General features: G+C 50.8%; 9 protein-coding genes, 1 long non-coding RNA gene and 1 pseudogene across 12 annotated transcripts; 7 read left to right on the top strand and 4 right to left on the bottom strand.

Moving 5' to 3' along the window:
- The first annotated feature begins 11,830 nt into the window (after window positions 1-11,830).
- Window positions 11,831-13,407, top strand: LOC120682955 (ethylene-responsive transcription factor 2-like). Its single transcript, XM_039964962.1, has one exon. It carries the CDS (start codon window positions 11,988-11,990, stop codon window positions 12,888-12,890), a length of 903 nt encoding a protein of 300 aa, XP_039820896.1. The 5' UTR covers window positions 11,831-11,987; the 3' UTR covers window positions 12,891-13,407.
- A 1,864-nt stretch (window positions 13,408-15,271) lies between these two features.
- Window positions 15,272-16,070, top strand: LOC120680755 (oleosin Zm-I-like). The gene has a single exon (XM_039962279.1). It carries the CDS (start codon window positions 15,341-15,343, stop codon window positions 15,791-15,793), a length of 453 nt encoding a protein of 150 aa, XP_039818213.1. The 5' UTR covers window positions 15,272-15,340; the 3' UTR covers window positions 15,794-16,070.
- Window positions 16,071-17,104: 1,034 nt separating this feature from the next.
- Window positions 17,105-20,035, bottom strand: LOC120683723 (ubiquitin carboxyl-terminal hydrolase 3-like). Of its 2 annotated transcripts, none has more exons than XM_039965810.1 (8): window positions 19,874-20,035; window positions 19,729-19,779; window positions 18,965-19,073; window positions 18,398-18,456; window positions 18,232-18,306; window positions 17,660-17,708; window positions 17,479-17,555; window positions 17,105-17,397 (listed from the first exon to the last, which is right to left on the bottom strand). In XM_039965810.1, exons 1-8 carry the CDS (start codon window positions 19,988-19,990, stop codon window positions 17,314-17,316), a joined length of 621 nt encoding a protein of 206 aa, XP_039821744.1. In that variant the 5' UTR covers window positions 19,991-20,035; the 3' UTR covers window positions 17,105-17,313. The 2 variants fall into 2 exon arrangements, with proteins under 2 accessions (XP_039821744.1, XP_039821745.1); XM_039965811.1 differs by having other exon boundaries at window positions 18,965-19,070; window positions 19,874-20,031.
- Window positions 20,036-24,911: 4,876 nt separating this feature from the next.
- Window positions 24,912-28,585, bottom strand: LOC120680780 (serine/threonine-protein kinase D6PKL1-like). 2 transcript variants are annotated; one of them, XM_039962305.1, is made up of 4 exons: window positions 28,308-28,585; window positions 27,943-28,018; window positions 26,516-27,836; window positions 24,912-25,946 (listed from the first exon to the last, which is right to left on the bottom strand). In XM_039962305.1, the coding sequence occupies exons 3-4, from the start codon at window positions 27,703-27,705 to the stop codon at window positions 25,076-25,078; spliced, it is 2,061 nt and encodes a 686-aa protein (XP_039818239.1). In that variant the 5' UTR covers window positions 27,706-27,836; window positions 27,943-28,018; window positions 28,308-28,585; the 3' UTR covers window positions 24,912-25,075. The 2 variants fall into 2 exon arrangements, with proteins under 2 accessions (XP_039818239.1, XP_039818240.1); XM_039962306.1 differs by having other exon boundaries at window positions 28,330-28,511.
- Window positions 28,586-29,988: 1,403 nt separating this feature from the next.
- On the bottom strand, window positions 29,989-36,766 carry LOC120680781 (protein WHAT'S THIS FACTOR 9, mitochondrial-like). The gene is made up of 4 exons (XM_039962307.1): window positions 35,066-36,766; window positions 31,399-34,277; window positions 31,218-31,317; window positions 29,989-30,473 (listed from the first exon to the last, which is right to left on the bottom strand). Exon 1 carries the CDS (start codon window positions 36,670-36,672, stop codon window positions 35,455-35,457), a length of 1,218 nt encoding a protein of 405 aa, XP_039818241.1. The 5' UTR covers window positions 36,673-36,766; the 3' UTR covers window positions 29,989-30,473; window positions 31,218-31,317; window positions 31,399-34,277; window positions 35,066-35,454.
- A 902-nt stretch (window positions 36,767-37,668) lies between these two features.
- Window positions 37,669-38,390, top strand: LOC120681251. Its single transcript, XM_039962763.1, has 4 exons — window positions 37,669-37,687; window positions 37,802-38,020; window positions 38,146-38,227; window positions 38,333-38,390. Exons 1-4 carry the CDS (start codon window positions 37,669-37,671, stop codon window positions 38,388-38,390), a joined length of 378 nt encoding a protein of 125 aa, XP_039818697.1.
- Window positions 38,391-47,917: 9,527 nt separating this feature from the next.
- Window positions 47,918-49,308, top strand: LOC120683346. Its single transcript, XR_005678775.1, has 2 exons — window positions 47,918-48,058; window positions 48,993-49,308. It is a non-coding gene; the product is annotated as an uncharacterized LOC120683346 (long non-coding RNA).
- Window positions 49,309-49,620: 312 nt separating this feature from the next.
- On the bottom strand, window positions 49,621-52,584 carry LOC120683052 (GTP-binding protein YPTM2-like). The gene is made up of 8 exons (XM_039965065.1): window positions 52,394-52,584; window positions 51,284-51,356; window positions 50,904-50,951; window positions 50,778-50,825; window positions 50,498-50,569; window positions 50,259-50,414; window positions 49,946-50,049; window positions 49,621-49,869 (listed from the first exon to the last, which is right to left on the bottom strand). The coding sequence occupies exons 1-8, from the start codon at window positions 52,405-52,407 to the stop codon at window positions 49,773-49,775; spliced, it is 612 nt and encodes a 203-aa protein (XP_039820999.1). The 5' UTR covers window positions 52,408-52,584; the 3' UTR covers window positions 49,621-49,772.
- A 1,049-nt stretch (window positions 52,585-53,633) lies between these two features.
- Window positions 53,634-55,232, top strand: LOC120682872 (annotated as a pseudogene).
- Window positions 55,233-58,466: 3,234 nt separating this feature from the next.
- On the top strand, window positions 58,467-59,524 carry LOC120680546 (mavicyanin-like). Its single transcript, XM_039962042.1, has 2 exons — window positions 58,467-58,749; window positions 58,914-59,524. Exons 1-2 carry the CDS (start codon window positions 58,584-58,586, stop codon window positions 59,285-59,287), a joined length of 540 nt encoding a protein of 179 aa, XP_039817976.1. The 5' UTR covers window positions 58,467-58,583; the 3' UTR covers window positions 59,288-59,524.
- Window positions 59,525-60,028: 504 nt separating this feature from the next.
- Window positions 60,029-63,898, top strand: LOC120681250 (glycine-rich cell wall structural protein 1-like). The gene is made up of 3 exons (XM_039962762.1): window positions 60,029-60,527; window positions 60,666-61,051; window positions 62,362-63,898. Exons 1-3 carry the CDS (start codon window positions 60,353-60,355, stop codon window positions 63,466-63,468), a joined length of 1,668 nt encoding a protein of 555 aa, XP_039818696.1. The 5' UTR covers window positions 60,029-60,352; the 3' UTR covers window positions 63,469-63,898.
- Window positions 63,899-67,708: the final 3,810 nt, after the last annotated feature.

Genomic DNA, 67,708 nt, shown 5'->3' with positions numbered 1-67,708 from the left:
TGGATGATAATTTGTATTGATTAATGATTATGTGAAGTATTTGTGAAACTCTATACTTGTATGAATATTCTAAAATGTTTCTAGTCGGAGTTCATGTGAGGACACACATGAATATTAGAGTAGCACATGTATTAGTTGACTGACTACGTTTCACAAGTCATGGACATGGGGATGTCAAACTAATAATGTAGGCTCATGTGAGACATGAGACTGAACTGACCCAACACGAGATAATGACTTCTCATTACACAATATGTACACTGTGTCCTAAGACCTGAGATCGTCGTATGTACTCAAGATGTGAACCGACTTACTTAGGAGCCATCAAACGCTGCACCGTAACAGGGTAATCATAAAGGTGGCTTTCGGGTCTATCAAGAAACATGCTGTGAGACATAGTTGGTCAAGATGGGATTTGCCACTCTCTAAAAACCCTAACCCTAGCTACTATTCACGCGGATGAACAGTACCATAAACAGTAACTACGCGCTACAGTAGCGCCCCCTCCTGTTCCTCTTCCTCGTGCATCTAGCCCTAGTTCGTTCTCGCGGATCTAGCAATCCGAAGTGCGAAGCTTCTTCCCGTACGTGTGGACTTCGTGGAGGTGTTGTGTTTGCTGCACAAGGACGAGCCGTTCGTGAGGTGGTTCATGCAACTGCACTGTCGGCTTCCATCTGCACTACACCGATGCGCTACAGAAGTTCCGCAACCGCGCGTCTAGTGGTAATCCCATGATCTATAACTGCAGTAATCCTGGTTTATGCGGTAGAAAATTTTTGTTTTTGCTACCCCATATTCCCACAGCTCCCGATGGGCGAGCCGCCGCACCGCCGCCCTCCTCCTCGCCTGCACCGCGGTCGGCGCATGAGGACTCCCGCAGCCGCGCAGCCTGGTCGGCGCCTGTGCGCGCAGCTGGGGCCCGAGACGGCGGGGGCGCGAGCAGGGGCAGCGCTCAACGGCGGCCCGTGACGGCGTTGGCGGCGACCCGGGACGGTCAAGGCGGGGGCGAAGCTCTACGGCGGCGCAGGACGGCAGGGGCGACGCCCGGCGGCGGTCGGGGCGGGGGCATCGCTCGGCGGCGGCCCGGGACGGCCGGGGCGGGGCGGCGCTCGGCGGCGGCCCGGGACGGCCGGGGTGGGGGCAGAGCTCGACGGCGGCCCGGGACGCCCGATGCGGCGCTGAGTGGCGGCCCGGGGACGTCGTGGATAAGGGCGGCGCTCGACAGCGTGCGCTGCGCTCGGAAGTGGCTCGGCATGGCGGGGAGGCGCTCGCCAGAAGCCTGGGATGGCCGGGGCGGCGTTCGACAAGGTGGGCAGCGCGGGACATGCAGGGGAAGCGGACTGGTGCGAGGTGCACGAGGGAGCGAGATGGTGAGTGGGATGTGTCTTCTTTCTTTGCCCAGCAAGGGGGAGGAAATACAAAACAAGATAGCTAGTGGAGCAAAATACAAAGTCTGTTGGATCCGAGTTTTGATGAGATTTTTTTTTAGCTAACTCATCAAGTATACAAGAGCTGTTGGAAATTTAACAGCCCTACTGGAGTTGCTCTTAGACCAAAACCCGAAGCGTTCAGGCTTGTACATTCGGGCAAAAGGAATAAGGATGGCAACGGGTTGGGTTCGGTTCGGGTGGAGTGTCTGGGCACCCAAAACCGAAACCCGAACTTGAAACACGAACCCGGCTCGAACTCCAGTTCGGGTGCAAATTCATGCCCAAAACCGAAATCCACGGATACCCGAAACCCAAAACCAGCGGCCGAAGGCGTAGAGCGGCGAGCGCGATGCGGGCCGCCGTGCGGGGCGGCCTCCGTGCGGGGCGGCCTCCAGTCCACTGCCGTGCGCCGAGGAGCCGTGGGGGCAGGCCGCGGGCGTCGAGCACTGAGCGCCGAGTGGCCGAGCGGTCCTCTGCCGTGCGCCAACCGCCGAGCGGCCCTCTGCCGTGCGCGGTACGCCGAGCCGACGAGGGGCGAGCGGGGGGGCGGCGCCTCCGCGCCTGTGCGAGCGCCAAGCGGGCCGTCGGCCGCCAGGATGCAGGTGAGGGGGCCGCCGACCGCCGGGATCTGGGACGGGGATGAGCGAGCTGACGAGGTGCGGATGGGGGGCTTGAGGTGAGGCGCTGCGCCGCTGCGGGCAGCCGGCCTAGGCTGGGTGCCTGCCGCGGTGTCGCCTGGGACCTGGCGGCCAAGCGGAACCGGTGATTACGGCTGCGCCGCTGCGGCGCTGCGGGGTCGGGGGGTCGGGGGAACGGGGGTGAGGGGTCACGGGTTAGGAGATTTAGGGTTATATAGTTAGGGTTACTACATGAGCTTTTATTGGGCTGATAGTTTCGGGCCTCCGATGGTGATCCGCGGGTCCAATTTGAAATCCACCCTAAACCCGAACTTTTTCGGGTACCCGAACTTTTTCGGGTACCCGAAGCCGAAAATCCGCGGGCGAAGATTGGAACCCGAACCCGCAAACCCGAAATCCACGGATACCCATCCCGAACCCGCCCCGCTGCCATCTTAAAAAGGAACACGGCGGCGGCGGCAGCAGCAGCTTTGAATCGTTCGCTCGGTTTACACCGGCCGGGAGATCGAGTTCGTTCTACGTCCGGGGACGACGGTGGTCGGCGTCGTGCGGCAGCAGCTAACAAAGCCGCGAGCGTAAGCCCGGAAACCGGGTGATCGGTGATGACGCGGTCACCGCCTGATGAGATTGCGCAATCCGCTTCGCATCTGGGATGGGATCCCTACCAAGCGGGATGGAACAAACGCCATCTTCAATGCGCCCTGGGGACCTTGCTTGCGGCGCTCGCTGACGAAGACAGACGGTGGGGACTGGGGACTGGATCGTCGCCTCATCCACGCCGAGTCCCAAGCTTGCAAGAAAACGATGAGCCTTTGGGGATGAGAAGTTTGAACAGGTGCAGACCCAGCACTAGGAATGAGCCCGCTGTACTACAAACGAGGGAAAGGAACGGGCGAGGTATTAATGTATCGTACGTCAGGTGATTTGGAGCGCTTGAGCAGTTCAGCGGTGAGAATGTTCAGCCCGGCCGTGCCCGTGGACGCTCAACTCTCAACCCCCGTACTGATGAGCTCGAGAGACGGTCGCAGAATTGAAAGCATCACGTGAGCTGAGGTGCGACGAAGGAAGAAGTCTAGCAAAGCCTGAAATGATGTCCACACTCACCCACTCGCAACTGGCTTCAGGTGCAACAGCACCAGCTCGTGCACATCAGCTTCAATTCCTCATCGTGCGTCAGAATTCAGATTCTTTCTTTTTTTCTTCTTTTTTTTTTTTGCGGGTATTTCTTCTTGAAAAAAAAATAGAAGGAAAGAAGAGCAGCCTGTCGATGTCGTCACAGCTCTGTCACGCCGAGCCACATATCTTCTTGCATGACAAGCGCGACAATAAAAGCCCATGTGACGCTAACTTCAGGTTCAGCCCGCTATGTCGCGTCTGCCGCGCCGCACCCAAGAAGGACCAGTTTGACCCATCCTCCGCCCATTAGAGATCGAGAACGGGCCCTGAGCAGAGGGGCACCATTGTGGGCCGCAGTAGAGACACACCATATGATAGATATGACTTTGCGACAACGAGCCCCCAAAATATATGGGCCGTGAATTTCCGAACCGGGCCATGACACTGGGCTCTCTCGGCCTGCAGCTCCATGCTTTAGAACAAAGTCTCTCTCAAAAACATACAAAAATCCCTGTCTCCCTATTAGAAAAAGGATCTGAAAAGATCAAGAAAGGTATGTCAATATCACGCAAGAGAGTAGTATCTGAAGCTGCATGTGTTTGGCAGAACAACTCTATGCATGTAACCATAGGCGGGTGAAGCTTACGGCATCCACGAACTGACAAGCAACACGTGCGCGATCAAGCGCGCCGCGGTTTCTCCTTACAAAACGGCGGCGCAGCTTATCGCGCTGCCGCGAGGTGCGCCCCGCCCGGACAAGCAACTGGGCATCGCCATCTTTACCTTCAGTGGCAGCCCAACCATTGCATCTCTCTGGTGCCTACGACTACAAGATCGCTGTGCCTATGAACATGACGCACTGCTAACTGGAAGACACTTTCCGGGGCCAAAACAAAACCAAATTAATTAATTAATAACAACGCGATCCAGCTAGTTGCAGTTGAATAATACTCCTAGATAAATAGCCCGCAGGATTAGGTTTGGCCGTTTGGGTGGTGTTTCGAAGCATGAGCCACAGAGCCAGAAGGCATCGCTCGATCGGCACCTTGCAGGCAGCCACACCCACACTTGGTGGGTGCTACTGGAGCACTGGTAGCTGCGGGCCACAAAAGCGCAAAGCGACACCGGGACGACTTGGCCCTTTGGTCCAGGGTCCTGACATCCTGTCGTGGTAGCAAGCAACGGTTCAAGGCATCAGGGGTGAGGAGCCTCGTGCCCTCGTCTGCTTTTTGAAAGTGCCATGGATTTCCTTCTTCTCTCCTCTGGTGTGCATTGCATGCAGATGCGTTGGTTGATGCAGCCATGCACTGGGGCCAGCGACTGTCCAGCTGGAGCCTGTGTGTACATTGGCCAGTGGCCAAGTGGCTACACAGTATATGTATATTTATTTATCTCACGCATAACAACCACGTGTGTAATTTACGTACCTGGAAAAAAAAAAGAAACATCATATAGTCTAGTAGAGCTAGAGTACAACAGGGATGTTCGAAACATTTCGTTTCACCTCGCAGTAGTCTGCCTTGCTATCATGCATGTCCCGGAGGAAAGGTCGTCCAAATATCACATGTTGTAAAGGGAGTCAAAAAACCTTTTTTTTCTTTTTTCACAGTAGAGATTTCACTTTCTTTCCCTGTTCCACGTAGCAGCAGCACCGATAGGAGGAATCTGCTCCCTCACACATGCGCTAGTATATGCTGCACGAGAGGCTCACACTGTCCATGCCAAGGATCATGACTTTGGCACCGAGATGCTTTCCATTCAGGTGGGGGGGCTTTCGTTTTCCGGCCCGGATGCAGTGAACCCAACGAGGACAGGAGCCAAAGCAATTTGGCGCCACGTCCATGTCGATCCGGCAAATGATCCTTGTGCCAATCCTATTCTTATCCTTGTGCCAATCACAAGAACAACGGTGAACAATCCACGGAGCTGACAGCTGAGTGTAGAACAAAGAAGAAGAAAAAACGCACAATTTTATACTAGCACATGGCATAGATAAAAGCGTCTGAAAAGTCTCGCAGCTGAAGAAGCTAACGACGATCGGCTCCAGATTCAGTGTACACGGCCACCACCAGTAGGCCAAACCCGCCCGTCCCCGTCGCTCCCTAATTCGTGGGATCATTTGGTGCAAAAAAAGTTTCAAGCGCTTGTCGTCGTGTGCGCCCGTAAATAAATTATACTACACCTTTCTCGCAAAAAAAAAAATATACTACACCTGATCGACGGCATGGCATGGGAAAAGGATAGGGAAAAGTCTCCGCCCGCGCACGTTTCTTCGCCGGCTCGTGGTGGTGCGTGGACTCTCGCGGCTGCACGTGAGCGAGACGATCGCGCGGCACGGCCTACCAGTCAGCGTGTCCATTTAGAAGTCGCAGCCTCATCCTAATCCACGCGCGACGGAGCCGTTTCCAATTCCATTCATCAATCGAGCGTGGAAAAAGGACCCCCCGAATTGCAGGAAACTCTGAGCGTCATGGAAGCAGCATCTTGATGTAGACGTCCATTGACTCTCAGTTTCCGGAAGTAGTTCCAGTTTCCGGTGCATGAATTACTGTACATTTCCGCTCCTGCGCGAAGGGTTTCGCGATCGCAATGCGGAGAAGGTGGCTGCCGGAATTGGGAATCCCACCGCTTCCAGACACCGAATGATGCAAAGAATCATGCAAGAGGCGGAGGCGCGCACGCTTGGGCTGGTTTGTTCATTGGCTGCACGTCCACTGCAGCGCACCCCGTCGGCTTCAAGCTGCAAATGAGTACTTGACCTGCTCACTGCAGCAGGAAGCTCTTCGCCGATCCCAATCGATCGATACTCTGGAAGTCTGGATGGGCTGGGAGCCATGCATGTCACATCAGGAATTCAGGATTCCGGACAAGGAAACGGTTTTGATGCTGATGAGTGTGAAAAGGGCTTCGCGGAAAGGAGCCCTCCGATTCCGCACAGGGGCGTCGCCGCGCCGCTCAAAAGGGTCGTCGTCGTGGATCAGCGACGGAGTCTCGTGCTCATGGCCTCATGGGTGCCGGCCGGGTTCGGGGACACTTTGGGGACTCCTTTTCCTACACGGATCACTGTGTGATACTACTGTACTACTACTTCGTTGACACGCGGAGCTAGTTACTAGTACTGCCTTACTACCCTGTCGCGGATTGAATTCGCTTCAATTTTCCACGCCAATCAGTCGTCGATGATCGTACAAGGCCGCTAGCAGAGCGGAAAACCCCGAGCAGGTTCGCTCAATATCCTTTTTCCCCTGAACCCTGTCCATCGTCGCGGAGAAGAAGCATTCTCTTTCTCTCGTTTTTTTAAGGAAGAAGCAGTGTTATGTAACGTCTCGCCTCCCCGAGGTCGGGTCCGCTTACATCTGTCTGCTTTCTAGGGCATAGACTGTCCTCACAGACCAACACCAGTCTTTTCTGCACACTTTGTCCTCACTCATGCCTCCGCACTTACGCCCGTACGTGTCCGTGAAACCGCGAGAGTCGGCTCTGATACCATTCTGTAATGTCCCGCCTCCCCGAGGCCGGGCCCGCTTACATCTGGCTGCTTTTTAGGACATAGACTGTTCTCACAGACCAACACCAGTCTTTTCTGCACACTTTGTGAGTCGGCTCTGATACCATTCTGTAACGTCCCGCCTCCCCGAGACCGGGCCCGCTTACATCTGGCTGCTTTCTAGGACATAGACTGTTCTCACAGACCAACACCAGTCTTTTCTGCACACTTACCGGGCCAAGCACGCTTAACCTCGGAGTTCTTTGGAGACCGGCTTCCGAAAAAGAAGTTGCAACTTGTTGGTATGAGTATCCTATTAATCCTATTAAGTCCTGGGCCCGGGGTGTCACATCTTCCAACTTGGATTTTTCGTGGAAAGGTCGCACCCGCAGTTCCGCACCGAATAGAAAACACCACCGTCCCTGTCAATGGCCCTTTGACGATTCTCACCGCAAAGCTTAACAAGCATGGCCATTACCCAAGTGTGCAGTGTACACTGTCGTCACAGTCATGGGGAAGAGGAAGACCGTGGACAAGATGGACTGCTCTTCGACTCTTCGCTCGTCCTTGGCCAAAAACTAGCGACGCTTTTGTAGACCGCGGTGAAAATAAAGGAAGAAAGGAAAAAGGAAGATGCTGGTGGTGGTAAAGGATGGGTGGAAGGTACTGGAGTCTGCAGCACGCTCAAGACCCGGGTCTCCGAAGCTTGGAACACTGGTGTTGCTGTCGGCTGTCGCCAAACCTCATCAAGATCGAACAGGAGTCACCGAGTCAAGAGGGTCCTTCCCCTAGTCGCAGTGTGCAGTGACTCTAATTGCAGAACAAAACTCACCCAAATCAAAAGAGGCTTGATGTTCACCCAATTTGATGTCCACATTTATTACTCCTAATTAGTGTTGTAAACATTGCCAAAATTTTTGTCCAAAATTATTTGGGAACTAAACTAACCTTATACCCTACGCATGGGCGTGTACGTGGCCGGCCCTGTTTGCTAGCCGAAGTCAATACGGGCCGTCCGTTTCAGATCGGACGAGGGCGACGGCACACGATTACACGAAGCACTGTTACCTGTACGAGCAGTTACGGTTGCAGCTTGCACGCAGAAGCATCGGAACGGGAAGGAAGGAGCCGAGAAGCAGCCACGGCGGACGTGCACCGAGTCAATGACGTCCCCCGCACGCACACGACAGGCCAAAAGTCTTTGCTCGCTGCGCCCCCGATCGACCTCGATCCGATGGATATCCTCCCCCCTCCGGCCTCTCTCCCCGCCTCCAGCCGAGACATGGGGTACCTGCCGCCTCTGATTGGTCCACGGCCAAAGTCCTCCTTGACCGTTGACTAGTCTAACCCTCTGTGTTTCTGTAGTGATACGCCACTACTCCAACTCCAAGGGTTTTCCATGTTTAGATCTTTACCCATAAACCCTATAAACACAAAAAAAATCGTCACATCGAATGTTTCGACAGATGCATGGAGTACTAAATAAAGTTTATTATAAATTTTTTTGCATAGATGGGCTGTAAATCGCGAGACGAATCTAATGAGCCTACTTAATACATGATTTGCAACATTGATGCTACAGTAACTATCCACTAATTATTGATTAATCATGGATTAATTAACATCATTAAATTCGTCTCGCGATTTACAACCCATTTGTGAAAAAAGTTTTATAAATAAACTTCATTTAACACTTCAAATTAGCAAGATTCCAACGAAAAAAAATTTTGTGCTCGAACTAAACACGGCCGAAACCTGTGGCTTCTGGACACCGAGGAATCAGTGGTTGCGTTGGAAACCAACGTCTTGTCAGTGGGGCGTGGTAGGCTGGTAGCAGCCGAGCAGATCCGGCTACGAGCAGATTCGATTCATTGTCGAGCGATGACATCAGATCCTGAGACTGGTTAACAAAGGACTGTCGTGCTGGGCCATAATCAATCAAATCAGGTGGGATCCTCTCCCCTTCCGTTGACCGTCAAAAAAAAAACAAAGGACTGTCGTGATCACTATCAGCCTCGATAAGCAGGCTGTAAGCTGCCAGCTTTGGTGCCGATTCAGAGTTTCAGACCTCATAAGCATGCAGCTCCAGAGGACGGATCACTATCCGATTTCCAATCAGCATAATTTTCCATGGACCCTTGACCTAAGACATATCAAGCGCATGTGCGGCCATTCCATAAACTAGTTGGAATACGATTCTGCTACTGGATTTTGCAGTGTTACCTATTCGCACGGTTCCTGAACATGACAAATGCCTAGCTGCACTCGGCTCCACTCAGCCAGACAGGCGTGTCGCCATCGGACCCCATAACAAAATCCTCTGCAAACCATGACTTTTCGGCGACTTCCACAAAGCCGATCGATGCGTCCCCCCTGGAGTCGTGGTCCGGAGAAAATCACGTGCTCCGCTGTTAAAACAATGCTCGGATAACATGCCTGTGCAAGCAAGAAAAGTACTGTTGACGCAAATCTCGGTCAACACACGAGAGCACTCGAACGTGCGAGTCGCAAATGGACCGAAGAGCGGCAAGGCCACACGGACCGGTTAGACCGGTTGAGCAAACCGGTCAAACCGATTTCTAGGGTTTCGCTGGAATCGGTCGTCTCGAGGGATAAATATCACACTTACGTGGTGAAGAGCTGCAAGGTTTACGAGCAAACCAACAAAGGATAACCAACGCGCTTACGTGACGAAGAACGACTAGTTTACGAACAAACTAGCAAAGGCCGTCGAAGCTCTCACCCGGGAGGGACCCTGTCAGGGCATGAACGTTGCCGGACGTGCCCTAGGTCGACCAGCAAGCTTAGGACGCCATCAAATGGCTATGGAGATCACAATGGACAGTAAGAGAGATTGGAAAAGACTAGAGTTTAGAGGTAAAAAGGAGATGCATAATATTTTGTTCGATTGGGTGTATCTCAATTGGTCATAGCCCTTTATATTTATAGGGTGGAAAGTTCTGTACCCGTGGGGGGTCAAAAATATATTACAAACCGACATAGAATCAAATTATAACTCTAATTCGGACTAATCTGCTAAAAACCGGTCAGACCGGTCACCAAATCCGGTCAGACCGGACTCCTCGTGCTGCACAGCAGCCAAAACCGGTCAGGGTCCCCAAATCCGGTCAGACCGGTTTTGTCTAGATAGGTGAACTTTCTGGCACCATAACTCCTACACCCGGACTCCGAATTAGGCGATCCATATGTCCGTTTCGATCGTCTCGATGAGGGCTTCGTCTTGGTGCATTAAAACCCATGATTTGACCTCATCTTGATGCCTTTTTGTGACCATCTTTGTTTCATTGATGAAATTATATCCAGAATATCCCAAAACGATCTCCATATCCTGCACAATGGTCGTATATGACAAGCTTGCAAAATAATAAGAGTTAATATTGAATTGGCTATTTTGACATTTATCTTACCTATTTCAGGTCATGTCAATTTTGAGTGTCAACAAGTACCATTGGCTCAAAAAAATTGAGCTGTCATGGGTCACCCCAGCTAAGCTCCATGGTCATGGATCAGATCAGCCGTCCTCCATGGTCAGGTTACGGGCTTTGTGGCTGGGTTCTAGATGCTGGTACTGATCTACTAGAAGGTCGATCCGCAAGTGAAAAGGCAAGGGACACCTTCGTTCAGAAGCAACAGTTGCAGGGTGGTACTATGTTCCTGCGCTCAAAGCTCTAGGTCGTGTTTATCCAAAGTCCAATTTTTTTAAAAAAATTCTCCGTCACATTGAATTTACGGTATATGCATGAAGTATTAAATATAAATAAAATCAAAAACTAATTATACAGTTTGATTTTAATTTGCGAGACGAATATTTTGAACCTAATTAGTCAATAATTAAACATTAATTATTAAATACAAACAAAAATACTACAATATATTTTGTCACTCTAAAATCAGGAACTTAAACACAGCCCTACTGTTTTTTGTCTCTCCTCGTGGCTTTCGCCTTTCGGGGGGCCAGCAAAGCTGTGCCCGTCTCTATCCTCCGTGCCCGGGTGCAGCCACGAGACGAAGACGGTCTAGCAGCAATGCACCGCATGACTTCCACGCCATTTCTTCCTGCGACGGCAAACCTCGGGGCCACCTCATTCAATGCAGATCCGTCGGCGTTGCCTGTGCTCGTCCGTCCGTCTTCTCGCACCCCTCTCGGCGGGTTTAGTTCCAAAAAAAACTTTTGTCAAATCAACAGTTTAATCAGATGTCGGGAGAATTTTTCGAACACTAATTAAAAAATTAATTTCAGAATTCACTTGGAAACCGCGAGACGAATCTTTTGAGGCATTTGACGCATCATTAGCACAAGTGAGTTACTGTAGCACTTATGACTAATCATGCACTAATTATGCTCAAAAGATTCATCTCGCCGTATACATCCAAACTGTGCAATTAGTTTTGTTGTTTAACTATATTTAGTACTCCATACACGTGTCCAAAGAAAGACACAAATTTCGAGGTGAAAATTTTTTAGAACTAAACGCGCCCTCACTTTCATCTGGTTATGCTGGAGGAATCTCCGAAGGGCCACCGGCATCTCGCTGGCTCGCCGTCGTCAAGAAAACACGAGAGAAACGCAGGGGCTCGGAGTGATCTGCACAAGTCAGCTGGGCTAATCATCACGAGATCGAAGAGACCCGATTCGAAAGAGCTCGTTTTTTGCCATCACCAGAAGCGATCGAAAAGGCCCATCACGGGATCGCCGTGTGAACAAAACCGAGCCGGCGAGGATACGCGCCGTGCGGGGCGCTGGCGCTGGCGCTGCCTTGACCATCTAGAAAGCGTCGCGAGGCGGGCACGATCCCCCACGGACGCCGCGCGACGGGATGAACCGGGCCAGGCCAACAGAGGAGGACACGCCATCGCTGACGCCAGCCCACGGCCAGCAGCCCCAATCCAACCAACGACCGGTCGCGGAAAGCAAGCGCCAAGCGGCCCCCCTCCCCCGCAAACTACTCTAGTTGATGGATTATCTCTATAAGTTTAGAATTAGCGCTAGCATTAGCGATCGCCTAACTTGGCCTCGACCCGCGATTATTTTATTTAACCCGGAAAAAGAAAAACCATTCCGTCACGTGGCTCCAGGGGAGGAAAATTCAACGAACGGCGACGCCGGTGCGAACCCGCCTCCGCTATATAACCGCGCCCCCGCCCCTGCCCCTGCTTGCCGTTCAACTCGATCACTCCACACAAAATTCGGCTACCTCACTTGGGTCTCGCGTCAGCTCATAAACCAAACAGAGAGGCCTCGTCGACAGTGGCCACCAGCCCGGAGCAGAGAAGGCAGATCAGGAGGAAGGCAGTATGCTGCTGAACGCCATCCGGGAGCACCAGCTGGAGGAGCCGTCGGAGGCGCTGGTGCTGGACACCATCCGGCAGCACCTCCTGGAGGAGGAGCCGGCGGAGGCGCGGCCGGCGTACCGGCGGAGCGAGAGCTTCGGGAGCCTCGTGGCGGACCAGTGGAGCGGCTCGCTGCCGTTCCGCACCGACGACGCCGACGACATGGTCGTGTTCGGGGCGCTGCGGGACGCCTTCGCCTACGGCTGGCTCCCCGACGGCTCCTTCGCGCCGGTCAAGCCCGAGCCGCTGCCGTCCCCGGACGACTCCGACTACTCCTACGACGGCCTCGGCCTCCCGTACCCGTACCCGGACCCGGAGCCGATGACGCCCAGCAGCGCCACCGCGACGCCCAAGACGGAGGAGGCCGCGGCGGGCGTGGCGAGGGGCAAGCACTACCGCGGGGTGCGGCAGCGCCCGTGGGGCAAGTTCGCGGCGGAGATCAGGGACCCGGCCAAGAACGGCGCGCGCGTCTGGCTCGGCACCTACGACACCGCCGAGGACGCCGCGCTCGCCTACGACCGCGCCGCCTACCGCATGCGCGGCTCCCGCGCGCTCCTCAACTTCCCGCTCCGCATCGGCTCGGAGATCGCGGCCGCCACCGCCGCCGCCGCCGCCGCCGGCGACAAATTGCCATCGCCCGAGCCCGCGACGTCCTCGGACTCGTCCTTCTCCACGTCCTCCTCGTCCTCTTGCTCGACGAGCGGCTCGACGAAGCGGCGGAAGCGAGGCGAGGCCGCGGCCGCGACGATGGCCATGGCCCTGGTGCCCCCGCCTTCCCAGCTCAACCGGCCGGCCCAGCCATGGTTCCCCGCCGCGGCGGCCGAGCCAGCGGCCATGGCGCCGCGCGTCGAGCAGCTGGTCATCTAAGGCGCCGACCGGACCACCAACTCATGCCGCCCACCGCGCGCGCGGCGAAGGCAATGAGGCGTGCCACGACGGACTCGCCAGCAGAGGCGCGGCGCAGGAACAGGACGAGGCTCCCGGCGTCGCACCTGCACGGTGCCGCGCGAATGCGACGGCGTGGGGCGGGGCGCGCATCCCGGTGAAAGCTCCACCGGATGGAACGCGATAAGATCGGGGGCAACTTGGCGGGGCAATTCGCAATTGGGGTCCCGCGAGCTCTGGATGGTGCTGTTGCGCCGTGCAACTCGCCCAAGTGGAAGAAGCTGTGTGTGTAATCAAGTGTCCTGTCTAGTTGTCAAGGTTATGCCGTTCAGTGTTTGCGTCATTGTCAGAGTGCTTTGTGCTTCTGATAGGATTTTCAAAAAATGTACAAAAAATAGTAGGGAGACGATGAGATTTGGAATAATCCGCTTTGTTCTTTGGCAACACCCAATGGGTGCGGCATCGTCTGATAAATAAATACGAATATCAAGCGGCTAAACATGAGGAGAAGTCAAGTGAACAGTGACCTCAAACTCATGACCCGAAATCTAAATCTGCCCGCCGAATGAAACCGGAATTCCAGGGCCGGGTTCGTTCTCACGTAGCAGCAGGCTTGCTCACGCCTCGCGGCAGCAGGATTTAACTAATCCTTCTCCTAAAACATTAGGAGAAGATCGTGCAGTGGCTCGGTGGGGCAAGCAAGTGGGGCGTGGCGCGAGAGTGTCAGCGTCGCCATCGTGCTGGAGACGAGAGGTAGAAGACGCCGCACGCAAGAAGCAACGAAAGAGGCGGGAGCCCTCGTCTTTACTCCTAACGAACCACAAAAATCTCGCGACCCCCCGTGCTTATCCGCAATGTGTAAAAGATCCATCGTCGACACAACGATAAGCATGCGTCTGTCAGTTAATCGTCGCACTGACCGTGAGGGTTAGATTAGGTTATTACGACCGCTACCACTGATTCCAGGCAGCATCCAGCACAGCGTTGTCGTGTTGCGCAACAGCTGGAAGCAGAGGGCCACGGACTGATGGACCGGAGTGTACATAGCAATATAGTAGTGTTAGTGTACTAGTATATGAGACGGGTTTCCAACTTGTTCGGTATTCTTGGTGGAAAGGTGGGATCAAAAGGAGAAAGCGGGTATATGATTATCCTCTACTTGCCGCCGGCCGATGTGTATGGCACCTGATTGAGCACAGGTCATGGGCAAAAGTAGGCCACTGTTTTGTGAATAGTGGCCCATCAGGAATGATGTGCTGTGCGAGTATTTTTTTATTGTTAGCAAAAAAGGAATATTTGAAAAGGAAAAGGAAGAGACAAAGCCACAAAGGCATGTTTCGATTGGGCTTTGAAGTGGGAAAGATCTGTGCCTCCAATTCTCGCTGCAAAGACAATGCGTTGCGCAAGGAATGGTTGGACTTGGACAGCAGCCAACTGGGTGTGCGGTGGCAAACCAACTTGTGCTCTACGAGAAGAGTTTCAAACCACCGAAGAATAAACTTGGCTCAAATTATTCACAGCCAAAATCAGGCTGCCCAATTTGAGAGTGCTGTAATTACTAATTAGGGGACCGCCGGACCGGCAAACGCTTGATGCTACAAGTAGCTTCTATGATTCCATTCCATCTGAAAAAAAAGCATGCTGACTAAACTAGCCTAGGTGACCGACCTAATGTGTGGCCACGGCATTGTTTGAACGGCTTCAAAGCTCAAGCCGTCGATTCCTGTCTAACTTTTGCCTAGAATCCTAGTCACAACTTTTCAATTTCCAAGGACTCCTGACTTTCCACGCCAGCATCAGAAAGTCAAGAAATCAGCCCACACCAAACATTTGTTTTTTTAGCGAAACCATACCAAACATTATTTCAATTTGTAGTAGGAAACGGGAATGTTTTCAATACCAAACATTTTGGGTTTGAGGTGCATGGGCCGCCGGGCACGCAGATCGCTGTTGAATGGAACTGCTGGCCTGCCACGTCAGTCGACAGCCTCTAGCTAGCGCAACCCCACCTAGCACACACAGAAGGATCAGAAGACGGAGAGGAAGGCTCAAATCACCACGGCCCGTAGAAGCGCGGCCCACGCCAGATTCGGCCTCTACCTAGTTCACCGCCACCGGCGCCGAGCGGCCGATCCAACGATGGTCGTGGCGTCCGCAAAACCTCGTACGTATCGCCTCAGGAAATGGCCGAGATGGCGAGTGCCGCGACACCACCCCAGGTGTCGCGCGGCGCCCGACACGAGCCCTGCATGCGTCCCACGCGGCCGCGCGAGCTCCCGCCCCCGCGCATCCCCACGAGCGCCCCTCCTGCTATAAACCCGGCTCTCCCGTGCCCTCGTCCATCTCATTCATTCGTAGTGCTAGTATAGTGGCAGTAGCGCTCTCGGGCAGTGCGTTTGCGCGGTAGCTATCTTTTGCTCTGCTTGCTTGCCATGGCCGATCAGCACCGGGGCGGCGGCGGGGGCTACGGCGACATGCACCGCGGCGGCGGCGGCGGCGAGACGCAGCAGAGGCAGGGCGCCATGATGACGGCCCTGAAGGCGGCGACAGCCGCGACCGCCGGCGGGTCGATGCTGGTGCTGTCCGGGCTGATCCTGGCCGGCACCGTGATCGCGCTCACGGTGGCGACCCCCGTGCTGGTGATCTTCAGCCCGGTGCTGGTGCCGGCGGCCATCGCGCTGGCGCTCATGGCCGCCGGGTTCGTCACCTCCGGCGGCCTCGGCGTGGCCGCGCTGTCCGTGTTCTCGTGGATGTACAAGTACCTGACGGGCAAGCACCCGCCGGGCGCCGACCAGCTGGACCACGCCAAGGCGCGGCTGGCGTCCAAGGCCCGCGACATCAAGGATGCGGCGCAGCACCGCATCGACCAGGCCCAGGGATCTTAAGGGTATAAGATACAAAGCGGATCGCGCATGCCCTGCGTGTCCAGTGCGGGGCGGCGCACGACCACCGCCGGTGCGGCATGGCCTACGGCAGCCGCCGCAGCGCCGCGCTAGCTAGCTGATCGTTATGATATGTTGTGCTTTGTATGTGCATGTGTCCGTGGGTTGCTGTGCGTTTTTCTTGGTCGTAGTGGCGGGTCGGATGTACTGCATGGTGGATGTCTAGTTTGGATGTTATGTTTATAATGAGGAATAAAATAAAAACGCAGTGTTCAGGATTTGCTAAGAGTTTCAAACTGCCATGTCGATCGCATTGTCGCTTGTGTTGAAGATATATCAGTACTGTGCAGCGTTATTAGTGTAGTTTCCGTTTCACACTCGAGTGTGAAAACGAGCTTGGGAGGGGATGATAATGGGTGTGTCTCACCCAACAAGTGTTATATCCTGGTGCGCTTGTTGGCCATGCATTCATGTTTTTTTTTTTTTGAGAAACATGCATTCATGTCACGAGAGCGTCGTCTTTTGTAAGATCTTTTTATTTTCCAATGCATACGACAAAGCATGCAGAGGGGAAATAAAAGCTTCCCGGGAACGGAAAAGGTATCTTGGCCGGATGGCGACGAGCCTGGGCGACAAGAGCCCCTGACGCGCGCATAGCGGTGAGCGGCGAACCAGACTGCCAGCAGTGCAGGGCTGTGCCGGGTTCGGACGAGTAGCCTGATTGGAAATTTGGATGAACCCCTCGTGCCCAGACGCCGGATACATATGCAGCTCGACGCGAGAGGCGAGCAACGTGGCGACGCTGCGGCCATCACAGCTGGGAATACGAAGAACGCACGTCTGTGACGTGTTTGTTCAATTGTTTGCCCCCGACATGCATGCGAGTGCTGGCGTGCTATTTGATTCTGAACCTCGTCTCTTTCAGTAGCTGCCCCTCTGAAATTCGTTCTCGGGAAGGCCAGCCCCGGCCCCGTGCCGGCAACGCCTCCCCGCCTTCAAAGCTCCATTGCAAACAGCTGACGCCGTGCCTCGCCGGCTCGTCGGTCTAGGCGTCTAGCCATCGGCAGGTGGGAGGAGGATGGATGGAGGTCGATCCGCGCGCAGCACGTCCAACCATCCGCCACCGCTACAAAGCGCAGTTCCCCTACCGGGGCGAGCAGCACGGCGGCTTCCGGGCAGACCCCAGTCCCCGCACCAAGGGTTCGCATGCCGTAGCAGCCATCAAGCTGCCCAACCACCGTTAGGAGTTTTATGCGTATTATGCGTTTCTTCTCCAGAAACGTGAACAAAATGCTGTTCTCTGAATCTTGTATGTACAGATACAGAGCGAGGGTACCAATGAGTTCTGAGTAGATGCATTGTCGTCACCATGTTATTTCGTTCACCCGTGTTCGAATATTAAAACAAAAGCCAGAGAACAATACTAAATACTGCTTCTCTGTTGGACTGAAACTGAGGCTAGCAGGCTGCAGCAAACGAGAACCTCAGCTCTACGGGTTGATATCTCGAGCTATATATATTTATCATCTGCCTGAAAGAGCCATGACATTGAAGCTGTTTGACTCAGGATACAGTGCGAGTCTTTCTTTTATGACTTTTGCAGTATCCTGCACAGAAAGATGCCCGAAATCGTAAGCCGACAACATAAAATGGCTGATGAAAGAAATGGCATGAGTGCATCAATTTACCTGCAACAAAGTATCAGGGGACGAAGGGCCATGGGATATTGGCCGCGACGTACCTCCATCAAGCTCATAAAGTTCTCCTGGATAAAGGGAGGGTTATGAGAAGGTGATCAACAGACTAATTGTTGGAAACTTAATATAAATCCAACTACGGTGTCTTGGTAGGCGATTGTGTGTTACATACCATCGACACAAGAGAAACAAATATAATGTTCAATTACTCCATCCTTGGCCTGCTCAGTAAAATAAGATCTGTCAGATGGCAACCAAAGCTGAAACAAACTCAGGTTAAAAAAACCTGTATTCTACAAGTGTATCTTCCACCACAGTTTGAAATAATTGTGATTCTCAGTTCTTTAATAACAACCCTTTAGACTGATACTGTGAATGAACGAAAAATGTTCAATTGTCACTCACAACGACATATTATCAACTTCATCACAGAATGCAGATATTCTGAATGACAATTGACAAATGCAATCACACAATGGCAAGGAAAACATGGCATGTGAGATGACGAGGCCAGAAAATCTGGCTGCAAATCTGTAACTCTGGATGGTAAGCAAACTGTTTTTTTTTTTAAGATGAGCAAAATGGTGTTAGCAGTTAGTTCCAAGATGGTCACTGATAACTGGAAACCATTTTGATTTTTAAGAAGCACCAGCAATAGAAAAAACAAATGGCACGGGTAACTAACAACAGAGCAACACCCATACATCTTGTGCAAATATTCATGCACTAGGCAAATGCTATTACCTCTGTGTCACCAGCAGAAACAGCAACAGAATGAGCATCCTCCATTTCTTGGTCCTCCTCAAGAAATGCAGCACGCTGAAATTATGAAGTATCCAATATGTTAGTTGAACACAGAGGCAATGCCTCTTCATGGAAGCCTTTGAATTGTAACACATGAACAACTAACCTGGACTGGATCCATATCAGCAGTTCGTTTATAAAATCTATCAAAATACGATCCCTCACCTGCAAACGAAGTGCTGATCAGATCTCATTACAAGTGAAAGGTAGCAACAGTAAAAGGATTGCTTTTGAAGGATCGTATGGTCTCAAGGATCATGCAGAAATGAACATTACTGTTTGTTTTTAGAGCATTGCAAATTGGCCCTGTAGCCTGTTGGCAACCAAATGGACTGTAACACCAACAGGGAAATCAATCTGAACATTGATATGTCCTTTGCAGCTAGACTAATAATTTTGCATGATTAAGCCAAGTATGTAGGATTACTTAGGGCAATTAGTTTTTTTTTTCGCGAGCGTGCCTGAGCACCAAGTATTTCATTAAGAGAAAGATAATTACAACGATGCAACTACGAGAGAACCCTCGTAGCGCAATTACTTAGGGCAATTAGTTTTCACTTTTCACAAACGATTGGAGTTTCACCAAATAACCTCTCCCAATATAGACGATTATCCAAAACATGTAGATGAAAACTTAAAAGAGATGAAAACTACTGGAAGGAAAAAGAAATACCTAGCTTGATTTTGGAAGCAGCATTCCCCAGAGCATGAATAATACCAACTGTTCCACAGGCGTTTCCAATTGTCTGCCTTGTGAAATATAACTTCTTGCTGGGCTCCTGCTTCAATTTTTTTAGCCTTTTAGGACTAATGAGGAAAAAGGCATAACCATACTCTTGACAGTTAACAAAGTTCTGTAAGTTGATGAAACTGAACAATAGTGCAACAGTTAAGTTGGTAAAACCCAGCTTTATCTCACGTATAGATTCAAGTATTTGATGAAACTGAAACCTTAGATTTATGCACTAAGAGTGCATCATTGATGAGCTAAGTTGGCTACCAATTGATACTTCTAACTATGGCACCTCAAATCTATTGAAACTTCAAGCTACTAATGTACCCGAGAAAGATAAAGTGCAAGTTTTTTATGTAAAGGAGAAAAAAAAAGTTAGGTTCATCAAAACAAACCTGAGCACGCTGACATTTTAATAATAGTACCATTGATAATATAAGTTTGATAAGTAATCTAAAGTATATGCCAACAGTACGTACAGACAGTCAAACTGTTCTGACTGGTGTCCACCTACAATATAACTAGCAAAATCACCCAATACAAGTTAGAAAAAATAGTTTTCTTTCTCACTTCAAAAAAATAAAAGTTTTGCGTTTCCCTGCATCGGATCAATAAAGGCGTTGGGCATCTTCAATGGAAACCAACTACTGAACAATTGTCAGTTCAAAAAAAAAAAACTGAACCATCATCCAATTCAGACTCACCTTGGTCTCCACCGGTGAGGCAGTCGAAGACTGGGATTCCTTGATCCGGTCCTGCCCACCAAAGCGTCAGAGTAATAAGTTCCTCCGCGCAGAAGATTCAAGCAACCTCAGGAAGCGCAGGGCCAACTAGGAACAGAGGATCCACCTGGGGGTAGAGCAAGATGACGGCGAGCACGGGCTGGGGCACCATGGCGAGCATCTCGTCATCGAGGCCGTACACGTCGCAGAACCCGACATCCTCGGGGACCCCCAGTCCCCACATGAACTGCACCAATCGTGAAGGGGCATGGGCGTTGGGCGCATGGCCCCGCCTTGGCCGCTGCGGTTGTTAATTTTCACTCAATTGCACTTTAGTCCCCTGGGTTTGAAAAAATAACTACTCTGATTCGTTTACCCAACGCCCAAGGCCCAACTGAAGTTTGTAGCGTAACATGCCAGACTGAGCTTATGTCTAAACCAATATACAATACTCGGGCCACATAACCTGTATGCATACAGAAGAGTCTCTTTTTCTGAAAGGATTTGTCCCAACTCCCAAGTCATGTAATTTGGGTCCAAGGCCAAACAGAGAGACAGCAACTTTGGGAAAAAAACATCAAGATCAACACATACTCTAGTGAGAGATCTTGCATTGCTAGCTCAAATGTGAAAGTTGCCAGGCTATGAAGATGCAGGGCGGAAAAAAGGCTGAAGTGTGAAATTTTAGAGGAACTATGTGCTATCTGAACAAACATATATCTCCTCCCGCATGTAGTTCTGTAGATAACTGTATTTCTGCAGAGAATGTATGCTTTCTGAACCCTCAAATCATAGCCCGCCGGCAAAATGACCGATGGCTGACGATGTTTCCAAAGCCCAGCGTCCTCAATAACGCCGGCCGGAGTTAGCTCACCGCGCTTCAGAAACCCTCCGGCACAAGCCTTGTTTATTTAGTCACAAAAAAGCCTTGTTTATTTCAAAAAAAAACAGGAATCTTAGAATTTCGGAGTACTGAATAAAGTCTATTTATAAAATTTTTTGTAGGGATGGATTGTAAATCGCGAGACAAATCTAATGAGCCTACTTAATCTATAATTAATCCATAATTAACGGATGGTTACTGTAGCATTATAGTTGCAAATCATGAATTAAGTAGGCTCATTAGATTCGTCTCGTGATTTACAGCCCACCCGTACAAAAAGTTTTGTAAATATATTTTATTTAATACTCTATATATGTGTCTAAATATTCGATGTGATGTTTTTGGGTGTAAAAACTGGGATCTAAACCGGGCGGCCGCTCTGCAAGTCAGTTCGACGATACTGAACTTGCGCCGTTCTGCTTGATCAGTTATTCAGCTTCATCGCAGCAAATAACATCCGTGCTTAGTGCGGGCGTGGTGGCGTCGGGTCGGCCGCGCTCTCTCTCTCTCTCTCTCAGGCCGTCAGGCGGTCAGGCCACGCATCGCTTCATGGAATGGTCTGCCCAGGCGGCGTCCAATCCTCACCGTGCAGACGGGCACCATGAACGCACACAGAGCAGGCCGTCAGGCGGTCAGGCCACGCATCGCTTCATGGAATGGCCTGCCCAGGCGGCGTCCAATCCTCACCGTGCAGACGGGCACCATGAACGCACACGGAGCAGGCCGTCAGGCGGTCAGGCCACGCATCGCTTCATGGAATGGCCTGCCCAGGCGGCGTCCAATCCTCACCGTGCAGACGGGCACCATGAACGCACACGGAGCACGCGCAACGGCGGCGGACACAAGAGCCATCGTTTCGCTCTCGCCAGTCGCCATGCGTCTTCTATCTCTGCAGCTAGTCCAGTTCTCACCATTCTGCCACCTACCTTCTCGAAAGGCGCATATACGTGGCCCTTAGTAGATATGCACGCACGCAAGGCGGCGGCGGGACGGTTGGACGGCGGTGGCGCTCCGGCGATCGATATGAAGCAGGGGCGGCGTTTCTTGGGACTAGAGGTGGACTGTGCACATCCACGAATGTATAGGCCGGATTCGTAATTTTTTTTAAAAAAATTCCGTCCTCCGGGTGGACGGTATTTGAAATACCGTCCACCCCTTGGGTACCCAAGAGCCGTCCAATCAAAGTCCTGCGGTTCGGATCAGATGAATCGCAGGAGGGCGGTCTTTCTTCGTCAGGCGCGGTGCGGAAGCCGGGAGAGCGACGGCTGTGGGGAAGCAGAGGAGGGTGGCTCAGTTGGTGGTCGCGGCAGCGTGGGCTGTGCTTGTGCAGGGTCCTCGCGGGGGCTGGTCTCCGGTGCAGCGGTGCCTACTGTTCTCGACCGCACGACGATGTCTACACTGAAGGACTCCCTTCCATGTCGTCTGTTTCCACAACAGTTTGCTACGTCGCCGGCAGCGATCCATGGCCTTCACCTGCTCATCTATGGCTTTCGCCGCTACCGTTGTCAATTTGCATCTCGAATCCGTGATATGAAGAAACGGCGGTAGCAACCAGACCAGTGTCCGGTCATCGCAGATGACATCGACCGCTCGGCAGGCAAACCCGTTCCGTTTGAGAACGCTGCAACTCCCATGATCGGATCCATCGATGCCATCAATGGACTCGTTGGTCAAAGCTGCAAATTCTGCGTGATCGAGCTAATTCCATCAGTGGACTCGTTGCCGCGCGGCGGCACTACCTGCCCCCGCGACCGCGTCGACGGCGCCGTCGCTCAGGTCACGCCGACGTTCCATATCGTTCTCGCCGTGTCCGACAGCCCCGCCAGGCCGCCATCGTCCGTGCCGTGCTTGTCGCGAGAGGGCAGGCCGCGAGACCTTCTGAGATGAAGCGAAAGGGAGCCACGGGACGCAAGGGACTGCCGGACAGCGGTGGCGCTCCGGTGACGCACGATATGAAGCGGGGGAGTCGTTTTCTGAGCGCCCGGGGTGGACGGTATTTCAAATACCGTCCAGCCCTTGGGTACCAAGATCCGTCCGATCGGACTTCTGCGGCTCAGATCAGATGAATTGCCAGGAGACCCTTCTTCCTCGGGCGCGGCGCGGAAGGCCGTGGACCCGAGGTGGTCCGCCGGTTCAAGAGAAGCAGAGGCGGGCCGCTAACTTGGGCGGCGAAGAGCAGCAGTTCACGCGCGCTCGGCATTCGGCGGGCATGGTCCCCGGCGCCGACCGAGCGGCCGCCTGTTTCCAGCGCAGATTACTACGCCGCCGGCGGGGATCCATGGCCTGCACCTGCTCGTCTATTACTTCCGCCGCGCTCCTTGCTCGTCAATTTCTGACCTGGCAGATCCAAGAACAGAAGAGACGGCGGCAGCCACCAGTCCAGCATCCACGATTCCTCCCGTCGCGGATGACTTCGACGGTTCGACCGCCTGCCAAGCCCACTGAAGGACGCTGCAGCTCCCACTGCTGGCGACGCCGTCGGCGGCTTGGCAACTCAGGCCACGCCCGCGCTGTCCCTGAACGCCACCCAGAGCACCAAACGGCGGCGTCTGAACCCCATGTGCGCCCCAAACGAACACACCGCAATGGAACACGGGCAAGAGCAGAGCAAATGCATCCCGGCGGCAAAGCTCACGGGAAGCGGACGCATATGCGGGCCATAGACGGTTCCTGAGACTTTTGACCTGATTCATCGAGGGCGCATAGCATAAGGAAGCAGCAAGGAGAAGGGTTTTCCCATCTTTTACAGCAATTTCTGCATCTTTTCTTTATCATTGAAAATATTTTGCTGTCCTCACTGCACCAGTTAGCAAGCAGATCTTAGAGGTAGTCTATCAATACATTTCTTGCCTGGTGTTTCCAATCTCAGTGTTACCGGTACATTTCTTGCCTCATTGGACTGACAAGATGAGTTCACGCGACTTTCCGGCCAAGCCGGCAGCCGCCAACGACCCGCCGACGGCGGACGGCCGCTCGTCGCTCGACACGCACGTTGGTAAACCCTGCAACTTCTATTTGATCTGCTCCATCCCCTCGATGACCTCGGTGGCGCGCGGCGGCGCTGCCTGCCCGTCGACAGCTCGGTCGCTCAGAGCACGGCGACGTTCCATATCATCCTCGCCGCGTCCGACAACCGACGGCACCGCCATCGTTCGTGACGTGCTTGTCGCGAGAGCCGAGAGGGCAGGCCACGAGGTGTTCTAGGGGAAGCGCAAGGGAGCCACGGGACGCAAGGGACTGCCGGACAGCGGCGGCGCTCCGGCGAGGCACGACATGAAGCGAGGGAGGCGTTTCTGGGCGCCCCAGGGGTGGACGGTGTTTCGGATACCGTCCACCCCCTGGCTGCACGACATCCGTCCGATCCGGTTTCTGCGGCTCAGATTGGATGAGCGCAGGGGAAGCGTTTTTCCTCGTCAGGCGCGGGCGCGCCGCGCGGAAGCCGGGAAAGGGGGCAAAGGCCGTGGTGGTCCGGCTAACGCCGCGACAGGAGGTGATGCGCTTGTGGAGATGCCGCAATCGCTCGGCGCTCGGCGGCCGTGGTCTCCGCTTCCGACTGCCGACCACGCGCCGTGTGCCCAGAGGACACATCCATGGCGTCTGTTTCCACCGCGGTTTACCACGTCGCCGGCGGCGACCATTGCCTGCACCTGCTCGTTTTGTTGCTTCCCCCGCCGCAGATCGTTAATTTGCACATGAAAACTGCATAGGCGGAACCAAGAAGAGCCGACGGCAGCCACCAGCCCAGCGTCCGCCCGTCGCGGATGACTGACATCGGTCGGTCGGCAAAACCCGTTGGAGAATACGGGCAACTCCTGCGTGATCCGTGATGTGCTCCGTAAATGCAATCGGCGGGCGAGGCTGCATTACCTGCCGGCGACGCGTCGGCGCCGCCGCAAGGCAGGCCAGAACCGCCTCCCTGATGAACCGCCGGCGTCCGGTCCAGCGGCCCGTGTGCGCCTCAAATGACCACACCGTCACGGGGCACGGGCAAGAGCGCAGCAAGCTCACGGGCGGCGGACGCAGAAGTCAGGCCCAGGGCCGTTTTCTGGGACACTTGCCCCGACCCATCAAGGGTCAACGTGTGCGTAGCAATATAGGCAGAGAGCATAGTAAGCATTAAGCAAGCAGCAAAGAGGAAGCGTTTTTCAACAGGTACGTCATATTTCTGCATCTGTTTGAGCACGAGAACGTTTGGCCTCACTGGTTTCAGTTTTACTGCAATGCACCAGTGAGCAAGTAGTTCAGGGCTTTAGAGAATGTCTATCGCAACAGAAATGTGAAATGTGGAGACTTTTGGTAGGCAAGCACACATCTATCTAATTCTGGTCAATTCAGATCTGACAATTTTGCACCAATGGTGAGATACAGACCACCATAACGAATCACACAACATCAAACTGACCATACACCAACAGTAAGCAAACAATAGCAGCCACGGCACCTACTCTAAAAGAATTCAAAGTCCAGGTACTTGCCGCCGGACTTCACGTCCGCGCCAACTATCCTCTTGCTGTTGCTCCCGATTGCCTCGGCCACACCATACTTCACTGGCAGCTCGGCCTCAACGGGTCTTGGGACCTCAGGTGGAGTGCTGCACCGGATGAGAGCCCAGTTCACACCTTCGAAGAAGGGGTGCTGCTTTATCTCTGTCGCTCCCCGCTTCACTCCTAGGCGGTTCTGTGGTTCCTTGACCAGGAGCCCCCTGATGAGGTCTCTGCTAGAGTAGCTTGTGGACGGTGACTCTGGAAATTTTAGCTGCTGACCAACCACGTTAAATAATGTGGCACGGTTTCCTGACCCCTTGAATGGGGTTTTGCCGTACAGCAGCTCATGAAGGAAGATGCCGAAGGTCCACCAGTCAACAGCACTTCCATGGCCTTCACCTTTGATGATTTCAGGTGCCAAGTATTCATGAGTCCCGACAAATGACATCGACCGAGCCGACGTTGGTTCAGCAACAAGCTCGGGCAGGGTGCCAGCACTCTGTCCCAACTCAGACCTTGTCTTTCTAGTCTTTTTCTTGCTCTTCTGCCCGAAGAATTTGGGAAGGAAGCATGCAGGCTGAATACACGCTGAAGTAGGTTCCATGCAAGCAGGTTGTACACAGAAAGAACCACCTGCTCTTCTGGGATCAGAATCAAAAGCTGATGTTCTGATGAGTGTAGGTGAGACTGCACATCTCAGGGAAAGGTCAAAATCTGAAAGCATTATGTGCCCATCATCACGCACAAGAACATTTTCTGGTTTTAGATCCCTGTACACAACACCCAACATGTGTAGATACTCCAGGGCTAGAAGTACTTCCGCAGCATAAAACCTGCCGAGAATCAGAGCACTCCATGTTAATGCTTGCAATTACAAGAAGCTATAGGCTACTCAACATAACTGGCAACTGTCAAAAATTGTAAAACAAATATAACAAAAATAGAATCTAGCATGACCTAATATCTCTCTTGATGCTACTCATGACATGGGCCCTGCCGTATAAATTTTTAGTCCATGAAAGTAATCCAGGAAACATTTAAGGATACCTCACTAGGTGCACTTTGTTCTCTACACATCACTCGAGCTATTTGAGAATTTGGAGAGAGCATAACTGGGCAAAGTTAGATTCTCCAGAAAGCGCAATAAGACTAGGATGGTAACACTAAATCACTTTGTCAGTAAAGTTACTAGTAAATTACTAAATTTGATTAACAAGATCATGGGATATGAATAATATTTTCCTTCTAAAAGTGAATGTGAATAGAGTTTTCTTTATGAGGTGAATGTGAATAATATATGATAATAGGCATTCAGTAATACAAGGCGTACATGAGAAATCATCTACTTACTCCAGGCAAGTTATATTTCTCTGAAGAATAGATCATGCTTAATATACATTACCTTGCAGCGTACTCTGAGAAATATTTCCCTGGTTGTCTCTGTCGCAGAGTATGCAGATCGCCACCCGGACAGAATTCCATCACCAAACAAGAGAACCTGTCGGTCTCGAAATGTGTATACAAGGTTGGGAGGAATGGATGGTCCAGAAGCTGTAAAATTTCCCTTTCAGTTTGAGCCCTATTTAACTTCTTCCTACTTGCCAAGGATGCCTTGTCCATTACCTTCATTGCAAAGTAGCACCGAGTTCCACTTAATTCTGAGAGGTAAACACTGCCAATGTCACCACAACCAAGACGCTTGAGTAGTCTAAAATGGCTCATTCCAAGCACGCTATCACGAGTTCGTACAGCATGAATTGCTTTCCATCTAGGATCATTCCCTTTATGAGGCTTGCTGGCACCTCCAGTTATATGGCTCCAGCTGCTGTCATCACTAACAACACTGCTATCACTTGCTCGACTCATGCTAGTTTTTGCACTTTCTTGTAAATCGCCTCGAACACCCTTTACACTTTCAAAGTTTCTCTCCACAGTGAGCATTCCTTCACTAGCAACAGCTTCACTTTTATAAGTGCTTGCACAGCTGTTAAGGGTGCTCATGGCAGTGACCACACCCATGCTGTCAATGCTACTGTGAGGGCTGACATTGCCACTGGGAGGGAGTGAAGCATCCCAGACACACTCCTTCTCTTCCGAGTCCTGAGGCAAAGAGGTAGCCTGAGATGAGCGTGCTGTGGCCAGTGATGCCACTGCAGAACCAGACACCTTCCTCTCTTCAGCCAAACCTTCGGCACCGCCTGCGCCTACCACCAGATTTGCCTTTGTGCCTGTGACACGGACCGAGAGGTCATCTATGAAAGGCCCCTTCATCGACACTCCCCGAACTAAACATACTGGTGGCTCGGACTTCTCCTCATCAATAGCAACATAGACTGTCTTCATAATATCCATATCAATAGGCTCTGGAGGGTGACTAGCCCCAGAGAAGGAGCTCCGGCCGCCCTCATCAGAAGAATCCAGGCTCCGGAAGCTCTCCTCACCATCAGCTGGCAAATCCTTCTCTTCTTGCTGCTGGGAGTTCTTCCCTTTCCATGATGCCTTTATCGGTATCGGTGGCTCCAAGCTCTGAACCTTCCGAGCAGTGAGCACCAAAGGGTCTTTAGGCTCGGCAATCTTATCGACTGCCTCCATTCAGTCTCAGCATAACAAGTGCACAAGCACCTGCAAAGATTCGGTCGCTTCTTGGCGAATTCCCAAGCAATTCTCTCCAACCGCCTGTTTCCTGGCACCCGGAGCAGATTTCAGTGCAGAGAGCACTCCACCTACAAACAGCAGAAGGATTAAATTGTTTAAGAAAGAAGGACATAGATTAAGTTGCTGAAGGAAACCGAAATTTCCCTTCAATCCAAAGAGTTCCAAAAATCCAACCTGCTTCCGCTCTAATTCTGGTCAGCACCAAGCGAAGCAACTCCCGGAAGCCGGAAGTGGGACGACGAACTCCACCCTGTCGAAACACAAAAGGTGCCGTTCAATCCACCGGATTAGACATTACTCTTTGCGAAAACAACAAACCCACCAAACTACGCCTACGTTGCTTAAATCCCACGACTCCCCCACCGCGGCAAAATCCCAAGAACCACACCCGAATGCTCCACTTGCTACCAGGAAATGCACCCGACCCGCATTCAGATCTTTCCCACACACAAACATCATAGAGAAAAAACCTAACGAAGACGAGCGGAAACCAGCGCATCCCCATGAAAACAAGAACCATACCGGCCCAAGAAGCTTACCCGAAACGAAAGAAAGAAGCACCTCGAATCGGGGGGAAGCGGAGATCCCGGGGCGCTCCGTGTTCTTGGCTCCCAATCCTCCTCTCGCCTCCACCGCCGCTCACTGCTCGCTCGTTCCGTCCCCGAGTAACTCCTCACTCGCACGCACTCTCTCTCCTCTCGTGAGGAGGGGCAGTGGAGTGGAGGACAAAAGAAAAAGCGAAAGGCGTGGTAACTGTTGTGCAGCTCCGCTCTGCGCTTGGAGTCGAAGGTGGGGGCGGCGTATTTGTTTCGCTTGCCTTGTTTTTTTCTCTCCCCCCCGTTTCATTTCACCTTTAGAAATTAATGGAACATGCAGAGAATGCAGTAAAGGGGCCACGCGTGGGCTGCTATAGTTTGCTACAGGTCTTTAGAGTACGCTCTTAAAGCAGGGTTTCCAGCCGCTAATCTCCGGTCCACTCTCAGTAATCACGCAGCTTTGTTCACTTTGGTCCTTGGTTGTTCTTTTTATTGAGCAAATACTGAGTCAAGAGGAAACAGTTGTCAATTGTTGTAAGTATAAGTGGCATTTTACAAAATAAAATGAGTACCCTAAAGACATTGCTTCAAAAGAAGGTATGCTCTAAAGGCAAATCTACTTGTATTATGTCCTGATACATAAACTTATCAACACATAAGAAATAAAATATGCAACCGGATTCTAGATAATTGACTTAAACTAACCCAATACGTCACTTAACCGTAACTGAACGGAGGACATATTTCTTAAATACATGTCATGTACTACTCCATACATTTTTTTTTGAAATATTGTACTACTCCATACATAGTAGAAACGAAGTAGTAGACACTACTCACGAAATATTTATTCTGAGTGAGCAGGGTGGTCCACGGCACCTCATGCAAACCTCAGAAACTAACGTGTTTGTTGTGATATCTTAACAATAAGCGGCTGAGATAAAAAAAATGTAAATATAAACACCTATGGATTTTAGTTTTTCTCTTTGTATCACATTTTATTTATTTCTCAGCAAAGGTGAGGCTTTTTTTATGAAACATGATATATACTGCATGTTTGCAAATGGAAATATTAAAAATAAAGTGTACCATAAACAAATAAATTATTTATAATTGGGAATATAAATATATTGGTTTTAATTAAAGCTATAAGTAAGTACTATCGAAAGTGAAGTAATTGCTGTATTGAAATGCTGAGTGGGTCGGAGCATTCGAAGACGTTTGGGCCCGGGGCGCGGGACCATGCTGCAACCCTTTGGGAGTACATGGGACCCATCTGTCACCATCCCTTCTTCTTGGGGTGCAGCGAGTCCTGCGACCCAATGCATCCAAGAAAGGACCGAAGGCCTGGCCTGACCCGTTGGGTGATGCCGTTTTTAACGCTAATGGCATGTTCACTCTTTAATCATGCTTACCGTGCAACATTGGCGACGAAAAGCCGAAAAGGCTCCTGCACTATCTCAGAAACAAACAAACAAAAATCAATACTGAGATGCAAAATCCAATTTTCTACGATCCTTTATTGCAGCTTTACAGGTTCGGCTTCAATATACTCTCTCCGATCCAAAATTGTAGGTCACTTTGTTAAACTTAGATACATACTTTTTACTATATATCTAAATATAATATTTATCTAAATCTATAGCAAAGCCTATATATCTTGATTTATCAAAACGACCTACAATTTAAAACGAAGAGAGCATAAAAAAATATATTGGTAGAGAATATAAGTCGTTTCGTACATGTACGCTGTACAGAACGGGGGGCAAAGTCACGTCATCAAAAATCAATCAACAACGTCTCTTATCGGTATGTGCCGTACCAAGTGCGCATAATGCTCAGCATCTTTTTAGCGAGCGCAATTAGCAGAGTAATCAAAGGGATCTACGGCTCATAGGTGGCTTTCGATACGATAAGGTGCGTGGTGATCGCCCGTGATGCGCCGCTCAGTGGTTGTGGGGACAAGAGGACAACTCGTCAACTCACCCAGCGTAGGCGGTCCTGTCCTCACCTCCTTTTGCCCTCCTTTCTTCTCCCGTGCCCTGCAGGACCATATGGCAAGGCAACCGTCCTGCTTTTTAGACCGGTTTTGTCTGTTGACCGCGACAATTAGGTTTCCCTCAGGCCCCTTTTGATCCATCACCCAGTGTGTCGCTGTAATACTGGCACCTTCACAAATATATTTTGGAGAGCATCAGAATCAGGTATCGACAGTGGGTGGAGCAAACTGAGAGTATACTTATACAGTTAAGAAAAGAAACAGATGCGTATCGAACAATAGTGAAACGATTATCGGTTAAAGCACATGAAAAGTCCCAATGATAACTCGTCAACTGAAAACACTTGTTGCTCTAATGTCGAACACTCTCAGGCAGCTTTCCTGTTTTCCAGGATAGCAGGCATGGTATCGGCACGCGCGGTTTCATTATGCCAAAGAGAAGATACCCGATCCCCTCGGGCTGGCATGTAATTCTATTCAACTTCTATTTGTCCCAAGCCACTAAACCTAATCTTCGTCTAATCGAAGAAACACTAAACAAGTTGGTGGTGGTAAAGAAAAACAAACCCACATAGACCAAATAGTTTATCCGGGTGGTGGCAAGAAACAAACCCACTATATATAAATAAACTAGCGCATCGACAACGACATGAGATGCCTAGTCTGCAGCCATTTACCGAATCCTAAATAATTTGCATAGCATGTAGAGATCTAAACTGAAGTGACCTGACTTGAACAGTTGAACTAGATCTGACATATTGCCGAGATGGACAAGTCAAAAACCAGAACAGGCAGCAAAAAGTGGAAGAGAAAAATCCAAGGCAGCCAGAAACGAATCACGGATCTGGAATCCTGGATAGCAAGTTAACAAACCATCATATATTCATGTGCGTGCGAATGCGATCAGCAGGTACCAGATTCATAGGATTCTCATGCTTCCACACTGCCCAATTCTGCAACAAGATTTCCAGTGGCCAGTTTCCATGCTCTGCCTGCTGCCTGCTGCCTGCATACCTGCACATTCCAGTTTCATGATCAGACGTATGGTGTGAATGATAGCTCCTGTTTTCCATGTGAGCTTGCAGGAAAGAAGACCTGGAAAAAGTTGCCACTGTCATGAATTAGATTGCTCCATCCTTCGAAGTTCATGCCAGCAGGCTTAAGAAATTGCTAGGTTCATATCTTCAAAAAAAAACATGATGGTTGAAATTTTTTTGCTGAATTTCATGGGGTAAACATATTTGGACAATAGCTTGGATTTAATAGTAAATGCACTAGTTTAGGTACCACAGCTCCAGTTTCATAATGTAAACTGCTGAATATTTCCTTGATGATTTCCTTCTAGTAGTTTTCCTAATATGCTCTCTGCCCTAGGCAATATGATGCACGCTGTGAACAGTAGAAAAAGGCAGGGTGCAAAAGCCAAGGATCATCATCAGGGAGGAGGCATGATGTAATGATTAGCTTTGCATTCTAATATCAGTTGGGCCTATTAGTTAAGGTAGTATGAGGCATTGGGATTACCCCTACTCAAGCAACAACCAGTGGCCCCCTTAGGGCGGATTCTTTTTGACAAAGTTCATGGCAAATTGGGATAGAGTATGTCTACCAGAGTAACAAATTGGTTTCCTCCTTTTCTGGTTGTTCCCTGGCCCTCCATCCATCTGGGCATTGGAATCCAGGAAAGTGCAGTGCCCAATTGTGGTCTTCTGGGGCATGCATCTGCTCTCACCTCTCCTATCATTCCCAGCTACTTTAGCTTGATAAAAAGGCTGTGGGAACGTGAGGCTATGGGGGTTTACCCTTCGCAGCCACCATAACAAGTCAAGAGAAGCTTTGGCCTGAATAGCCGGACAGTTCATCATGGTTGCTCTTGCACAGCAAGCAGCAGTTGCAGCCTCTAGATCTGCCGTGCAACTTCACACACACAACAACAAAAGCTATTGTTTTCTTAGCTCGTGACTTCTCGTTTATCAGCTATTCTAGGCTGCCTGAGTTTTCTGGAAAAAAAAAGGAACAGCCGTGATGTTGGAGGATTTAGTTTTTAAGCAGCAGAAATAACTTTGCCATGTTGGAGAATACAATACCAAGAGTCGGTATGTAAGTAATGCAAGCATCAAAACTAGTCTAATACACACGGATCTCAGGGATCAATAACACTAAAAAGAAAAGGAAAAAAATGGAGTCCACTAGCGATTGCCTTCATCTTAGAATGTTGTTGCCAGCCATTATGAATTTAATGTCACTAGCAAGTAGCATGTCACTAGCTAAATGTGAAATGCCAAAAGAATATCTCAAAGATGGTCTGTACTGCTACTATGATAATAGTCTGTTGCCATCTCATTGGAAATGAAAAGCACAAGATAGTGGATTGTGTTTAGTAAATATGGCAGCAAGAGGAATAAGATTGTATGCAAACCGCATAAGCTGCATCTTAGGTGACACTGACAGGCAGTACCACAAAGGCACAAACAATGAAACTTCACAGAGAAGGATCTTTGTTAAAGTAGTTGCTGTTTCAAATCCTGGCGCACCAGCCAAAAATCAAGTGAACTGCACCACCTAAGCACCAAACAGTTCAAATAGGTAGTAAAATTGTCAATTCCAAATGGATTGCTCAGATAAATAAATTAAATAACTGCTCTGAGTTCAAAAAGATGATATCATGCCCTTGTGATGCTCCATAAGGACCATAACTCTTATGCAATAGACACTTAAAAAAAAAAGGTTTCAATGCATGGAAAGAACAAATGATCCTCTCCCTGTTCCAACTCTCAACCAAGTATACTGTCGTGAAACTAAAGCAGGCTGATAGCTACTGGGATACATATTTCCTCAAAAAAATAAGGATAACATAGCGTCATTGGAATTAAGCTTGGTCTAGATTAGCTCTTCTGAGAGCTACATCATGAGCTCCAAACAGGGCTTGAACTAGACTTGCAAACGGTAATATATTAACTTTTAGTAGAGAGATTAATCCAAATAGGACAACCAATCCAGCTCAACATATATGACAAAGAAATGTCACCTCTTTCCATCCGCTTTCCTATGGATTATACAAAGAAATGTATTAAATTGCTGGAAAGTATAGAATTCCACTTCCAAACAAACTTATTATTTGTAGATCACATACTGCTGAGCATCCTACAACTTGAAAATATTCTTAACCTAATAAGATGGCGTTTACAAGAAAAACGTGTAAATTGGCATGTTGGTTGCAGCGGAGACAGTTGGAAGTTGAACAGATCTAATATTTGCTCTCACATATGGAATCATACTAACAGAACACATAAATTGTGTTTTAGGCAGAGCAAGCAAGAAATCTAGCTAAAACTACAAGATGTGAATGGGGCCCGTCAAACTCATGCCAGTTTGCAAGTGAGTGCTCTACACAAATCAGCCACATCTCAAAATATACAATGATAGTAAAGAAATAAAAAAAAGATGAGATGTAATACTAACATATTAAGAAACACCAATTTTATTTTTTTAAGAAAAAAACTTATGAACTCAAGAAAGCCATATACAAGTATACATATGCATTAGAACAGAGTACTGACAGATTTGTTATTGGATAAGCCAATATGGAGCTAAGAAGCTGGCTGCCTGGCATATCACACAAAATAAACTGCATTATTTGAGGCGCAAGAGCATATTCACATGTTTCTCAATTCTTGAAGGCAGTAAATGCACATCTATGTGAGTAGGAAAACTGAACAGATTGTGAGACTTTCCAGGAATTTTCAAAACAGGCAATTAAGAGAGCTAGTAATGTACTAATGCCCAATATTTAGGTAGAAAGTAAGGTAAAATTATTAGTATCTTATGTTTAGTTTCACTGAAAAACTTCACGGTGACAATTCAAAACCAGAAAGAGCACAAACATACCACATCCACAAAGAGAGCGAGACGGCTCTCAATAGCAATTTGATTCCACTGTGTTCCAAATGTCGTCCCAAGGATTGCAAAGGTTCCTAAGTCAGCAACATGATACTTAGCCGGAATGATTGTGAGGAGTAAGGGTCAGCAAAATTGCGAATTGCCACACCCATGACCATCATTGGTGAGAGGCTGAGAGCCTATACAGAGATTAGCAGTGTTATCTGGGGGGGCGCATCTATAGCCAGTGCACCAAGAAGTCCGTCATAAGCAGGTCAGCATGAACGACGTGGGAGCGTGCCAGCAGAGTGTTTTAGTTTTCATTTCCCTTCACTTGGTTGTAAGGAAGTATGTTTTAGATTACTTTGGTTTGTTAGGGAACTCGGCTGGGATCACTGAAGTCGTTGGGTTGTTAGCAGATTTGTTTAGTTCGTGGCATTATGTGTAGACTGTTGGTTGCCTGTTTAAACCCAAATAAAATCAATTCAAAACCGCCACGCACCTTGTAAAGAAAATCTCTAGTCCTCTACTTACCTTGATAACAGTCCACGGTGTCTTTCTAAGGAAGGTTAAGGCATTAAGCTTCTCCCAAAAGATGAATAGCTCAATAAATGACAGAAGGTTAAAATACAGTGATTTGACTTTCTGTTGATAATGGAGGTGAAAATCCCACTTTCTATCAAATTGGATTTGGTTATTTATAGCTGAACGCCTCAACAAATAGTTGAAGGTTAAGGTAACCCAAGCACTAGACTGTAACTATGAGTCAGGTTTTTTCCCATGTGACATGAGTGTAAGAAAATCCTGTGAAGTATAGACTAATGAAATAAATGCAATCTCTGGAATGGACTACGGTAGAATGGCAATCGGCGAGGAAATTTACCTTACTATATGCGGAGAAGGCACTTTGGCTAATCAGAAAAGCCGAGATAACTCACATTTGATCTTAAAAGAATTGGCTTCACTATCTTCATAACTGTGGAATTGCTAGTAATTCTCATGCTATACACAGAACTACAAGTAATGCTCTACCGCTCCAACCAGGAACCAACCAAAGAAAATAGATATTTAAATTAGCTTGCTACTTCTTAAGCAGCTAAATGTAGCATACACCAAAATTTCGACAGAATATGATACTCACAGTAGTCTGCTATGCTTTTCAGAACCTCGCATTTGGAGCCAGTAAGTCGAAACGAACTCAGCCACTGGAATTAATGACTGAAGCCACAATCTCACAACAGAAATTCATAAGGCAAGCATCATCAGGCCATGTCAACCATCACTATCTCCTTCATCATCCTCATCATCAGCAGGCCCATCGTCATCCACGATGTCCATCCCAAAGCACTCAACATCAGCATCTTCATCCATTCCCTCCCCTTGAAACTCCTCTCCATCCAGTTCACCCTCTTCCTCAGCAACATCCTCATCAAGAACAAGCTTGGACAAACCCTTCCCGCGGTACAGCACTCCAGTGCGCATTACATAATACACCTTGTCCCGCACCGCCGCTAGGGGATGCTGTTCCACGAGCTTCCCTCTCTCATACCCCTCTCGAAGTACCACAGTCGTTGTCTTACATTTCAATGACAGGTAGAACACCCCAGGGTACCGCGTGAACAACCTAGTGAACTTGTGTGGCAGGCCCAGCTCCTCCCGTAGCAGCCGGATGGCATTCCTCCGCACCATCTTGTGCACCGCTAGCCCAAGCAGCTCATGTAGCAAACCGATGTTCCTCTTCTCGTAGATGTCACTGTCAGGGTCGATGCCTGACGCGTCATCGTACGGCGAGATGTAGGGAAGGCGGTGGAACTCATCCATCCAGGCCTTGACCTTCTTCATCCCGCCGTACCCCCGCGGGAATCGCATTGGGAACGCGAGCGGGGCGCTCGACGAGGACGGCGGCCGGGACAGCGCGTGGTAGGTCGCCGAGTCGATGGCCGCGGCGTGGCGGCGCTGGAGGGAGGAGACGGCGATGTCCTCGGGGAGGCCGGAGGCGGACAGTAGGGAGATGCGGTTGTTGGCGACGGCGAAGACACCTGGGTGGGAGGCCGGGAACGCGGCAGCGAAGTTGAACGGCAGGCCCAGGTCGAAGCGGAGCGGGAGCACGGAGGCGAGCGGGAGCGACCTGGAGCGGGTGAGAAGGAGAAGACGCGCGAGGCGGAGGTGCGCGTCACGCGCGGAGGCGTCGGCGAGGCGGGCCAGCAGGGTGTGTGAGGCCGGCGTGAGGGAGAAAGAGGGCAGCGTGGGGAACCGCGGGTGCGGTTGCTCGGCGAAGAGCGTGGGGTGGCGGCGGAGGAATCGGAGCACGGGCACGGTGAGGCCCAGCGGCTTCTGGAGGCGCGCAAGGGAGCGCGCCGGCACTGGGGAGGAGGTCGGGAGGCGCGCGAGGTGGTCGAGCAGCAGGCAGGACGCGCGGATGGAGGTGGTGCGCTCGATCAGGTGGTCCAGGCCCCGGTTCTTCACCCATTTGAGCCGCACCTTCTGCATCTCTGACAGTGGAGGGGGGTCGGGTTGGGGCCTTGTGGGCGGCGGCGGCGGCGCGCGAAGTGTTTGAGGAATTGCGGAGGAGGGAGCGAGCTCACCAAGTCGCGAGTATGAGGCCCCGTTCCGTCTGAACGGGGCCTGAGTGGGTTCTTTAGACGGAACTGACCATATTTTGGCCATACAAGCGCAGGTCCACACAACCAACCTATGATTCAGGCCCAATAGGCCCACAAACCAGCCCGCGAAGCATCTGTCACGTGACTACTCTCACGGGGCGTCTTTTTTATTTTTGCATTTTTCAAAAAAAAAATTTACAGAAATATATTTTTAGTTTTAGGTTTTACAGTTCTATACCCTACTGCCCGGCAGGGGGGCGGCAGGGGGCCTACCGCCCGGCAAGGGGGCGGCAGGCTCCCTCTATGGACCTCTGCGCAAATTTTTTTTATTTACATATAGGTCCCTACCGCCCACCTGCCGGGCGGTACGGGTATAGAACTGTAAAACCTAAAACCAAAAATATATTTCTATAAATTTTTTTTTGAAAAATGCAAAAATAAAAAAGACGCCTCTCACGGGCCCACCACCTGCATTTCGCGCCAGTACCACCACCTGCTATGTCTATTGTCAGTTGTCACCCATTTTCCTAACCCGAAGCCCAGAGCGTTGGGGAAACTGTGGGACCACATACGCTTGAGCCCCACGAGTCATCGACTAAAGGCCACGACCATTCCTGCTCACTTTTGTGTCTTGTCTGAGAAGAAAGAATTCGAAGCCCCACCGAAGGGCGAGCTCGTGCCTTGCTCCGTACATGTCACGTGGCCTCCCCACAAAGAGGGAGTTCTGCTAAACCCCCTCCTCCACCATCTTCCAAACCCATCCCACCTCGCCGACCATTTCCGCACCCACTCAACCCATCGTCTCAGCCTCTTCGCTTTGTCCCCACCGGCTACCGCGACGGGAGGTTAGGGTTCCCACACCAAGGTGGCTTCCCCCTCCGCCATGGCCTTCTCCCAGAGATGTACGCTGACCCAATCCGCCTCTGATCATCCCGACGTGCTTTTGATTCGGTTTTCCTTTGGTTCGGTCGCTTGTTGCTGACCAATTTAATTTCGTGCCTCGATCGGGGTTGCAGATGGATACGGGAGTGCTGGGTTCTTCGAGGTCGTGCAGGGCTTGCACCCGCGCGGGATCCCCAAGTCGGAGGCGAGGGGGGGAGCCGGCGTCGCCGCGAACAAGGTCAAGAAGTATCTCGCCAAGATGGACAGGGCTGTGGATTACGACTTCTACGACGATGACGACCTTCGCTACGTCCGCTTCAAGTCGCCGTTCAACCGCCGCCCCCTCATCGGCCGTCGTCCGCCCCTCGGGTATGCTCTGTTGCTTCGCGCTCCTGCTTGCTGGGTTGTACGCACGCTCGCGGAGATAAATTTTGGGGAGTTATTTGGTAATTTTGATGGATTTGCTCCGTGGTATTTGCGGTGTCCGCGTGCAGGAAGAACGTAGGGAAGCGCACCCTCCGCCTCGTCGGGAGCAGCAGCCCCGACTACCTGCGGCAATGGTGCGCCGCTTCTTTGGTCGATTCGGTTTGTGTCGAGATGAATGAGGACGTGTGATTCTAGCATTGTTGATGTTGCCATCTGTTTTTTGTTGGTGATTGTTGCAGTGAAGAGGCTGCATTTGGTGATTTTGATGACAGCGACGACTGGGAGGTCGAGGTGTAGGAGGGCCATCGTCAGGTTGTGATCCTGCTATTTTTAGCCTATGCATAAACCTATACCGTAGTTGTTCTCTGATATGGATCTGAAATTTTGCACAATAGTCGGATCCTGGTTGTTCTTGTCTGTACATCTTTGTGTTGTTTGATCTATAGCAAACATGTGTTACTAGTTTTGCTCTTGCATCTGTGTGGTTGTTTCAATTGTGGAGGATCCACAGAGAAGTTGAATTGTGGACTACTAGTTTTGCTTTTTGGATCTGTATGCTAGGTTAGGGCCAAACATTGAGATCGTAAACATTAATGAAGCACAATAGGTCATAACTTTGAGCTTAGTAACTTAAGATTTATGCTAGCAGCATGCGAAACAGGGGCACCTATTGTTTATTTATTTTCTTCTGTGGAAATGGACTTTGACGGTACCTGGGTTTCGTTTTGTTTCGTTTTTGGATTGTCACTGCAGGTTTGTGTTTGATAATCAAACTATCATTGTATCGTGGGATTTCTGGGGTACCCACAGCCGGGTGGCGGAACGCACCCGCCTATTCCCAGAAAGGAAGTACTCGGGAAGGTACTAGGCGATTGGGCTAATCTAGCTCTGAGTCAGGCACACAAGAACACACGATCTAGAGTGGTTCGGGCTGCCGGAGCGTAATACCCTACATCCACTGGGAGTGGTATTGATCTTGGTTGTGTATGAACCTATCCTCCGCCGGGTCTTGGCTTTTCCCCAGCCTGAGTTTTTCTTCTAGCCGGCGCCCCCCTTTTATAGACCAAGGGGTGCGGATACATAGGACGTTGGGGCCCCGACAAGTGGGCCCAACGTACTGTGCAGCATACTGCGCAGAGTACTCAAATGGCTACAGTGGTTACGAATCTTTCCTCCGATATGCTTCCATACCATGCTGACTCTGACGAAAGGAGGTCTTCTCTTGTCCCGTCAGCAAGGTGCCCGTTGGGGGAACGTAGCTTGCGGCGTGACCTGTTGAGGCTATTATGTAGGCGTCATAATGGGTGGAGCCGAGCCGTCGTATCCATCTGTTATGGCAGACTGACAGGCGCGGTGTGGGCGGCGCCAGCAGCTCCACTATGCACCTTGGTAATACGCGATCAATAGTGCCCCCTGGTCAAAGAATCGCCTCGGCTTCTGCTGTATCAATGCGGACGTCCACCTACCACAATGAATGCAGTGGTGGGTGAGGCTTAGTATGAAGACCAAGCGGCCTTGTATATGCGTCTGTGTTTGAAGACATGTGTCGGCTCCGGACCACCTCGAGACGGGGTGTCGATTTCTTCCCTTAGTGAGGGGTCCGGTTACTATACAGGGGGTCCGGGAGAACAGGACTCCGGACCACAGGGGTCCGACTGTTTGGACGTAGTCAAGGACAACTATAAGGCCCTTGCTTAGACACAAGGGGGTACCCCAGTCCAGGGGTACCGACACATTGCAAAAATGTGTTTCCAGTGTTGTGCCTGCACCTTTTTGGTAGTTTGAACTCCAGATGCTCCTATGTAACTGAGATCTCCATGTGTTCTTTACTTCTTGTGCAACACATAATGGTTATTTGGCCTCGTTTTGCTAAGTTAGTGCAAAGAAAACTGAAATAGTGGACTTTAATTGTTGAAGAGTTACCATAATTTGAGAATAGTTACTTGATGATTTGAGAATAGAGTCTTGGCCTCTTGGGACGAATTCCTCTCTTTTTTCTGAAACAAAAGAAAAAGAGTATAATGATCTTCATTTTCTTCCTGTCGCATGTCTGTCACCTTAGACGGAACTTGCTTAGCTAATGACTCGTGATTACCACCATGTGAAAACGATTCTTGAGTAGTAAGTCCACTTTTCTTTCCTATTGCACCGATCAGATCATTCTGAATTCATGTCCTTACTGTCCAGTTATATCGGATCTTGTTATTTTCTTTTGCACACTTATATCTTCCATTGAATTATAAAGTTGTCACTGTTGATTACCTATATTGGTAGTATCTACTATTTATATGTTGGAAAAAAACATGTGAAAAGGAGAGGAAAAAAACGCAAGTCTCTGCCATTTAATATGAATGATATGCTGTGAACTAGTATTTATCTTTGTTTTGTTTGCCTGATTCTGTTTATCAGTACATTCATGTTAAGAATGGAGGACAGAATCCACCACCAAATACAATGATGTGGCTACATATTAATTACTGCTACACAACCAGTAGTTTAGCTCTGCTCAAGCCCATGAAATGCCTAGCTAGTTTGTGACAGTGACAGAACTCTGAATATTAAAGCATGGAACACTTCTATCTGTATGCTCTAGTTAGTTTAATAATGATGACATCAGCAGTAACATGAGATGTTTTTAAATTAGTTCATTTGATTTCACAAATGTGTGATCATTTCTCGTTTGTGACCACGTTTATCTGCTGTTGCTTTGCAGAAAACCTACAGATTTAGCAAGGGAGGAGTGTATAGTTCTTTGGAATTGAAAGTCTCTTGTCTTGGGAGTTGGGAAGCTGGGCTCTTACATATATGCATAGTACCTTTCTGTTCAGCCTAGTAGTCTTGTGAACTTGTTGTCAAAAACGTTTGATGTAATATTCCGTCTGGGGTGGTGCGACCTGGGTCTTAACTTTGAAGTGCTTCCTGATCTGAATAGCCCCCCCCCCCCCCCCCCCCTCTTTCCCTCTCCCTCTTCTTTTGTTCCACCCGTCTGGTTCTTGGTACTGTGTACTGTGGGATTTCCGTTGCTGCAATGGAAATGGAGGAGTTGATTTGTGTCGAAAAATATATATACATAGTACCTTTTTCGTTTCTGCAATCTCTACAATGCGGGCTCTAAATTGTCAAAATCTTTTCCAGTGCCTGCACTCAAAAAGAGACCTTGTCGACACTATTTTTAAATTGTAGTATTCTATTGGCCTTCGTTTACTCGGGATTTATCTTGTTAAAACCTATTGCTTGATTCCTTAGTTTGTGATCTGGTTTGTTGTCTTTTTTTCTTCCCCTCTCTATTTAAGTGGATGGTGAATTTGTCATTTTAGTGGGCTGTTTTTAGTGTAAAGTCAATTTGTCTCAGGTCCGGGCTATCCAGGCCGTAAGGCCACTCAGCATGAAGCCATGAACCCGAGTATCGATCGGGCAAGACAGCCCAAGCTGGGGCGAGCGGGAGCATGGTACAAGGCCTACTTGCAGCTCGCCTCCGCCGCCGTCTCCGTCTCCGGCGGCGGCGGCGAGCAACCGCCCATAAGGCCATAATGGCTTCTCCCCTGTCCGACGCCCGGTTATGGATCCGACTGCCAGCGACTCCTGCCGTGTCGCCTCCTTAACCCGTCACCACCGTCTGGCCTCCCTGCCACCCCTCCTTCTTTCTAGAGCTGGAGACTTTAAGAACCTCTAGCAACCCCCCGTCTCAAACTTCGGCGCCGAGCTAGCGAAGAAGAAGAACAGTACTTTTGGCGGACGCACCTGCAGCGGGTGCAGCGCAAGCGCCTCTTCTGCGACAAGTCGACTCGCATACGCGCGATCCGTACTCCACATAATATTCTCCTTTTTCTCCCAATAACAACATCGAAGGCTGACATCCGGCCCATCCACAGCAACAAGCGCCTCTCACGTGGCCACTCTCAACCTGCATTTCGCGCCAGTACTGTTGCTTCTGTTTATTCTCACACCTTCCGTACCCAGAAGCTCTGGGAACCAATACTCTCCTCTCCTGACCCCACAAGTCATCCACTAAGCCACAGTAGTCCCCCGCACATTGTGCTGTCTTGTACAAGACGAAAGAATTCGAAGGCCAAAACCATAGCGATCTCGTGTCTTCTTGCTCCTTACAGGTCACATGACCTCCTCCCCTCGCAGTCGCAGACCCACACAGAGAAGAGAACAGAGGAGAGTTCTGCTATAAAACCCCCCTGGCCCCCTCCCCAATCCCACTCCAACCTCGCCTTACTCGCCGACCAATTCCGCGCCCACGCCACCATAGTCTCAGGCTCCGGCCTCCTAGGCCTAGCGTCGGAAGGCTAGGGTTCCCGGACCGAGCCCGTTCCTCCCCTAACCCATGGTGCTGTACTATCGCTGTACGTACGCTGCCCGATCGTATCTGATCATCCTAACGTGCCTTCAATTTGGGTTCGATTGTTTCGTTTCTCGGGGATTTGGTTTGGTTCCTTCGTTTTGTCGCGGATTTCGCTTGGTTGCTTCGTTTCCTCGCGGATTTGGCTTGCTTGGTTGCTTCATCTCTGACGGATTTGGTTCGGTTGCCTTGCTCGGAATGCGCTGCAGAGTACCGGAGCCCACGTTTTTTGGAGGTCGCCCAGGGCTTCCACCCACGCGGGATCCCCTGGACTGAGGCGAGAGGGGGAGCCGGCGTCGCCGTGAAGAAGGTCAAGCACTATCTCGAGAAGATGGACAAGGTGATGAACTACGACTACTACGACGACGAACTCCGCTACACCCGCTTCAAGTCGCCCTTCGACCGCCGCCCCCTCGTTGGCCGCCGCACACGACACAGGTCTGTTTGTTGCTCTGCGTTCGTTGCTTCCTCTTGTCTATTGCAACTTGGAGTGCCCGCGTGACAGTGAATTTTGTGGGGATTATTTCGGTAATTTGATGGGTTTGATCTGTGATGCTTGCGATATCCGTGTGCATGCAGGAAGAATGAGGGGAAGCGCACTGTAACACCCCTTCAATTAGCCCCTTAATTAGGAGTGTTAAACGAAAATTTGAAGTTTCAAATTACTCACAAATGAGTCAAATATATCAAGCCCACGTGTTCCCTTCTCCCTCTCTCCCGTGCGTGGTCACCGTGGCCAAATTGGCCACGGCGCCGCTCGCGCACGCACGCGCCGCGCGTCTCGCGCTGCTGCTCGCCGCTGCCCTCTCTCCCCCTCCATCGCCTCACTCTCGCGTGCAGATGCCGCCAAGGCCGCGCCGGCTGAGCCTGTCTACGCCGCCTGCCTGCGAGCGCTCGCCGCCATGGCCGCCGCCCGCACCTCCACGCCGAGCCGTCGACCGAGCTCGCCCCGCCCTCCACCAACCCCCGAATCCAGTTGCTCTCGTCCCAGCGAAGCTCACGGGCCCGCCCATCACCTCCACGCCTCTCCGGAACGCCGCCGCAGCGGCACAGCACCGCCACCCGCCGTGGAGCCGCCACCACAGACCACCTCCTCGCGCTCCAAGGCCACCTACAGGTCCGCGCCGATCTCCTCTCGCTCCTCCACCCCTCCCTTGCCGCCAGCAAGCCCCTCATGGCCGGAATCGTCGTTCCCCTTTCTCCCCTGCTTCAAAATCGCGACCATGGACCTTATGCGACAATTGAAACAAGTTCAGGGGCATATCTGCACAACTGTAGACTCATATGAATAGTGCGCGAAGGGTTATTTTGCAATAAATTGGCTGAAACTTTGAAACATCATAGTAAATCATAGAAACATCAGAAAAATGCAAACTAAAATTTATTGGATTCCTTGTTCTAAGATGTACAACTTTCCTTACAGGTTTATCTTTAGTTTCTAAATAGTTTTTGCTCTAGTTTAAATATTAGTTTAAGTGGTTGTAAACTTTGAAAATGCATAGTAAATCATGAAAAAATCATAAAATAGAAAATAAAAATGTTTTGGAATCCTTGTGATTAGATCTATGCAGTGAACCTATAATATGACATGTGTTGGTAAAAAATATTATCCAAGAATTTTATCCATGCTTGTTAGGGATAAAATCATATATGTAGTTATGTTGCTCCTTTTTACTGTGAAATTTTTATGGTAGATTAGTCATGTGAGGCATGTGATGCGGTTAAAGTTTCAGATTTATTAGTGCACGTGTGCATGCGTTATTGATTTAACTTGGTTAGTGTTTAACAAATAGTTTATGAGTAATAGGAATATGCATAAATAATTATACTTGCTGATAAATCATGAAAACTTCATGCTAGGGTTGTTTTCTATTGTTTTATCACTAGTAAATATTTTATGTTCGGAACATATAGGTTGCTAATCAAAAATAATTTTTATTAGTAGTTAGGCATGTTCTATTAGAAATAATAGTTTCTTTACATATAAGATCATGATAAATTTATGTAAAATACTTTGTTAAGTATAATTACAGGATATAATCAGTAATAATTAGTTTGTGCTATTAAATTGTACTCGTGCAACTTATTTTGTTCCTAGCATGTGTAATTTATCTTGTTTTGTGCCATGTAAATATAACATTAGGTGTCACACTTAAATCCACACCACCTTGGTTCTTTAGGTAGTTACTAATGCTTGGTTCTCTGTAAACGAGTGTCCAATGAGATAAGTTCAGAAGAGAGTAATTATCATGTTAAGTATCACTTTTACCACCTAATAAATTTCACCTATGTTAATGTAGTTTGAGTCTTACATGTTTGTAACTAAAGGTACTTAATGTATATAGATGATGCAATTAACATGTGGTAGACTTCTTATTCTTGTGACGATATCCATGATGCCTTGTTAGCTTTAATCACTAGGGCAAGTAACTTCATAAGACAAATCTCAAGGATGAACTAGTCCTTCGGGTGAGGATGAGTGATCAACCTTAGTACGATTTGTACATTACTTCTTTACGACAACGTACCACACATTACTTTCTGGTCGTCCTTAGAATATGTGCTTATGCCTCTTTTGTGCATGCATGTGCATCTATGCATATCATTTAGGTACGAGGGTAGATCAATTGAAGGATGATTGGAACATAAAGATGGGGAAAACTCCAAAAGATGGTGTGTTAGTTTCTATCCAGAAGGTGGTGGATTATCTATCATGAAGCTCCAACCTACTAACTTATAGTGATACTTTAGTCCCAGGCAAGCCCCGGAGCATAACCTATTATTTTAACTTATGAAATATTATATATATTTACTTGATTATGCATTAAGTTTCTAGGCGTTGAATGAAACACTAGTTGCATGATCCCTAGGTTCCATTGGTCGAAATACTAGCATGTGTAGGTCGGTAGCCTTGCCATGCTAAAAATATGAATCGGTAGAAGTCGAGTAATTTTCTGTTACTCGCGAGATATAGGATGTCTCTATGATTTGATTATATGGAATATTGGAGTATGGAGGAAAGAAAAGGAATTGGAGACCGGGCGGGAACTGTCTAGCCCCGTCTGTGTCGGTTAAGGACCGTCCGTTGTCTGGCCCTGTTGATCGAGTTTAAATTGTACTAACCGCATACTGGGAGTAGGAGGTAGTCGAAACAGGTAAATCTAGTACTGCCTTGTTTTGAAAGTACAGAACTTCTACCCACCCCTTAGGGCATTCGAGTGGCCGCGGAGAATTGGGATGCATATGTTCACTTTAGGTGGTCTCTCGTAGGGCTCGGTTGACTATATGTAGGTGGGGGCGGTTCTGTAGTTCGAGGTGGGGAGGGGAATGGTTGGTTCGTATTGTCCGACGGGGCAAATACGTGCCGTGTTGGTTAGGTCCACCTTGCAAGGTTAAATCGGATCGATTCGCCGTCAGTCGCTCTCGGATATGAGCACCTTGATCGCAGCACCGCATCGTAGTAATGAGATGGAATATTAATGTATATGTTGAAGGAAATGTTGAGATTACTAATTGATCTTCTATTATGTTTGTTTTAGAAAGGGTTCTGCAAATGCCTAGAGGATATTAATTTATATAGAATGTGAGCTAAAATATTGAAAGTAAGGATACACCCTTAGATGCTTTTCTGCAAATAATCCACAGCCAGAAAGTCTTGCATGTCTAGATAATGGGCTATGTATACCCATAGTCGGGTAAGTCTTGCTGAGTATTAGTATACTCAGGGTTTGTTGTTTACCCTATTTCAGGTATAAAAGCTAAGCAGGATTAACATCGGTGGGCTCGATGTGACGTCCTCACGTCTCTGTAGTTATCGTTTTATTTCATTTTATTTTAGTTGGTTTCTAATGAAAATCTTCCTCAGGTTATGCTCTCTCTACCGCTGCTATTATCTATTATGTGAACTTTAATTTGTAAAAGTCATTTTGTAAAGAGTAAAGTCTATTTTTGACCATTCAACTATCGACTGCGTTCGGATTTGGCAATGCAACTCTAAAACCGGACATCCGTAGCCATCTAACTCTCAAAACCGTTCATGTTTGGCCATCGAGCTGTTTTGCTGGGTAGTTTTGCTGAGTTGGACGCCACGTGGTGGTGGGACCCACCTGTCATCTCTCCTCTCCCTCCTCTCTCCTCTTTCTCTCTCCCTCTACCTCTCCTCTCTCCTGTCCAACACCGCTGAGCTACGGCGGCCTCCCCTTCCCCTGCTCCCTCCCCTTCCCCTTCCCCTGCTCCCCTCCACGGCGGGAGCTCCTGCGGCGGTGCAGGGCGGAGCGGTGGCCGCCGGCCTCCCCTGCTCCCTCCGCGTCGGGCCGGCGGGCGAGGAGCTGCGGCGGCCTCCCCTGCACCAGGCCGAGGAGCTACGGCGGCTGGCGCGGCGAGGCTCCCTGGGGCCCTCCCCTCCCGCACCCCTCCGCCACGAGCTCCGGTGGCCTGCACGAGGCGGAGCCGGCGCGCGGCGGGATCGGCCAGGCATCCCGCACGCGGGCGGACAGCGCGGCGACCCCTGCTCCCCATCCTCCTTTGGCGCCGGGCACCGCGGAGGCCAGCCCACGAAGGCGAGCAGGGCGGCAGCCCTCAAGCTCCGGAGCCGGCCGGATCCGGGAGCACCTCCTCCTCCTCCCTCCCATGGCGGATCGGGGCCGGACGGCGGCAAACGGGCCAGGGCACGTGCGGGCCTCCGGCGACGGCGGTGGCCCTGGCCGGCTCCCTCGACACGGTGGCGTCGGTCGGCGAGGCGAGCAGGGGCCGCCGGCGGCCGCGCCGTCCCCCGCCCTTGCTCCCTCCTCCTTCCTCTCCCTCTCTCCAGCTCCTCCTCCGCCGCCGCCTCAGGTCCTCCGCTTGTCTCGGCTCCGGTGTGCCCCGCCCCTCTCGCGCGCTCGCCGGCCTGGGCGGCGGAGCTCGAGCTCATGCGCGCATGCCGACGGGGATGGCGGAGCTCAGGCGCGCGTGCCGACGGGGACAGGAGAGAGGAGAGGTAGAGGGAGAGAGAAAGAGGAGAGAGGAGGGAGAGGAGGGCTGACAGGTGGGTCCCGCCGCCACGTGGCGTCCAACTCAGCAAAACTACCCAGCAAAACAGCTCGATGGCCAAACATGAACGGTTTTAAGAGTTGGATGGCTGCGGATGTCCGGTTTTAGAGTTGCATTGCCAAATCCGGACGCAGTCGATAGTTGGATGGTCAAAAATAGACTTTACTCTTTTGTAAATATCTTAATTTTTTTATTTTGTAAAATTTTATTATGCTGGTACCGTCTGCGCTCGTCGTCGCGCGAGACTTCTGGTGTGTTTCGATCGGCCTGTGGGTTGGAAACAGGCTGTCAGGTTACACTTAATTAAGCTAATGCGCCTGATGCGTTCAAATGATGTTCATTACGCTTAATTAAGCCGTTTAACTTGGCGGTTCTGTCACACGCACGCTCCGCCTTGTCGGGAGCAGCACCGCGGAGTACATGTGGCATTGGTGCGCGTGCGCCACTTGATTTTGATCTATTTGGGTTTGTGTTGGTTATCAGTTCGAGCGTTGTTGTTGATGTTGCGATCTGTTTTTCTGGGGTTTGTTGCAGTGAGGAGGACAATGACAGGGAGGAGGAGGACGAGGAGTAGGAAGGCCGTAAGGTATGTGATACTCCTGATCCATCTATGTTTGCTGCATCTGAATTTTGCACGGTAGTTGGATTCAGTTGTGGATTGTCCCGACAGCTTTGTGTTGTTCGATTGGTCCTTTCAACAGTAATGTGTTCCTGTTTTGCTGTGTGGCATTTTCTCAATCTGTGGGCGACCCGCAGAGAAATTGAATCTTCATTTACCATCCTATAGCATCATATCAGATCATTTTGGTTGTTCCTCTTTCCTAGTATAAACCAGTTCATGGCTAGTTTGGTCTTTCGCACAGTTATTGTCTGCCCAGTAGTTAGCTGCATTGCCTTCTTGGGTTCGTCACTGCAACTTCTGTTGATCAACCACCGGAGTGAATGTCTTCCCAATTTTGCTTTTGCATCCGTCTATTTTGAATTTGTGAACAATCTGCACAGAAATTTAACAAGAAAAGTATTATGGAATTATGATTGTTATGTGTGTTTGTCAAACAAACAATACCGGTTTGGTTTCTGTATTCAAATTTAGTTCAAAACTTCAGGCAAACTGTTTGTCATTTTCTTCCTGTTGCATCATATCAGTTTGTTCAGATGTCCAATGCACAGCGTGATGCTCATCTGCAGTATCATTATCATGGTTCATGATAAACTAGTTGCTGTGGCAATTTGTTATTGTTGGTTTGCACAGTTTCTTTAGTAACATGACCAACTATGTTAGGAAGCCAGAAATTAGTGTTGAGAACCCCCCGCGGCCCCGGGGTCCATTAGTACAAACAAATGTACAGTGATGAATGTTAGCTTTCAAAGAATTTGGAATTCCTCTGCATTGGCATACATCTAGTTTACTAATGATGAACATAAGTGCTAGGAAATGTTTCGATTCCAGTTAATTATGAAACGTGTGATCTGACCACTTCGTGCTTATGACTAGATCTCTCTTGTGTTGCTTTGCATAGCACCAACAGATTGAGGAAGGGAGGAGTACGGTACCGTTCGTGGGTGGTCATCATGTCTTGGGACGCTGGTTACATATCGGCATAGTACCTTTCACGTTTAGCAAATTTCTGCAATGTGAGGAGGGGGTTGGCATGTAATAGTTTTCTCATTCTCCATGCTCGTTTCATTTTCAACGACATATATGTCCTCGCAATGTCAGATTTCACCATTCCAGTGGAATTAGACCTTCTGAACGGAATTTATAAATTGTAGCATTGCCGAGTCTTTTGATCTTTCATAGGGATTATCATGTGATGCTCTTACTACATGATTTCACATGCTTGGTGATCTTGTTTGCTGCATTCGTTTATTAATGAATGTGAACTTGTTTGTATTATTTGCATGCATATCTGGTATACGTTCTTTGGAGCCACTAGTTTCAATGGAGTCAGGTGTTGGAGTACCCAGAGAATACAAAGCTCAGCCATTTCAAGTCATTTGTTCAACAAACTTGTAAAGGAAATGTAAGCCGTGCCCAACGCGCGCGCGCACACACACAATTGAACAAATACGGCAGAGCAAAAGATTGGAGAGAAATTAGCAGGTTAGATTTTGCTGGCAGAATCGATTTAGATGTGGAAACAAGAATGGACACTGAACTGCTCAGTCAAGATAATTGATCAGTTGAATTATATGAAAAATGCTATTTAGGCAATTAACAGGGAATAATACAAACGCATCACAAGCAAACAGTAGGAACAGCGCATCAAAGTTTACATGAACTGAAAGAAATGAATAATCTAGGAAGAGCAGCAGGACGTCTTCTGGTTAACCGGCTGGCCACGAATCTGCACGGTTGGCGGCCTGGCATTAGCTGCAGCAGGTTGGCTAGCCATCCTGAGACAATAAAGGCCATGGTTATGATCATAACAGGTCATCGTTATTCCATAAGTTTTGAGTTGTGATGAAGTACCTGGTCTTAATGGATGCAGCCATAGCCATGAAAGCCTGCTCCACATTAGTAGCACTCTTGGCACTGGTCTCCATGAACGGGATGCCCATCTCATCAGCAAGAGCCTAACAGACATTATGTGCGAAGATGACATGAGCAAGCAAAAAATCAAACCTATGAAGCATCGGCAAGGGTTAAGTCACAATTCAGATTTGATATTTGTTCACACTAGTTAGCCTAACCAAACTTCATCACAAATTCTTTTTTTTACCACTCTCTTGATTCATAAGCTACATTCCCTCAATTATGACAAACAGTTTACTCCATAACTCACCTTGCCTGCTTCATATGACACAACTTTGTTTGCCGTCAAGTCACACTTGTTCCCAACAAGGAGCTTGTTTACATTGTCGCTTGCATAACGATCAATTTCATTCAGCCATTGCTTTACATTGTTGAAGCTTTCTTGGTCTGTGACATCATATACAATCTGCAGGTCCATGAATAAAATGCAAAGTTATATACTTATCATGGGACACTGAAGAATAATGATTACCTATGCGAGCAACGTACGATAATGCCATGGGCTCCTCGGTAGTAGCTGCTGGTAATTGTCCTGAAACGTTCTTGCCCAGCAGTATCCCACTGTAATGATTGAATAGAAGTTATTAAAAAACGGCGGGAAAAGTCGTGACTCTAATAAGATAATTAGCTCTATAGTCAGGAACAGAAGGTACTGGTAATAAAGTTTTACAGATTTAAGTGACCACAGTTCTTATTAAGAAAAAAGGATTTATGTTTGCTAGTTCTCGGTAACTTGGCACAGTAAAATAGTTTATAGAAGTTGACTTACAATTTGAAGCTTGATGGTCTTCCCATCCTGCTCAACTGTACGAATTTTCTGCAAAGGAATCATGAAATTACTACTTTGCATTGCATGAACGTAAATTCAGAGTAAATGAAAGAAAAGAAAACTCACAAAGTCGACTCCAATTGTACTGATATAACTGTCCAGGTACGAGTCATCCTATGATAAATAAGGCCACATGTCAGATAAAACATAGACACACTTCTAAAGGAAACCAGTGCAAATACATGCAAGCATGATGCCGTGATATGCCTTCATTGTTAGACTCAATGTTTCACCAAATAGTTTTGAGTTAAGCCACCAGTAAATGTTTGCTAGCAGTCTGCACTCCGCACTGAAGTGGCATATAACAACACTTTCAGTCTTTCACCACATCACATTTATATGCATCATGCACTGACATTGTGATGAACAAGAAAATTGATGAATTTTATGCCACAGCATGATGAAATAATAACTTCACAATGACACAAAGGAAAAACAACCCATACCGCAAATCTCAGGAGAAGGCATGACTTGCCAACACCAGAATCACCAATAAGCAGAAGCTTGAAGAGGTAGTCACTGAAAATCAACAGAACACAGGTTAATGGTATATTGGTACGACACTGACAATAAGTGGATTAATTTAGCGGCATATTGTATGAAGCTCGTCAGTTCACAGTTCAACTCACTTTCCCGCAAAAAGGTCAAAACAAAAATAGTAACGTGTAACACTAAACAAACCAAGGAGAGTAGTCTATAAGCGGCTGAATCAAAATTTCTGTACTCTTCCAGTCAGCACCAAAACTCAAAAACTGAGCACAACTACCTCCAATTAATGCAAACGAACCATGTCATACTATTTTTTTTGTCACACTAGTTTTAAAAACCTCTAGTGTAGAATTCTTTGGGCAAGCAGACATGGGCTGAAGTGTAGAATTCTTTGGGCAAGCAGACATAGGCTGAATTCAGTGCACAAGCTACAGCTACGCATTTAAATTGCAGAATTGATTAACAATATTCATCAATGGTATAACTGTCAAGATGTTGTCTTAAATTGAGCTAGGACCGTACTCACGAGGCAAATGTGATTTAAGACATGGTTAACAAAATGCAGAGACAGTTTGCATGTATGATCCTGCCCATAGGGCGTACACATGCTCATTGAGCGCCCTTCATTGATACCGTCCGATGACGCGACCCAATTCTCTATAAACTCATCATATATCAGCCCATTTTACTACAAATTTTCAATGAGCGGCGACAATGAAGATAAAAAAGGAAGATCTGCACATTGCAACAAATCTTGCCTCGTAATGGTGAGGGTGCAACTCGCGTCACGAGCATTCCAGCACAATAATTCACGTGTCAACCGCATATTCAAAACAGAACAACCCCAGATGTAGCCATCAGATCCAGATCCAAAAACCCGGTACAAGGCCAAACTCCGCGAGCCCGATCGCATCCTCGCAGCAGCTCAGCTCACACCTCTACCCAATCGCAAACACACAAGTCGCCCCCCTCCAAGCGATTGCGACACACGCACGCACAGAAACCTCGATACAAAAAAAAAAACACGCAGATCAGAGACGGTTGGAGGGAGGATTCGTGGGACTTACTACTCGGGATTCATGTCGAATCGAGCCCCGCGGGTCGAACCGCCGTCCGGCCGGGCCTTCCTCCCGCTTCGCGCCTTCTCCTCCGGCGGTTGCGACGAGCGGATCGGGCGGAGGCGTCGATCGCGGGGGGAAGGAGGGGCGACGCGATTGGAAACGGGGAAATTTTGAGGTCGGCGGAACGGCGAGTCATATAGGTGGGGCGGGGCAAATTACGGGACTGCCCCTGTACACGTGTAGTGCAGCACCCGGCCTTGTGTCGTGTGTTGCTTCGGTGGTGAGTGACTGGGATCTTGTATTTGACCTCCGTGGTTCGCGGGAAATCACATGTTATTGTTAAAGTCAAACAGCGTAGTATCTTGTATTATGGTGTTGGTGTCAGTGTCACGGATTGAAGATTACTACAGTCCTTTGTTTGATCTGTAGCTACCTATTATGGTTTAGTATCTAATATAACCTTATAGAGAAAAGCGATTTGCCGAATAAACCCTCAATGTTGAAAAATAATGAGCTTGGACTACATTGTCTATTTCACTTCACTAAATATTTGCAAATACTTAATAGATTTTTAAAGAAAAAGTTTTATTTGTGGCTATTCCAAACCAAGAGGTTGCTCAGAGTCCCTATCCCTCGTGTCCAATCCTATAGTGGAAAATTGGATATGTTGACTTCGTTAGAATTATCGAACTCGGGCCTTGTTTGTGTCTGGGCTCGGCCGGAACCCCACTTTCTTATTGGGCCAGTACTCCGATCTAATCAGGCACATCCCATTTCATGGCTAGTTTCCTCTTTTCCTCGTCGGATTGCAAGAGCATGTCACTTCACTTGTCAGTCGTCACTCCCGCTTCTGGCATGGCATCTCACATCCACATCCACATCCCGACCAAAACCGGCCGGGACGGCGTATCATCATCCTCCCTAGCAGCAACAAGCACCAGTTTTCCAGCACCAACTTGGCAACTTGCGGCGAGTGATTGATCGTTGCCATCCAAACAATCCACTCCCGCAAGAAAACCAACTCCTCACCATAAGCACATAACATATGCGTGACCAACCGCCTCGCAGAGGACGCAGAGTAATAAACCATCAATTTTCCGTGAGTAGCTAGCCAAAACCAAGCTAACAAAACCGAACTTCTGAAGCCTACCCTTTCCTGATTTCCACCAACTCCCGAGTGATACTGACAGTACCTAGTCAAATTGACAGAGTGCACACTAAAAATTCATAAGATGGTACAGTGATAGCTCCCGTCATTCTTGCTGAAATTCACCCAAACCTTCCAAGGCCTTGGCACTTGGCAGTGTGCCAGTGTATTTCCCAATTGCAACTCGACGCGAAGAGCCTGAGACTTGTATCGGCACGTATAAATTGAGCCCTGCTCCGAAACTCCAATACGCACGGCACCATCCATTTCTTGTGAATCCTGTCAGTCAGGCCAAGAACAACTTCCTAGTTCCTAGTATTTCTGCACGGCCAGAGGCAGCGAGCGAGCGAGAACGCCGAGATGACGGCAGCGGCGCCCGTGCTCGTCCACGTCGAGTCCATGCAGACCGCCGTCCCGGCGCGCGACGCCGGGCCGGGGAGGTCGCTGCCCATCGCCGTGTCGGGGGAGCCGCTCGCCGCCGCGGAGCTGCAGCGCCGCTTCCGCGCCGTGCTCTACTACCGCGGCGCCGGCGCGGGCGGCGAGCTGGAGGACGCGGCGAGGGAGCGCGTGGGTGAAGGAGTCGCTCAGCGCGGCGCTGGTCGACCACCCGGAGATGGCGGGGCGGCTGCGCTCCCGCGGCGGCGGCGACGGGCGCCTGTGGGAGGTGAACCTCAGGGACACCGGCGTGCGGCTGGTCCAGGCCTCGGTGGAGGCCACCATGGCGGCGTTCTTGGGGGCGAGGGGCGCCGACCGGGAGAGGAAGGAGGCCGCGCTGGCGCTGTGGACCGACGTGGACGCGCACGAGCCCGACATCTGCGCCCCATTCTTCGTGCAGGTACGGTGATAGTCCCGGCCAGCCATGGACCCACTGATCAGTCACAGACAGATCTCAGCAGAAATGTGGCAACCGGTAACCCAACTCACAACGATGTCGCGTTCCCCTTCGCAGCTGACACGATTCCAGGACGGCGGCTACGCCGTCGGCGCCAGCTGCAGCCTGCTCCTCGCCGACCCTCTGTCCCTCGTCGGCTTCCTCAAGTCGTGGGCTCGCAAGCACGCGGAGCTGCAGGCGCAGGGGAAGCTCGTCGCCAACCCGGTGATCCAGTACACGCGCTACATCCGGAGCGCCGACGCCGGCGCCGCCGCCAAGCGCGTCAAGTCCGTCCCGCTGGACGACACCGCCGCCGCTGAGCACACGACGACGACCGTGCTCTTCAGGGCCGCCGCCGGCGGCGGCGGCACGCCCGACCACAGCGCGCTCGCCGCGGCCTGCGTCGCCAAGGCCGTCGAGAGGCTGGGCGCCAGGGCGCCCCCGCGATTCACGGTCGTGGCCCGCGACGGCTCGGAGGGGCTGAACGTCCTGACGTGCACGGCGGATGGTGACCAGAAGCCGTACCCCGCGCCTCGAGCTGCGCACTGGCGCGATGAGCCCGGTCTCGCTCTCGAGGACCTGGCGCTGGAGGGGAGAAAGCCCGTGCACGTATCGTACAGCGTCGTGCCGTGCGCCGACGAGGGGCTCGTGGTCGTCATGCCGGCTGGTGGCACGGAACTCTTGATCAGTGCAACCGTGGCGAACTGCATGTAAATTGGCATGCCCTGCGACCTGCGCTATCGACCACCTATCGTTTCATGACAGAGTAGTACGTAATCAATTGTTCACCGCCTGTGGTATTCTATGTAACTCTTTTAAATCCTTTAGGTTTCAATGTTGTGCTTTTTTAATAGGAAACGTATCTAGTGCAAACCACATCCTTCGTGAAAACCCGTGCAAACCACGGCAAAAAAGACGTCTAAATTCACCAAAAAAATCACACATGTAGATGATATAATGATACACAATCTTGTAAAATATCTTGTCCAAACTCGACTTCGTTTGTGAGATATAAAAATTTGTTAGAAATTTGTTATTTTTATATCTCACAAAAGAAGTCGAGTTTGAACAAAATATTTTATAAGATTGTATATTATCATATCATCTACATATGTGATTTTTTTAGTGAATTTAAACGACTTTTTTGTCGTGGTTTGCATGGGTTTTCACGAAGTTGTGATTTGTACCAGATATGTTCCCTTTTTAATAAAAAGCATTAACCCGACCTCTATATCCATTGTGGGTATAGACAGTCAAATGATTACTTGAGTTTTTAGACTCTAAACCTCAAATGAAGATTTCATAAAACAAAGGACAAAGCTAGAAAACAAAGCAGGAAAACTAGAAGGCTAAGGTTCTGTTTGAGGTAGCTTTAGCAAAAGCTCCTTTTTTAGAAAAGTTCCACCGGCTAGTCCAAAATGTTACTTTTCAGAGAAGCTTGTTAGGTCGGTTTGGCATCTTGGCCATCAGCTTATATCGATGGCAATGAGAAGGAGGGGTGCAGATGGTGAGCTTCGGGTTGGGGGCACGGCGGCTTCCCGTGCGGAGAAGGGGGCGAGATCCGAGAGCTGGCGTAGAGGGGAGCTGGCACGGAAGGGAGGAGCAAAGTTGCGCAGAGGGCAGGAGCGGCGAAGACGGGTGGCGCAGAGGGGATTGGGCAACAGGGCTGGGTGGAGGGGAGGAGCGTCAGGGACGGGTGGCACGGAGGGGATTGGGCGGCCGGAAGGGAGGAGCGACGGGGACAAGCGTCGCGGATTGGGTGCGGGGAGGGGGGCGGAAGGGATTGGGCGGCGGGGGCCGCACATTGCGGAGGGGAGGAGCGACGGGGACGAGCATCGCGGATTGGGCGGGGGGAGGGATTGGGCGGCAGGGGCCGCACATTGCGGAGGGGAGGAGCAGCGGGGACAAGCCTCCTGGAGGGGAGAAGCGTGAGAGACCGCGCGGAAGGCTAATGGAAAAAGCTCAGGAAGCTGCCCCCGATTGAGCTTCTGTGCTTGTAGTGTAAAGTAGAGCTTTTTCAGCTTTGGGTGGCTTGAAGAAGCTACCCCGTTTTGGGGAGCTTGTGGCTTTTTGAGTTTTCTAGAGAAGCAAAAGCTCCTAGAACCTCTCCAGACAGGGTCTAAGCTTCAATCTTCTTTTTCATTCGCGCTCCAATCTTCTTCAATGTTCGGCTATTGGAGTACCAATACAATCAAATCTATACTATGAAACAGGTCTCTAGCTGATTTGATTACATGGCATTAATAGCACTTCTCAAATCCTGAGTTCAATCTACATGAGAGGTCTTCTCATATTCAATACTTGAAAATTTCTTTCGCACGGGCTGAGTTTTTCTATACAATTAATACTCAAGTTTCTTTGAGGACGCCTGAGCCCCGACTCCGGGGCTTGAATTTTAGCTTTTTCAATCTAAGGTGAGTTCATGTGTGTGTTCCCACTTCCTAAGCCCAAGCATGCACAGACGGACAGACCAACTCAACAGCTATGGAGTTCATGTGTGTGTGGTCTGAACAATGTTTCGGGCGACTCGAACTTCTTGTACGTTGCAATTCCAACTCCTGAATTTTCGCTGTGTTCGCTTGGTTGTGGTTGATGGCTGATGTTGATTTGTTATGAGAGAACAGTACTGTTGACTGGCTGGTAGCTAGTGGTTGGTGCTGATTTAGTATGAGAGAACAGTATTACTGGTTGGCTGACAAGCCAAGCGAACACATAGTCCTGCAGCAATATTTTCTATCTGTTGCAACTTCAGTTTTGATTTTGGCTTGTTGCACTATGCTTTTCAGTTTGCTGGAATGGCTATTGTTTTTGTTGCATCGTCCAGTGCTATCATTGCAAAAAGGAAAAAGATGCGTTGTCTACATGAGACCACCCAGAAAGGGATGGGTTGTCTGTGGATGCTTGACTTCGTTCAAATCTTGTTGCGAATTTTGTTGTGGGGTGGCCTGAACGTCGACCTGGCAGAGCTCGATGGCGAGGGGCCGTCCCGGAGAAAGAAGAGAGATTCAGATCAGGTATTCCACAAACATGTACATTTATGACACTGATATACTCCCAGGTTAGTCCAGTCGAACAGCAAAGCCTGAGTCCGACGACGATGCAGAAATCCTGAATTAAAAGATGCCAAAAGGAACCTGTACTGGCAACAAACTAAAGTGCCAAAATAATAGCACGTCTAGATGGCTTTGGTACGGTGTGGCTCATTCTACAAGCAGCAGCACAGCAGTACTAGACTCCTTTTTAGTTGCTGGTAGTATTTCATAAGAATTAGTTCAAGAAAAACTATTCCACGAACTCACCCCCTACCGTTGCAATAATAGTTATGGCGCCATGTTGCTGTCCTTATTCCCGATTCAATAAGCAAAGCAACTCATTCAAAGCCGATGTTCTACCACAAAAAAAAAAAATTGTTTCAACACACAAACGATCAAACTGTTTGGTTTGCTCTTCCTATCAAAAACAATTATTGGTTTGTTCGACCATCATCATCGTGTAACTTACTGAAGTACTTACGGTGCACCTTCTATTAGTTATGTCATTAAACTCATTTTCAGGCCCTTTCTTCTCTTTTCCCTGGTGCAAAGGCAGGCACTAAGGGTGTGTTTATATCACTTTGTCAAATATTTTTGAAAAAAAAACTTATTAATTTGGAGTTTAAATAAAGTCTATTTACAAAACTTTTTGTACGGATGTATTGTAAATGGCGAGACGAATCTAATGAGCCTAATTAATTTATAATTAGCGGATGTTTACTGTAGCATCATTGTTGCAAATCATGAATTAAGTAGGCTCATTAGATTCATCTCACGATTTACAATCCATCCATGCAAAATTTTTTATAAATATATTTTATTTAATACTCCATACATGTATCTAAACATTCGATGTGATGTTTATTTTTTATAAAATTTTGGGTTCTAAACCTTCGTCGTACTGTTTGCGCGAAGACTAAAGCGACGAGAAAAGGTGGTACGCGACCGCACGTTAGAATCCCTTTCAGACAGAATGGACAGAGCTCGATCTTAACCGACTGGCCTATATAACAACGACCGCTCTCAACGTCCCCCAGCACAGAAGCCTTGTCCATTGATCCCTGTTATATCCTGAGCAGCTCTTGATCTCCTTCCTGTAATCTGCGCGTCGTTGTGCTAAATATCTCACCAGATAATCTTCGTGAAATGGCTGGCACTCTGCGCGGCCTGCTCCTGGCCATCCTCGTCGTCGCCGCCGGAGTGCCGGCGTCCGCCAAGGACTACACGGTGGGCGACTCGTCCGGGTGGAAGCCCGGGGTGGACTACGCTGCCTGGGCCAAGGGCAAGCAGTTCAGCGTCGGCGACACTCTCTGTAAGCACCAACGCGGAGCTCTTCCTCACATTCAGTTACACGCAAATGCTGCCAAAGCTAGCTCTGTCATGCCATGGGGGCTGGCATGTGCGTGGCTCGCTGGGCGCGCCATGGATCGAGATCGTGCACGAAGGCTGATCGCGCGCGCGCGGCTCCTTTCGCAGCGTTCCAGTACGGCGCGGCGCACTCGGTGCTGGAGGTGAGCGCGGCGGACCACGGCGCGTGCTCGGCGAGCAACCCGCTGCGGTCGCACCGGGACCAGAGCACCACCATCCCGCTCACCAAGCCGGGCACCCGCTACTTCATCTGCGGCGCCGCGGGCCACTGCGCCGCGGGCATGAAGCTCGCCGTCACCGTCTCCGGCGGCGACGCCGGCCCCACCATGCGGTCGACGAACGCGACGCCCGCGGCCGCCTCGACGGGGGCCGCGACCGAGTCGGACTCGAGCGCGAGCGGTGCGGCTGCTGCCAGCGGGGCCCGCCTAGCGATCGGCCTGCTTCTCGGGGCCGTGGGCCTCGCTGCTGCCCTGAGGGGCTGAATTGGAGGCCTCCTGTTTGCTTCCGGATCTATGCGTCGCCGTAGTCCCGTCCCCTGAGGGCCCGCCCGACGGCCCGAGGCGAGCTGAACATGTGTAATCTGCTCGGCACTACGCCACTACCTTAGGCCGAAGTGTCCGGATGTGCGCGCGCGCGTGTTACTCAGTAAAGTTGTGATTTTTTAGCTACTCGTGGTACGGTTCTTATCGTTGATCACTAAAAATAAACCTTTATCCTTGCATCGACAAGTCATTATATAGCGTCTAGCGAGACAACTTTTAGTTTTGACAGTGGATCAGTACTAGGGGGGACTCATCCTCCACCATCTTCGATTTTGAAACCGTAAATTTACGAGTGGTAGGTCAACTAATCATTGGTTGAGGAGTAAAAGCGTAATTTAGTGGCATATCCGCTTCTTTACTCTTTAGTGGCATGCCCTCTGAAAACAGTTTGCCATTATATTCTTTACTCACGCTGCAGCAGCTCAACAAGAATTTACCGGGCGCGCATCGAGCTCCTCCGATTGGAATAACAGCCAGCTTCAACCAAGAGCAGCGCCACGGAGGAGGTTGCTGCCTACTCGAGCAAGGGACGTCGAACGTTTGAACCCATGACATCATCTCTCTAAACAAAAGTTTGGAGCAGTTCCGTTTCAAAAAAAAAAAGAAAAAAAATGAAGCAGCAGGAAGAGGCAGCTTAACCGCCAATACCTTAGTACTAGCAATGACGACACACAAGGAACCGCATCACCAAACCTCACCAAACACACCAGATTTCCTCCCCGGCATCACCTATTCAGCCTCAGATCCGTCGCATGAAAAATAAGAAAGAGCAGACGACCGCTTCACCTTCCCAGTTGGAATTGGAACCCTGCAGACTTGTGCGTGGTCGCTCGCGTGCTACACCCTCCAAACCGAGCTCTAGCAGGCAGAGATTAGCTGATTAGGTAACCAATCTTCAACAAGAACTGCCTATATCCGAGCTTTTTGGCCACGCATGGACACCTTGGATCCCAGCCGCTGCTGCATTGGAAGCATATCTCCTCCGGGTGCACACCCCCGTCCTCCATGGCCGGAGCTCGCGTTGCTCTGGCGCTGATGTGCGTCCTGCTGCTCGTCGACGCCGCGGCCCGGAGAGCCGAGGCGGCCTCGTACAACGTCGGCAACAGCGCCGGGTGGGATCTCAGCGCGGACTTGCCGTCGTGGGCCAGCGGCAAAACCTTCTACGTCGGCGACGTTCTAGGTACGAGCGAGGAACCCACCTGCTGCGGTTCAGAGCCTGTTTCCTTCACAGCTTGTTCGATCAGAACGCAGAAGCCAACGGCGTCCCTGATCGTGACACGATCTGTGCTCACCGGTTGCTCCTTCTTCCTTGATCCAGTGTTCCAGTACTCGAAGTACCACACCCTGGACGAGGTCGACGAGGCCGGGTTCAAGAACTGCAGCGCGGCGAGCGCGGTCCTGTCCCGGAGCGACGGCAACACGACGGTGCCGCTGGCGGCGCCCGGCGACCGGTACTTCATCTGCGGCAACCAGCTGCACTGCCTGGGCGGGATGAAGCTGCACGTGCTCGTCAACCAGCCGGCGGGAGGAGCAGGGGGAGCCCCGGCGGGGGCCCCGTCGCAAGCCCCGCCGCAGGCCGCCCTCGCGCCCGGCACCGACGACGACGCGGGCGTCCCCAGGCTCTTCCTCGGCGGGTCCCGCCGGAACGCGGCGGGGCCGCTGCTGGCGGCGTGGCTGGTCGTAGTCGTAGCTGCGGCCCTGTTTCTATGAAGAAGAGGTGCCCGTTGATTTTTACGCGCTGTACATTTGCAAGGGCGACACGCGCAACGCGGGTAGTAAGCACGAGTTCCTGATCTCACCGGGTTTGTACATCGCTTCTTTCTCCCTCTCTGCTTGTACGGATTTTTGGCGAGCCAACGAATCGGAGCATCGAAAAATGGCGGTTTCGCGAAACTGGCCGTGTCAGATCAGATGAACGCATACGGGATGCCCTTCTCCGCCGATCTGTCCTCGTCCTAGGCACAGTGCCATGCGGTTACGCCCACATAGAGGAACGTCCGGATCTCAGCGCTGGCAGGCCTGGTGTCTAGCACGGACAAGAACAGCTGCATCACTTTCAACTTTCGAGCACCATCTGCTGGACGTTCGCGGGTACGAACAATCATCTGAGGCCGTTTCTGCGACAGAGGCATCATCCAACGCATGCCAATGCGAGCGTTGACACGCCTTCCCTCGGTGAAGCTTCTTTTTCTCGGTGGCACGTCGGATTACCTGTGGGCATCTGGTGTGAATTTGGGTTGGTGATGCGAGCATATGACTTTGACCTGTTTCGTCAGCTTTCGGAGCAGCAGTGGGACGCACGGCCTCGGTCCGCCCTGCGGCCCTGCCTGTCCGCTCAGCTGGTGGGTGCAGCAGTGTCCCTACGGATCTCACGTGCTGCTGCAATGGCGCCTGCACGGCTGCATTGTGCGTGCGTCGCGTTTCATGGCGACTTTGTCGGTAGCAGTAGCACCGCTGGAAGTTTCTCTGTTTCCCCGTCGCAAAATCTGTCGGCAGGAGCTACCACTGCCTGCGATCTACCCACCACCAGTGGTGTACTGTGACTGAGCCAGTTCTCCTCCGGTCCAGGCTTGCATTGCATCTACGAAGCGATCGATTCCGGCATCTTCACGTGCATTTTACTACGTCGCAACAAGCGTGTACAAAAACGCAGCACGAGCACGAATTCGACAAGTAGTTACAGCAACAGCCAAGAGCCCAGGAGCGACTGATCCATGGGCATGGCAAATATATCAGAGATGCACGCAAGATTTCTCTCCACGGTGGCACGGAGCAAAAGAAAAAAATATCAGTCCATGCGTAAATAGAAATAAATTATCAATGTTGTACACCAAGAATCATACATGCAACCATAAAACTTGAACAGGAGAACGAGATCGTGCGACGAGCAGTACGGAAGCAACGGTAAACGCAGCTCTACTTAGAACAAGACCACGAGCCCGGCGGCCGCCAAGGTCACCAGCGCGGCGCCGCCACCGGTGCGCGCGCTCGGCGCCGCCGACTCGTCCTCCTGAGCGAGCGCGGGACCCGGCGCCAGCGACGGGCTCACCGACACCGAGCTGAATGGCGCCAGCGAAGGTGCTAGCGCGGGCGCCAGCTCCGGCGCCAGAGCGGGCGACGGGGCCGGGGCCTCTGTGGGCGACGGTGTCGGGGCGACGCTCGGAGCCGGCGACACGGGGGCTGGAGCGGGAGCCGTGACGGGCGCGGCGGTGGGCGGCATTATCGGGGCAGCGAGAAGTGGCGTCGGTGCCATTGCTGGAGGGAGGGTGGATGGAGGAAGCGCCGCCGGTGGCATCGCCAGCGGTGGGGAGGCCACTGGTGCCGGCGCCGCGGGTGCTGGCGCGGCCACGGTAGGCGGCGTGGCCGCAGGTGGCGATGCGAGTGGAGGTAAGGTGGCTGGAGGGGTTGCAGAGACGGGAGGCGCGGCGGCTAGTAGTGGCGGAGAGGCAACGGGAGGTGACGTGGCAGCCAGCTGCGGGGAGGCGGCCGTGGTCGGCGGTGCGGCGGAGGCTAGTGGCGGCGAGGTGGCGGTGGTAGGAGGTGCGGCAGAGACCTGCGGCGGGGACGCGGCTGTAGTTGGCGCCGTGGCAGAGACCTGTGGCGCTGAGGCAGCTGCAGTTGGCGGCGCAGCGGAGGCCTTGGGAGCCGAGACGGCTACTGTTGTTGGCGGCTGCGCAGAGGCCCGCGGCGCCGACGCGGATACTGTTGCTGGTGGCTGCGCAGAGGCCTTTGGCGCTGAGGCTGCCGTTGTCGGTGGCGCGGCAGAGGCCTGCGGCGCGGAGGCTGCCTTTGTCGGTGGCGCGATCGAGAACTGCGGCGCCGAGGCCGCCGTTGTCGGTGGCGCGACAGAGGCCTGCGGCGCGGAGGCTGCCATGGTCGGTGGCGCGACGGAGGTGGCCTGCGGCGCCGAGGCGCTGACCGGAGGAGCCTTGGACGCGGACGGCGACGAGGCCGGCGACTGCGCCGCGCAGGACACGAGGAGGAGCGAGAGGACGAGCGGGAGCAGAGCCATTGTTACCCGGCCGGCTCCCTCTCGAACTCGTTCTCCTTTCAGCTCCTTCGCGTCTTCTTGCTCGGCACACGAGCTTTCCTCTCTGTTGCCGTGCCTCTGTGTGTTCTGACCTGACCTGAGCAGCGCAGAGCAGTGCTGTGACTGTAAGAGCGAGCTCCAGTGACGACGCGCTATATATAGCGCGCTCCGCTGATCGTGCGTGACTGCGTGTGAAACCCAGCATTGCGAGCTGATGGGGAGAGCTCGATCGAGGAGGGGAGGAGAAAACAAGCCACGTTTACGGGTTACAGCTCAGCGTGGGGGCCAGCTTCTAATGATGACGTAGCCATTTAGGGCACAGGCATGCACGCGTATACGTACGGTTTTCGTAGCTGATGGCACCACCTTTCAGTACTCACGCGCCGACATCTACCTATCTGTGGTCGGTCCTGAGTGTACCGTGTACCAATGCAAGTGTCTTCTTTGCTAAACAGGCACTTCGGTGTATGACAGTCTACTGATTAATAAAGAACTTACAGTGTACTAGGAGCACTAGGCCAGTAGGGTGTTTTTTTGATAAAAAGAGCGGTAATGCCTTGGGTGCTATCAGAAGAAGTTGTGGGAGCTAGCTGGTTTTGCTGTAATCAGATGGCGTGAACCGGGCTGTTTGTATCCTTTCTCTCCCCTCTTAACGAAACACGTGCTACGGCACGTTTTTTTTAAAAAAAAGAAGAAACGGTGTACTAGGGACAGAATGCTTGCAGGCAACAGAAAAAGCGAAATAAATGGAGATGAGCTGCCAGTGAACGGACGCATCTTCTGAACCATGCGTGCACTTCGTTCATGACGAACTGAATTTTGCACGATTCAAACCTGGCTCGACCTCAAGTTTTCCGCCGCGACCGACACGCCGGCCGGACTCCGATCCGGTCCAGCCTCCCCCCTCGCTTCATGCCGGAGACCACGACAGTTTAATTTCTGGACTGTTCGATCAGAGCACTCAACAAATCCAGCATTCAGCGCCGAAATCGACGACCACGATCGGCCCCAGCATCGCCCTGTTCTCTGATGCTTCACGAAGCATTGCTTGTGGACAAGGGTACGCGATACACCCACTACTGTCGTCCTGCACAGGTTAGGCTCCGGTAACTGCAGATCAGATAAAGTTGGGCAGTTAGTCGTCAGTTATCTACCCTGATGGTAATGCCACTGCCACAGTACGTTCTTGGAGACTGCAGAGACTTAACCTTGTCTAACCACTGAGCCTCCCACCCGTCCGTCGTACCTGAAAGCGACTCGCGAACCAGATCTCTGGCTCAGGAGTCTCCACGGACAGACAGCCTGGATCGTCCTCCCGGACGCCCCTAGCTCTTAAGGCATCTCCTCGTTTGGTAGCGCTTGGGCTCACCGCTCACCCTCGATTCATATCAGCGGTACAATGATTAGCACACGCATTAGTGGCAGCGCACCACCGCCACGCTAGGCCCCGGGGTTAATTCCTCCCCTGCCTTTTTGTGCCGTTTTGATACGTGTAAGGCATGTGTGTAACCGGTGTAGGACATGCGTGGAGACGCCGATTGAGGGGCGCTAGCTCTTGCATGCATTGCAAGGAAAGCAAAGCTAATAAGCTCTTCGCTAATCATTTTTTGATCTGACTTTATCTCCAACTACCCCGTTACGATCATTAGCTGCCTCAGAGATGAAGAATCCTGGCCATCAGCGCCGCGCGGCGGCGCGCTGCGCTCTTAAGCCAGTCCCAATGGGAGTTTCATGAAGAATTTCATAGCATTAATAATCATTAATTTTGCTGACATGGCAAAGAGACAGAAGACTGGAGTTTCATGAGATGTGAGGAGAGTTTCATCACTATGAAACTCATCTATCACAGTTACCTAGTTTTCAATTTAGGTAACTGTGTCCATAAAATTTTCATTGAGACTGGCCTCATGGCATATGCCTTTTCTAGGGCCTATAATGATTCGCGATCCATGCCACTCGGTGTGACATGATACCTCTTTTTAACCATGCATGCAAGCAACACGCGTCGCCGATAGATGGACGCAACGCAACAGAGCATGGAAGCAACGCTGAACGCTTCTGGAGCCAGTTGCTCCGCCCGGCGTTGCCGGGATTGGCGTCGGGGTTTGTCGGTGGCGGGCGTGCTCCGATCCGGTCGCTGATCCATCGGCCGGAAGGAACAAACTGGGTGCTGGGAGAATTAAAGCTCCTCCTCTCTCCAGCTCCTCATAATTGGGATTCAATGGGCGTCGCCTTTTCCTGGACCGGTCGAAAGCTATACCGGCGATCTAGGTACCGGCGGGGGAGCTGTTCGACAGGGCTGGGCCAACCGCCGTGCGCCATAATCGCCGGGCCGAGCATTGATGCGCGCGCGGCGGTGCCGGACCCCCCCCCCCCCCCCCCCCCCCCCCGCGACGGCATTGTTGTTGGAGGAGCAGAGCTGGGCAGAGGGTTCGGTCGGCGAGCGGCACGACGCGTCCTACTCCTCCCCAGTTAGGTTTTGGTTCAAGAAACTGGGCCGCGTCTCGAACGGTCAGCGGCGGGGGTCCGTCGAGCTAGCTGGAACTGGAAGCTGGACTGATGCACGCGGCAGAGCTGAAGAAGTGGGACTTCGGGTTCAGAGTTTTTAGGCAAGGTGGACTGGTGGAGCCGTGGCCCGTGGAGGTGCTCACTGCTCGGCTCCGCCCGCGCTGAAGCAGCCAGGCAGGACATGCCTCTCTGTCTCTACTGACGACGACGAGGATTTCTGTGTCTCCCTTCTGCAAAATGCTGTACTGTATTTTTGTTCCTTGGAAGAAAGAGATACCGTACTTGTACGCATACTGCTGGCTTGCACCTCGGACTCTTCGAGATACAGAGCTCGTTGCTGTTTATGGCACTGCAATTTTCGTGTCTTCTATGTTGGGGATCACCATCTCTCAGGTCGGAGGTTGCCCAAAGCTACGAGGTAGAAGAATCAAGCAGACCGGAGCTAACTCAAAAATAGTCCGAAGGTGACAAGAATCCGAAGGTCCCGTGAAGCACCCGAAGGTCCGCGGAATCGGCAGAAGGTCCCGTGAAGCACCCGAAGGTCCCACCTTCGGAAACCCAGCCACCAAGCACCACACACGAAGTCTCGGGACCTTCGGGATCCAACCAAGACGAGCTAACTGTCGTAAGCCTCCAACTTCAGGCCTTGGAAAAGCAAAAAGATATCCTCGCCAAGCAGCTGGCCACACAACAAAATGTGTTGCACGAGCAAATCAACTGGTTGAGGCCAAGCGCAAGGTAACAGTCATGCAAGCAGAAATTGACAAAATGCAACAAGAATGTGCAAGCGCTCAGACCAATCAGGAGCAGATCCCACAGCACCCTCCGGTAGGGGCCTCCCATCAGAATGAGGTCCAGAACATTCGCACCAATCACGCCTTCCAAGAGCATTACGCCGCACCATCGGCTGGCACCTATGACCCAAGCTCGCCACTCTCTGCAGCCCTGCAGCACACACCATGGCCGCTGGGCTACAACCCAACACAGCTTCCCAGGTTCAACGGTTCTATGGACCCCACTCAGTTTATCATGGCCTACGAAGCCACCATAGCTTCGGCAGGCGGCCATGGCCCCATCATGGCAAAATCCTTCATCATGGCCTGCGAAGGTCCAGTAGCTAACTGATACTCTTACCTACCCTCGGGCTCCATCTCAAGCTGGCCTCAACTAAAGACGAGGCTCTAGCAAGACTTCCAAGGTTTCGGCCGACTTGACCCAAACACCATCAAAAATTTCCAGTGTCTGCAGGGAGACAAAGAGCCACTCTATGATTACTTCCGAAGGTTCGTCCAGAAAAAGGTGTTGATTCCAAACTTCTCAGAGAGAGATGCGATCGCCAAGTGCATTGCCGGCTTACTACCCGGATAGTTAGCTTCGCACCTGTCCAGAGAGCCACCCAGAACACTGAGTGACCTGTATGCAGAAGCAGAAAAATACGCCAGGTCAGATGTAGACCACAGACGGAGGGTCGAACAACGAAGGATAATGAGGCAGGCTGAAAAACACAACTGGCCCCCGCTTTCACCTATAACCCGTACCCAAACAACTGGCCCCCTCAGCCACCAACTTAACCCAAACCACTCTCCTTACCCCCACCTCCGGGCCAACAACAGGCTCAGAAAGAACTACCTCCACCTCCTTGAGGCCAACCCCCAAAGCAAGAGCCCCAAGGCTCCCAAACTCCCCAAACAGCCGCGCTGCCATCCTTCGGCATGATCATGCCCATATCCGGAGGCTCCACTCTTGAATTCCAAAACAAGAGGCAGCGCAGAGATTACTTCAGACAAGTCAACAGCATCCTAGTTGATGGCCCGGCAAAGAAA

This window comes from Panicum virgatum, chromosome 7N (genome assembly GCF_016808335.1).
Source record: "Panicum virgatum strain AP13 chromosome 7N, P.virgatum_v5, whole genome shotgun sequence".
Classification (NCBI taxonomy): domain Eukaryota; kingdom Viridiplantae; phylum Streptophyta; class Magnoliopsida; order Poales; family Poaceae; genus Panicum; species Panicum virgatum.
Note: the sequence above shows the minus strand (reverse complement) of the source record. Positions and strands in the feature narration are given on the sequence as shown.

Bases quoted from the DNA above. Each gene is read 5' to 3' on its own strand.
- LOC120683052 (XM_039965065.1), bottom strand. The intron at 50,570-50,777 runs GTAAGTCAACTT...CAATCATTACAG, and splicing joins AGACCATCAAGCTTCAAATT to TGGGATACTGCTGGGCAAGA. The intron at 49,870-49,945 runs GTACTTCATCAC...TTATTGTCTCAG, and splicing joins GCTGCATCCATTAAGACCAG to GATGGCTAGCCAACCTGCTG.
- LOC120680546 (XM_039962042.1), top strand. From the start codon at position 58,584: ATGGCTGGCACTCTGCGCGGCCTGCTCCTGGCCATCCTCGTCGTCGCC. The intron at 58,750-58,913 runs GTAAGCACCAAC...CTCCTTTCGCAG, and splicing joins CAGCGTCGGCGACACTCTCT to CGTTCCAGTACGGCGCGGCG.
- LOC120683723 (XM_039965810.1), bottom strand. From the start codon at position 19,990: ATGTGGGGACTGGGGGTCCCCGAGGATGTCGGGTTCTGCGACGTGTAC. The intron at 19,780-19,873 runs GTGGATCCTCTG...TTTGGTGGGCAG, and splicing joins TCATCTTGCTCTACCCCCAG to GACCGGATCAAGGAATCCCA. The intron at 17,709-18,231 runs GTAATAGCATTT...TTTACTGAGCAG, and splicing joins TTTCTGCTGGTGACACAGAG to GCCAAGGATGGAGTAATTGA.
- LOC120681251 (XM_039962763.1), top strand. The intron at 38,021-38,145 runs GTCGTCCGCCCC...CCGTGGTATTTG, and splicing joins CCGCCGCCCCCTCATCGGCC to CGGTGTCCGCGTGCAGGAAG. The intron at 38,228-38,332 runs GTGCGCCGCTTC...TGATTGTTGCAG, and splicing joins CCCGACTACCTGCGGCAATG to TGAAGAGGCTGCATTTGGTG.
- LOC120681250 (XM_039962762.1), top strand. From the start codon at position 60,353: ATGGCCGGAGCTCGCGTTGCTCTGGCGCTGATGTGCGTCCTGCTGCTC. The intron at 60,528-60,665 runs GTACGAGCGAGG...TCCTTGATCCAG, and splicing joins CTACGTCGGCGACGTTCTAG to TGTTCCAGTACTCGAAGTAC. The intron at 61,052-62,361 runs CTATGAAGAAGA...TCGTCCTCCTGA, and splicing joins TCGTAGCTGCGGCCCTGTTT to GCGAGCGCGGGACCCGGCGC.
- LOC120680780 (XM_039962305.1), bottom strand. From the start codon at position 27,705: ATGGAGGCAGTCGATAAGATTGCCGAGCCTAAAGACCCTTTGGTGCTC. The intron at 25,947-26,515 runs GTAATGTATATT...GATTCTCGGCAG, and splicing joins TTCTCAGAGTACGCTGCAAG to GTTTTATGCTGCGGAAGTAC.
- LOC120680755 (XM_039962279.1), top strand. From the start codon at position 15,341: ATGGCCGATCAGCACCGGGGCGGCGGCGGGGGCTACGGCGACATGCAC.
- LOC120682955 (XM_039964962.1), top strand. From the start codon at position 11,988: ATGCTGCTGAACGCCATCCGGGAGCACCAGCTGGAGGAGCCGTCGGAG.
- LOC120680781 (XM_039962307.1), bottom strand. From the start codon at position 36,672: ATGCAGAAGGTGCGGCTCAAATGGGTGAAGAACCGGGGCCTGGACCAC.